Below are 72,089 nucleotides of genomic sequence, written 5' to 3'. Positions count from 1 at the left end.
TACAACCAAGTCCCAAATCACGATACGGATCCATCAAGACTGTCAAAATATGGATTTGAGTCTACTTGCTCAAAACGTATGGGTATTAAGGCAAAGATTTCATATTTTTATCATTTTTTAACATAAAAGCTTTCCGAAAAAATACTCGGACTGTGCACGCATATCGAGGAGGGCTAAAATGAGGTATTTGAGGCTTCAAAACACAGAATTAAGTTCTAAAACATAAGATGACCTATCGTTTCATCTCATAATACATCATGCGGGGATACCCGTGCCCTCAAACTACCGAAAAAAGTACAAGTGCTCAAAATGACCAGTCGGGTCGTTACACCTCCGCTACCGTCCGATGCTACCCTTCACTGCTGATTTTTGAGTTTTCGTCTTTCGGCGTGATGTTTCGCGATTATTTCTAGTGAGTCTTTCCTACTTCAATTGCGATGATTTGTGGATGTTTCCAGAGAGTTTTTGCTGTGATTATTGAAGATTTTTGCTTCTTCGACTTATTGAAGAAGATCGGTACTCTTCTCTATTTTATGGAGTCATAATTGTTTCTGTAGATTTGGTGCCCTGAGTTTTAGAGAATTTTAATTTGGAATTTTTTTCATCATGGTGAATACTGAGACTTCATCTTCTACTTCTAGTGGTTCTATTTCAACATCTGTTGAACCTTCTCACCCGTTGTATCTCTATCTGACTGATAACCCTTTTACAATCATTGTTATTGATAGATTTAATGGGATGGGTTATGGAAGTTGGAGACGAGGGATGTTAATTGGCTTATCTTGTAAGAATAAACTGGGAATAATAAATGGGACAATTACTAAACCTAGTGCAACTTCACCATTGATTGAGGCATGGTGTCGTTGTAATGATATGGTGATTGCGTAGATTCTAAATAGCCTAGAAGCTGAGATTAGAGAAAGCGTTATGTACACTGAATCGGTTGCTATGTTGTGGAACGACATAGAGAAGCGTTCTGGTCAACCCAATGGATCCAAGGTCTATCAGATTCGTAAGACTTTGTCTTCCATTTCTCAAGGAAATTCAAATATTTCTTCTTACTTCTCTAGGATAAAGAAACTATGGGATGAATTAGCTTACTCGATTACATATCCTGATTATGTGTGTGGTTGCAAAGAAGCTTTTTAAAAATTGGAGAAGGATCAGAAACTTCATCAGTTTTTAATGGGACTTAATGACACTTATACCATAATTAGGAGAAATATTTTGGAAATAAAGCCCCTACCAGACATTGACACTGCATATTCCATGTTGTTCAATGATGAAAGTCAATGTGAGGCTCAGTCTGCAACTGCCTCATTCTTTGTTGAATCTGCCTCATTCTCTGCTGGTGTGAAAAGGCCATATGCAGGACCATCTCCTGCTGGAATGCAAAAGACTTATTCTCAGAAGGTTAACTTTGATACTAAGAAGACTAATCTGGTGTGCAGATATTGCAAAAAGCCAGGTCATACCATTGAAAAGTGCTACAAGTTGATTGGATATCCTAATAATCCTCCACCTAATAGATTTAGAAAAATTACAGCTTATGCACATGTTTCAGAGTCTCAGAACATGGGCCAAGCAGAGAACTTTGTTGCTAACAATCGAGTTGAACAGTCTGAGTCCAAGAGTCATGGTTTCACAAAAGAACAATACGAACACTTGCTAAATCTGTTTCAACAGACCAAGGTGCCTACACAAGACAACACTATTGTTGGATCTGCTAATTTTGCAGGTTTGTTTCACTATCTTGATGTTAGAAATTATTGTGTCTTTGCTTGCAATTTGTCTAAATTAGATGGTGATCCTTGGATAATAGACTCTAGTGCAACTAATCATGTGACACCTCAGAAATCTCTGTTAATCAATCTTAAACCTTTAACCATTCCTTACTTGGTAATTCTTCCTAATGGTTACAGAGTCAAAGTGACCTGTTCAGGCTCTCTTTGTTTAATTGTCTAGTTTTACAAAATATTTTACTTGTGCCCTCCTTTAAATACAATTTGATTTCCTTACATCAACTTTTGTTGCAACTCTGTTGTAATGCTCTTTTTTCTCCCTATGATTGTGTTTTATAGGGTCCTTCTCTGAAGAGGCCAATGGTTCTTGGTAAAATCTCTAATGGACTGTACATATTCCAAAGTGACTCTCTTTCATCATCCTACATTCCTGCTCTTTCAACCGGTGATGCTAGTTCTACTGTTTCTGTTAATTCTGATTGTATTTCATCAGTTTCTTCTTCCATACACACTGTAAATACCATTGAAGCAAATAAAATTATTTTCAATTGTGTGAATCCAATTTCTCCTGCTTTTGATTTTGATATGTTTTGGCACCTTAGACTTGGTCACATGCATTTTCATAAAATGAAATCTCTTTCCTACATTAAAGACAAATTGTCTAAGAAACAATCCTTTATTTGTGATGTTTGTCCCATGGCTAGGCAGTAAAGACTTTCTTTCCCTGACAACTCCATTAAATCTACCTCCCCTTTTCAACTTTTACATGTAGATTTGTGGGGACCTTACCATACTCAAACTTACAATGGATTTAGATATTTTTTAACTATAGTAGATATTTTTTTCAGGGCTACTTGGACTCACTTTCTTTCCACCAAATCCAATGCTTTTACTCTATTGAAGTCATTCATATTCCTTGTGCAGAACCAATTCAATTCTTCTGTCAAAACACTTAGATCTGATAATGCATTTGAACTCGGTTCAAGTGCTGAAGTTGTTTCTTTCTTTTCATATCAAGGTATTATACACCAAACTTCTTGTCCACATAGCCCCAACAAAATGGAGTAGTAGAGAGGAAGCATAAACACTTGCTAGAAACTGCTAGGTCTTTGTTATTTCAATCTAATCTACCACTTAAATACTGGGGGGGGAGGGGGAGGAATGCATTCTTATTGCCACTTACCTCATTAATCGATTTCCTTCTCCCTTGTTACAACATAAAACACCTTATGAACTCCTGTATGGATCACTCCTGCATATGCTCACCTCAAAGTTTTTGGATGTTTGTGTTTTGCTATTGTACCCAAGCCTTATAGGGACAAATTGTCACGACCCAACTTCTCCTTTGTTTGGGTATCTTGATGGCACCTAGTCTTAAGGACTAGGTAAGCCTAACATTAATTGAAACAACAATATTATTTAAATAACATCTAACAACTTGAAATATAAATCTCTTAAAATTTACAATTCCCAAAACCGGTAGTACAAGTCATAAGCTCTACAGAGTTTTTTCTAGAAAACTTCTAAATACAATTGTCCAGAAATAAGAATAAACAATGCAAAACGAAAATTTGAAGGTGACTCTGAAGCCTGCGAACGCAGCAGCAGGTTTACCTTGAGTCTCCACAGAAACGACCCACACAACTACTAACGAACAAATACCTGGATCTACATAAAAATATGCAGAAGTATAAAATGAGCACACCACATAGGTACCCAGTAAGTATCAAGACTAACCTCGGTGGAGTAGTGACGAGGAAACAGTCAAAACACCCACTGGTCTAATAAACTGAACAAGTATAAGTATATGAACAGTAGAAATTTGATATCTACATAAAGACTATGCAATATGGCTCACAATACAGTAATGGCAATAAGAAAGGAAACAACAAGTATCAGTGGAATACCATAAAAATGACAGAGAAAAGTGAATGGAACACAACCTAAATCTGGATTCACAAATATAGCAAGGACAAGTAATAACTCAGCAACTACAACCGCTTTTACATCAGGTTTTAGTTATCAAACTCTATGAGGTACCGAACCTCGGACAAATCACAACTCACAGATCTCAATATCTGAACCCTAACACTTGGCATCCTGTGCCCTCATAACACCTCATAACCGCACTGACGACTCACGTGCCAATAGAGCCATTCTCACATAGAAGGCAAGTAAGCAAGGGCGAGTATCTATGCTCAACAATATCAAGAAAACCTCTTATCCGATAAGAGTGTTTAACTACGTGTATGCTTGTGCAAGTGTCTTAACATAGTCCATACCAGGAAATAAGCATAATGAAAAAGAACAGACCGTACGTAGAATATTTTCACACAACTTTCACAAGATAAGCTCACACAGGTAAGTGTACCACTACACAAATATCAACAATAAGAATTCCCCCATGCCATCATAAATCATCATAAATCAATCCCTGACACAACCCACCTTGTCTCGCTACGTGTGCAATAATAAAGTAAGTGCCCGCCTTGTCTCGCCACACGTGCATAACAATGTTCCCACCTTGTCTCGCCACATGCGCAACCCCCCCCCCCACACACACACACACATATATATATATATATATATATATATATATATATATATATATATATATATATATATATATATATATATATCCCGCCTTGTCACGCCGCATGTGCAAATATCAATAGTAATAATAGCACGGCAAAAACCTCGTGCAACTCCATAACAATAACCGCACGGCAGAAACCTCGTGCATCACAATAACCACAACTGCACGATAGAAACATCGTGCATCACAACAATAACAACAACAAATGACAATAATACAAAGTACGACAAGTAAATCAACTCAAGAACTTTAAATCATAAAGAAACGGTAGAACCAATTCACAAGGAATAACCACAGTAAAGAATATTAGGCGTAAAGAGAACAACTCAACAAGGATAAACTGATATGTAGCAACGATCCCACAATATACATTTCAATAACAGGGAAGCTAACACGAGTCAAATAATTCCAAATAAAACAAGTCGACTAAGATATAGGATATCTAAACTTCTTTTATGGTTGAGAAATTACTAAGGATATTCAACAATTCAATTAAGGATAAGTATCGGAAAGATAATCATAACCTCAATTAAGGCTGAACAATTATAGGATGAGATAACAATAATTCCAAATAAATATAAGCAGTTACGAAAGGATAGCATGACAATAGAAAAGGTAAAATCTTCAGTTACGTCAAATAAAAGTCAAATAGGCAATAAGAGTGAATCCTGAAGCAATTAATTCTAATTAAAGCATGTAGAGGTGAAACTAGTAAATAGGAGCTTAATCATATCAAGAACAACTTCATACTCAGTGAATATAAGGACCTAAGAACCTTAAAAGACCAATTTTCCACAAATAGGTCCGAGCACGCACTCGTCACCTCGCGTACATGGACTACAATCAACATAGAAGACTCAAATCCTAAGGGAAAATCCTCAACACAAAGTTTGACAAAATACTTACCTCAAAGAAGACAAACTGATACTCAAAAATGAACTCCTCGGGTGAAATGACCTCCGGACGGCTCAAATCTAATCAAAATAATTTCAAAGCACAAATAAAACTCATAAGAAACTATTCCGGATCATAAAGCTTCAATCTTTATCAAAATCTAAAAATCGGTCCAAAAGTCGACCCCGGAGCCCGCACCTCGGAACCCGATAAATTTTTACAAAACCAGAACACCCATTCCGATATAAGTTCAACCATACTAAAATTATCAAATTCCGATACCTTTTCGTCCCTCACATAATGATTTTTCATTTTGAAAACTTTCTTCAAAAACCAACATTTTCCTCAACTCAAAACACAAATTAAATGATAGAAATGAAGATAAAATCATGGAATATAATAAATTCTAGGTGAAGAACATTTACCCAATCGATTTGCTTGAAAAACCCCTCAAAGAAGCTCACAAAACCAAGGTCCAAAACTCAAAATATGGTGAAAATGGCCAAACCCTCCATTATAACCTTCTGCCAGGGCGTGACCACACCTGCGAGATAATTAGCCGCATCTGCGCAACGTAAGCCTAATATTAATTGAAACAATAACATTATTTAAATAATATCTAACAATTTGAAATAGAAATCTCTTAAAATTTACAATTCCCAAAATCGGTAGTACAAGTCATAAGCTCTACATAGTGTTTGCTAGAAAACTTCTAAATACAACTATCCAGAAATAAGATTAAACAATGAAAAATAAAAACTTGAAGGTGACTCTGAAGCCTGCGAACATATCAGCAGGTTTACCATGAGTCTCCACAGAAACGACCCGCACAGCTACTAACGAACAAATACCTAGATCTACACAAAAATGTGCAGAAGTATAGAATGAGCACACCACAGCGGTACCCAATAAGTATCAAGACTAACCTCGGTGGAGTAGTGACGAGAAAACATTCGAGACACCCACTGGTCTAATAAAAAGAACAAGTATAAGTATATGAACAGTAGAAATTTGATATCTACATAAAGACTATGCAATATGGCTCACAATACAGTAATGGCAATAAGAAAGGAAACAACAAGTATTAGCAGAATACCATAAAAATGACAAAGAAAAGTGAATGGAACACAACCTAAATCTGGAATCACAAATACAGCAAGGACAAGTAATAACTCAGCAACTACAACCTCTTTTACATCAGGTTTTAGTCATCAAACTCTACGAGGTACCGAACCTCGAACAAATCATAACTTATGGGTCTCAATACCTGAACCCTAACACTTGGCATCTTGTGCCCTCATAACACCTCATAACCGCACTGACGACTCACGTGCCAATAGAGCCATTCTCACATAGAAGGCAAGTAAGCAAGGGTGAGCATCTATGCTCAACAATATCAAGAAAAGCTCTTATCCAATAAGAGTGCTTAACTACGTGTATGCTTGTGCAAGTGTCTTAATGTTACGCCCCGCAGTATTACGTCGATGTTACGCTCCGCAGTATTTTATTACGATAATGTTATACATTGTAGTATTGTACGTTGAATTTGTCGTAAGACAATTAAAATCAGTTCAAGGACAAGATTATTTAGAGATTATAAGTATTATGCTATTTCAAGCAAGTGATGAGTAAATTCATGAAGGTGAAAGGGTAAACGAATCAAAGAAAATGAGTTTCGACGAAGTTTGTCATTTTGAGATAAAATACGGTCTGAGCTGTAATACCTGATATTTATGGACTAGTACCATACAAGGTACCACATGACCATGATAGTAAGGTGTATAATGTGTGTTAAAAGTGAGTAGTATTTTAAGTAAGTTGGGATAATTCTTAATTATATGAATAATTCGGTAATTATGGATTTTTAGTGGGAGATTAATTAAGGTAATTGAGTAATTAAGCATAATATGGATAGGACTAAGTGCTCCTAACGTGGCAGCCAACAAAGTCACAAATATTTGACTCTTAAAATCACATAAAAGGTGGCAAAATATGGAGAAGTCTTTGGCCAACAAAGCCACAAAGTGGGGGCCTACAAACCTCCAAAATAAGAGATTATTATACATAATTCAAGAGGGAAAAGCTTATGGATGAAGCTTCCAAGAAACCTTGCAACAAATAAAAAGGTGATTATTGTCTTCCTAGTGGTCACGGCAAAGAGGGCATTTGTGACTTAATTGTATGGAGCTTTGCACTTTCAAATATTCTTTTATGGTTATTTGGAGCTTTACTTGTGGAGCCAAAAGTTTTGTAGTACAAAAATGCGAATAAAGATTATGACAAACTGTGGATGAAGCTACAACAAAAAAATCCATATGAGATTACGTTATGTAATAGCAACGTGACTTGCAATTCTAAGATAATACGGTACAATCTTTCCCAAGAGTATCATACAGATTTTTTCCTACTCCGATCTTGCCGTCACATGTTTTGTCGCAATTAACGTGTGTTAGAGGGATTGTCAAGAGAATCGACTCAGGTATGTTAAGGCTATCCCTTCTTTCTTTTGGCATGATCAATACGATACAAACGAAACGAGTAAACGCACAACTTTCATAAATGACTCTATTCATAGAAATATTAGGGGTGTCTATATTCTTGATTCCCCATGTGTCTTATTATTCTATCATCTGTTTATGGGTCTCAGAAAATACGTAAGTTGATAATTTTATTTTATGACATTAATCAAAGGCATAATGGTCCTATGACGTTCTGAGAGATTTTATTGACGTATTTCATATGTATTTCATTCATTTATACATGTACATTGACCCATATCCAGATGGCGTTATATACGCGTATATTATATGTATATGAGATATGGGATATGGGATATGGGAAAAGGTTACGGCGTTATATACGCACCACCACCTTATCAGCTGGTATACGTTGATGATTTGCCCACAGTGGCCGAGATGATATGATGGGATGCCCTCGCAGGCTTGATGATGTTATGTACGCATATACCTATGCATGGTATGACATTCACACGCATATGCATGGCATTGTAAATATTAATGATTCATAGAGCTATTCGGTCTTACATGTCGAGTCTTTTACTCTATGTTTCTCTTATGTCTATTATTTACTGTTTTTTATTCCTTACATACTCGGTACATTATTTGTATTGACGTCCCTTTTGCCTGGGGACGTTGCGTTTCATACCAGTAGGTCCCGATAGACAGGTTGAGAGTCCTCCAAGTACGCTATCAGCTCAGCGGAAGATGTTGGTGCGCTTCATTTGCTCGGGAGTTGCTATTGGTCAGTATGATTAGGACATGTGTTGATTGGTATGGTGGGGCTCTGTCCCGACCTTTTTGACATTTATGTATCCTTAGAGGCTTGTAGACAAATATCGTGTATGTGAAAGATTGTATGCCTTATCGGCCTACGTTCAGTGTAATTTTGGTCTTATAGGCCCTATGTCACATGTATAAGTTTTTTTTATCAGATTTGATCGTCTTATATTGAGTATTCCCTTATGTTTATTCTGGTTAGCAATGACGGCCCGTTTGGCCCATTTGCCAATGACAGTACGATAAGAATGATATGTAATGTTGGTACTCGGTTGAGTAAGGCACCGAGTGCCCGTCGTGGCCCATCGGTTTGGGTCGTGACACTTAACATAGTCCATACCAGCAAATAAGTAAAATTAAAAAGCACGGACCGCACGTAGAATATTTTCTCACAACTTTCACAAGATAAGCTCACACAGGTAAGTGTATCACTACACAAATATCAATAACAAGAATGCCCTCAGGCCATCACAAATCAATCACTAACACAGCCCGCTTTGTCTCGCCACGTGTACAATAATAAAGTAAGTGCCCGCCTTGTCTCGCCACACGTGCATAACAATGTTCCCACCTTGTCTCGCCACATGCGCAACCCACACACACATATATATATATATATATATATCCCGCCTTGTCACGCCGCATGTGCAAATATCAATAGTAACAATAGCACAGCAGAAATCTCGTACAACCCCATAACAACAACCGCACGGCAAAAAACTCGTGCATCACAATAACCACAACCGCACAGCAGAAACCTCGTGCATCACCACAATAAGTACAACATCAACAAATGACAATAATACAAAGTACGACAAGTAAATTAACTCAAGAATTTTAAACCACAAAGAAACGGTAGAACCAATTCACAAGGAATAACCATAGTAAAGAATGCTAGGTGTAAAGAGAACAACTCAACAAGGGAAAACTAATATGTAGCAACGATCCCACAATATACATTTCAACAGCAGGGAAGCTAACACGAGTCAAATAATTCCAAATAAAACAAGTCGACTAAGATATAGGATATCTAAACTTCTTTTAAGGTTGAGAAATTACGAAGAATATTCAACAATTCAATTAAGGATAAGCAGTGAAAAGATAATCATAACCTCAATTAAGGCTGAACAATTATAGGATGAGATAATAATTCCAAATAAATATAAGCAGTTATGAAAGGATAGCATGACAATAGAAAAGGTAAAATCTTCAGCTATGTCAAATAAGAGTCAAATAGGCAATAAGAATGAATCCTGAAGCAATTAATTCTAATTAAAACATGTAGAGGTGAAAATAGTAAATAGGAGCTTAATCATATCAAGAACAACTTCATACTCAGTGAATATAAGGACCTAAGAACCCTAAAAGGCTAACTTTCCACAAATAAGTCCGAGCACGCAATCGTCAGCTCGCATACATGGACTACAATCAACATTGAAGACTCAAATCCTAAAGGGAAATTTTCCACACAAGGTTAAGAAAAATACTTACCTCTAAGAAGACAAACTGATACTCAAAAATTAACTTCTCGGGTGAAATGACCTTCGAACGGTTCAAATCTAATCAAAATAACTTCAAACCACAAATAAAACTCATAAAAAACTATTCCGGATCATGAAGCTTCAATCTTTATCAAAATCTAAAAATCGGTCCAAAAATCGACCCCCGGGCCCGCACCTCGGAACCCGATAAATTTTTACAAAACCCAAACACCCATTCCGATATGAGTTCTACCATACTATAATTATCAAATTCCGATACCATTTCGTCCCTCAAATCATGATTTTTCATTTTGAAAACTTTCTTCAAAAACCAACATTTTTCTCAACTCCAAACACAAATTAAATGATAAAAATGAAGATAAAATCGTGAAATATAATAAATTCTAGGTGAAGAACACTTACCCAATTGATTTACTTGAAAAAACCCTCAAAGAAGCTCCCAAAACCGAGGTCCAAAACTCAAAATATGGTAAAAATGGCCAAACCCTCGATTATAACCTTCTGCCCAGGCGTGACCGCACTTGCGAGATAATTAGCCGCATCTGCGCAACCGCAAGTGCACACATCCAAATCGCACTTGCGCTTCCTCTCGCTTTTGCGGAGCCGCTAATGCGCACAAATTCTCCGCATCTGCGGAGCCTGCCAAGTCCAACTATTCTCGCACTTGCGCCTCCACCTTCGCACCTGCGACCATCTCACCTGCGCCCAAGCTCCGCGGGTGCGATTACACCGGAACTCAGACCTCTTCACAACGACGAAAACCATCTGAAACTCGTCCGAAACACACCTCGGGTCCCCGATACCCCCTCTAAACATACAATCAAGTTCCATAACCTAACACGGACTCGCTCGAGGTCTCAAATCACATCAAACAACGACGAAACTATAAATCGCACTAAGAATCGAACTTATGAACTTTCAAATCTTCCAACTTCTAAAACCCGCGCCGAAATCTATCAAACTAACCTGGAATGATGCCAAATTTTGCAGGAAAGTCCTAAATAACATAACGGAGCTTTTCCAACTCTCGAAAACATATTTCAACCCCGATATCAAAAAGTCCACTTCCGGTCCAAATCTTCAAAAATTTGACTTTCGCCATTTTAAGCCTAAGTCAGCTACAGACCTCAAATTCACAGTCCGGACACGCTCCTAAGTCCAAAATCACCCAACTGAGCTAACGGAACCTACGGAACTCCATTCCGGAGTCTTCTTCATACAGTTCCGACTACGGTCAAAATCCTAGAACTTAAGCTTTCGTTTTAGGGACCAAGTGTCCCAAATCACTCTGAATCATCCGGTAACTGAATTCAACCACGCACGCAAGTCAATACACATAATACAAAGCTGCTCATGGCCTTATTCCGAAGAACGGGACTTAAATTTTTAAAATGACCGGTCGGGTCGTTACACAAATTTAAATCAAGGACTATCTCTTGTGTGTTTCTTAGCTATAGCATGACAAAGAAGTCATATAAGTTGTTAAACCTAACAAGGCATAACGTTTTTTTTCAGAGATGTTATATTTCATGAGTCTATTTTTCCATATTCTTTTTATGTTCCTTCTTTTTTCCCTCCTGATGTTTCCCCTCCTACTCCTACTACTCATGTATCTTCTTCCACTCCTCCTCCTTCTGCTCCCACCTCTGATTCGTCTTCCCCAACAGCCTCTGTACGTGCTCCTTTATCTTCACACTCTCCAAAGTTTACTACTTCTCCTATCCCTTTAAGAAGATCTTCCAGGCCCTCAAATCTTTCCACTTATCTTAAAGATTATGTTTGCACTAATGTTTCTGTCTCTAAGGACCCTAAATCTACTTATGGCAATTGTTTGCTTGAGCCACATTTTTATCATCAAGTTGTGGTTCACCCTGCTTGGCAGGATGCCATGTTGAAAGAATTTCAAGGTTTAGAAAAAAATAACACCTGGACCATTATGTCTTTGCCCCCGGTAAAAAGGCTATCTCCTCTAAATGGGTCTATAAAATTAAACAAAGGGCAGATGGTAGTATAGAAAGGCATAAAGCTAGACTTGTTATAAAGGGAGACACCCAACAAGAAGGCGTAGACTTTACTGAAATATTTTCTCTAGTTGTCAAACTTACAACCATTAAATGTTTGTTGAGTGTTGTTGTTAAGAAGAATTAGGCTATTTTTCAGTTAGATGTTAATAATGCATTTTTGCATTGTGACTTGGATGATGAGGAATACATGAAAGTCTCTCTTGGACTGCAAGTGATTGCTTCTGATCCTTCTGTAAATATAGTTTTCAAGCTTAATAAATCCCTCTATGGCCTTCGACAAGCTTCGAGACCGTGGTATGCAAAGTTGTCCGCTACTCTTCACTCCAAAGGATATATTTCCAGTAAGAATGATTATTCTCTTTTTACTAAATTGTCTGGCTCTTCTCTTACCATTGTGGATGTATATGTAGATGATATTTTGTTAACTGGAGACGATTTGTGTCAAATTATTGCTCTAAAGTAATTTTTGGATGCTCAATTTCGGATTAAGGATTTGGGAGAAGCACATTTTTTCTTGGGGTTGAAGATTATTAAACACCCTCAGGGACTGCTTGTTACTCAACAGAAATTTCTCTTGGGACTTCTTTCTGAATTTAATTGTCTTCATGTGAGTCCTGTGGTCTCTCCTTTGGATGTTCATGTTAAATTGTCTGCTGATTCTGGGGATCCCCTTCCTGAACTGTCCTTGTATCGAAAGTTGATTGGGAAGTTGAATTTTCTTCAACACACTAGACTTGATATCTCCTATAGTGTGCAACACCTCAGTCAATTTATGTCACAATCTCGGATTCCCCATTTTGAAGCTGGTTTACATGTGTTGTGATACTTGGTAGGTACTCCTGATTTAGGTTTGCTGTTCAATAAATCTTCCTCATTTGATTTGCTTGGTTTTTGTGATTCTGATTGGGGAAGTTGTTCTACATCTCGAAAGTCTGTGAGTGATTTCTTATTACAGTTGGGAGTTTGCCCTGTCTCATGGAAATCTAAAAAGTAGGCTACCATTGCTCTTTCTTCAGCTGAAGCCGAATATAGAGCTTTAAGACAACTGGTGGCAGAAATTGTTTGGGTTGTTCGTCTACTTAGTGAGTTTGGGGTTTCATCTTTGTGTTCTGTGAAAATCACTCTGCTATTCACATTGCTCGCAATCCTGTTTTCCATGAACGTACAAAATATATCGAGATAGATTGTCATTTTGTGCATGAAAAGTTCAAATCTGGGCTCATTATCTTACATGTTATTCCTACTAGTTCGCAGTTGGCCGATATCTTTACCAAGGCTTTACCGGGTGTTCACCATTGTACATTCCTTTCCAAGCTTGGACTGGTGGCCCATTTCAGCTTGGGGGGAGGGGGAGGGGGTTGAAGCCCAATCTTTACCTGAGGCCCAGTATGCTCCAGCCCAAAACAGCAAGGTAGACCCACCTTGAAGACCTGGAATACACTTTAAGTTGTAGTAGTATTTATCTTTGTATGTTTAACCATTTTTGTAACATATAGCCTTTATTTCAGTTAGTGTATAAATAGATAGTTTAGGCTAATAGATGAACTGAGAACTCATTTTCATATGGAACCGACTATGTTCAATAAAAAGGTTCTCCCTTTTCTCTCTTTTCGAAGTTAGGGTTCTTTGTCAATTTGATCTTAGATTGCTTCGATTCCTTGAATGTAACAAAGTGTAAGATTTAAGTCAACTAATTTGTGAAACAAAAAGAAGACTCATACAACTCAAGTAAATTGCATGCGGCACAAAATAAAGTTTTCTGTTGGATAAAAGAAAAAATATCAATAATTTGATACAATGATTAATGAGTAATTGATAGATCGATAATTCTGTGCAAAACTTCATTAAAGAGGTAATTAAAAGGTTTGCACTTCTCTTAGAAATGCCAGTTATAGAGGTACAACGACGACAATGCGTAACTTTTATACTTAAAATTATATATTGATTTTTCGTAGAATGATATTTCAATCAACAACAACAACAACAACCCAGTAAAATCTCACTAGTGGGGTATGGGAAGAGTTGTGTGTACACAGACCTTACACCTACCCCGAGGGAGTAGAGATGTTGTTAAGACGAAAAGAGACAATATCATTATCACCAATAGAAATCATAGAAAAATAATATCATGAAAATGAGAAAGTAGATGCAAAGTAAACGCGATAGACAGTACATAGACCCGGCACTATAGTAAACAAAGGAGTAGTAAGACACAACATCGCCACTAGCTAACATCGACAAAAACCCTACAAGATTAGCCTCACAAAGGTACGAAGTAAGGGAGACTCAACTACCTCCTAACCTACAACCTTAATACTCGACCTCCACAACTTCCTATCAAGAGACATGTCCTCAGAAATCTGAAGTCTCGCCATGTCCTGTCTTATCACCTCTCCTCAATACTTCTTAGGTCATTCTCTACCTCTTCTTGTGCCCTCCAAAGTCAGCCGCTCACACCTCCTTACCGGAGTATCTGGGCTTCTTCTTTGTACGTGTCCGAACCATCTGAGCCTCGCTTCCCGCATCTTATCATCAATGGGAGCCACGCCCACATGCTCCCGAATATATTCATTCCTAATCTTATCCATTCTAGTGTGACCGCACATCCACCTCAACATCCTTATTTCTGCTGCTTTTATCTTCTGGATATGTGAGTTCTTAACAGGCCAATACTCAACCCCATACATTATGGCCGGTCTAACCACCGCTTTGTAAAATTTACCTTTGAGTATCGGTGGCAGTCTCTTATCACACAATACTCCAGATGCTAACTTTCACTTCATCCACCCCACCCCAATACGGTGTGTAACATCCTCGTCAATCTCCCCTCCCTCTGGATAACCGACCCAAGGTACTTGAAATTGCCACTACTTGGTATGACCTATGATTCAAGCCTCACTTCCACGACCACTTCCCTCAGCTCAGTGCTGAACCTACACTCTAGGTATTTCGTCTTCGTCCTGCTCAGCTTGAAACCCTTAGACTCAAGGGCCTGTCTTCAGACCTCCAACCTCTCGTTAACACTGGTTCGCGACTCATCAATCAGAACTATGTCATCGGCGAATCGAATGATACTTCAATCACTAAAAGTAAGCATAAGATGATAGGATGAGAAGAAGAAAGCGGACAGAGAAAACATAGGACATATAGGTATAGATAAAATATGAAATTGTAAACCATCGTTGCGTTGTTACAACAATAACAACAACCAAGTAAAACCTCATAAGTGAGGAGTCTGAGGAAGGTAGTGTGTACGCAGACTTTACTCCTGCCCTGATGGAGTAGAGACTAGAGAGGTTATTTTTTATATACCATCGGCTCAAGAAAACGAAAAAGACGAAAAGAGACAATATATCAGTACAATCAACAGAAATCATAGAAATAATAACAACATTATAAGAAACAGAAAATAGTTGAAACGCAATAACAATAACCAGTAAATAAAGCCCGGTATAATAAAAAAAAACTTACATGTGTTATATTTACCAAATCAATAGATACATGATATGTATTTGCAGATAGACTTATTTTACTTAATTATGGTTAACAAATATACATGTTTACCCCATAAAATCAACTAACATATGGTTTGATGTAAATATTCAGCCGCAATTATAAGTATTTACCATTCCTAGTAAGCGTATGGTTAGTGTTTTCCAGTGAGATTCAAGCACGAAAGAGTTTCTTGGAGGTCTCTATGACAGTTGAGATGAAAGTGGGATAACACTGCAATTGATTTCGATATACAAACTTTATTGCTAAATATCTTAACGTATGGTGCCCTATAGTGAAACTAATCTTTCAAGTTTACTTAAATCTTTGTCGACTCACCAATCTAGTAAAATTAATCAGAAGCACCATTTCATATACATAAATTTTAAACAAACTCTACCTTAAAACTGCAATAAAACATAAGCTAGAGGGGAAGAATATTGATCCAACTTTTTGCGGATAAAGTAATTTTTAAGGAAATATTAGTAGTTAATTTTCATAAATAATTGAAAAAATAGATTTTTATGGTTTTATAAGGAAACAACAGATTATGCATATCATTGAAAAAAAAAAAGGATAGCAATTAGATCGGTTAATGGTGAAAATTATAAAAAAAACTCCAAGTTTTTATTACATGCTTGAGAAAGAGAAGGGAGCACGATCCTTAATCGGAGGTTTCAGGTACGAGCTATGAGTATGAATTTTTTTTAATAGGAAGCGTTTGTTTACACGGCATGAATCCGGATTAATCAGATCTCAATACTATTACTGAATACTGGAAAAAAAAAAAAAAAAGGTACAACAGTCTCAGAACAATAATGTTTCATGCCTTCACACGCTCGCCTACAGATAATAAAGGGTATCTTTAAAGGGACATCAACAGGGAATTTCAAAAAGAGAGATGAAAAGAAAGGAAAAGAAAAAGTTGTCTACTTTAGTTTTACACTTCTCCGGGCAGTAGCAAACACCTTTTTGCTTCTCTCTCTCTCTTTTCCATTTGGTGTCGTCTTTTTTAATCCAAAGAGGTATTTCCGTGTTAAATGACATTATTACCCCCATTTGATCACTCAATTTATATGGTCGAAATGACACTAGGTAGCCACTTTAATGGGTTCTTTAAAATACAGTCATAATTTACAATTTATTTATAATTTAGTTAGATGATCAAGCTTCAGACCTGCTTCTTCTTGTGCTTCGTCTCCATACTGCTAAAAGTTGATACTTACATTTAAATAAATTAGATAACTTTTCAGAAAAAAAATTTGAAGTTTAGATTTATGTAGTTGGTCAAATAATATTTTGTCAAAGTACTGAAGCTAGAAACAATGTCTAAATGATAATAACCAAGAATATATAGAGTCTAGAGAGAGTATATTTATTATATATCAAATTTTGTATTTTGCACTTAAAGATTTGCGAAAGCCCAAGCAAATTGGAAAAATGATGATAAAAGGGTAGTATGGTACTTTTGACTGTGTAGAAAATATAGAGGAGTGTGCCTCGATAAAATATGAGGGCGCCCTTAAAAAAAAAAGGAAACAAGAAACAAGAAAGAATGTTGGTTCTCTAGTGGCGACTCTCAACGAAGTACCTACTTTCAGCTTAGTCTCTATCTTCACTACTGATTCCTTTCACACTCACCCTGTAACCCTCTCTTAGGGACCCCCATTTCCCCTTTCCCTTTCCCTAGCACCCCCAACAAACACACACACGCGCACAAACAAAAACACATTTCACAAATCTTCTCATTTTCTTCTATGGCAGAAACATGGGGTTCAGTTTTTGAGCCTTGTAGAACCTCTCATTTGCTCAAAGTTTCATTCTTTTTACTCTTTTTCTTGTTTTTTCCTTTCTTGAACCCATTTTCCTCTGCATTCGCTGCTTCTTTTGATGGTAAATCAAAAGGGGTTGTGAATCTTGAAGCTGTAAATGGTAGTACTGGACTTGACCCAAATGACATGGCTATGCTTTTGCTGTTCAAGTTACAGCTCCAAGATTCTTCTCAGAGCTTATCAAGCTGGGATGTTAATGTTCCTGTTTCAAACTGGACCGGTGTGACCCGGTCCAACCAGACCGGCCGGGTCACTGGACTCAACCTCTCCCGGTTCAACTTGTCTGGCCAGGTTCATACTTGTTTGTGTAATCTCACTTTTCTTGAAACCCTTGTGTTGTCTCACAACAGCCTCAACAGTTCAATACCATCTTGTTTGTGGAAGTTGTGGAGCCTTAGGACTTTTGATCTTAGCTATAATTTGTTCGCTGGTGAAATTCCTAATACATTTGCATCCATTAGCCAGTTAATCGAACTTGACCTTAGTCATAACATGTTGAGTGGTGAAATTCCAATGTGGATAGGGAATTTCTCAATGACACTTGAGAATCTTAACTTGGGTTTTAACAGTTTTCATGGAGATATACCTAAGAGCTTGTTAAACTTGATGTCATTGAAATATCTGGACTTGTCCCACAATAATTTGATAGGAAATGTAGGTGATTTTTGCCAAGCGTTGGTCTCACTTAACCTCGAGTCAAATTTGTTATCGGGTACTTTGCCTTGTCTATATGCTTCGAGGGAATCACTCACGGTTCTCAATTTAGCGAATAATTCGATTCTTGGTGGCATACCAACATGTATCTCTAGTCTTGGTAGTTTGACACAGCTCAATTTGTCACATAATGAGTTGCGATATGGTATTTCGCCAAGATTGGTTTTTTCGGAGAAGCTGTGTGTGTTGGACTTGAGTTATAATGAGTTATCTGGGAAGATTCCAAGTAGGATCGTCGAGGCATCAGAGAAGTCTGGACTTCTACTTCTTGACCTGTCAAACAATCAATTCTCTGGTGATATTCCTGTAACAATAACAGAATTAAAGAGTTTGCAAGCATTGTTTCTCTCTTACAATCTTCTTGTGGGCGAAATACCAGAAAGGATTGGTAATTTGACCTATTTACAGGTGATTGATCTCTCACATAACCTCCTCACTGGGTCGATTCCTGTGAACATCGTCGGTTGTTTCCAACTACTGGCACTGATACTAAACAATAATAATCTTTCTGGGGAAATTCAGCCTGTGCTTGACGCGTTGGATAGTCTAAAGATATTTGATATAGGAAACAACATGATTTCGGGTGAGATCCCACTGACATTGGCAGGGTGCAAGTCTTTGGAAGTTGTTGACTTGAGCTCTAATAATCTCTCGGGATCTTTAAATGATGCGATAACCAAATGGTCGAACCTCAAGTTCCTCTCCCTTGCTCGGAACAAGTTCAGTGGATCTCTGCCAAGTTGGCTGTTTACATTTCAGGCTATTCATACTTTAGATTTTTCTGGAAATAAATTTTCAGGCTATATACCAGATGGTAACTTTAACACTAGTCCAAATTTCTACAATGGCGACGCTAGAAAAACCATTCCTGCAGTACCGTCAATTTCAGCTCGAAGACTAGACGTCAAACTCTCCCTTGTTGCTGATGAAACTAGTTTGAGCTTCAACTATAATCTCACAACCACAATTGGAATTGATCTGTCTGACAACTTGCTTCATGGCGAAATTCCAGAGGGTCTGCTCGGGTTAAATGGTTTGGAATACCTTAATTTGTCATATAATTTTCTTGATGGTCCAGTTCCGGGGAGTTTAGAGAAGCTGCAGAAGTTAAAGGCTCTTGATTTGTCACATAATTCTTTATCTGGTCACATCCCTGAAAACATTACTGTCCTCGGAAATTTGACAGTTTTAAATCTGTCATATAATTGCTTCTCTGGTGTTATTCCCACAAAGCAAGGTTATTCGAAATTTCCAGGAGCATTTGCTGGTAATCCGAACCTATGCATGGAATCATCTGGTAATGGCTGTCAGAAAACTTTTCCAGTAGAGCCAGGGAAGAAATTTAAAGAAGAAATGGAAGAGGGACCATTATCAGTTTGGGTTTACTGTATAAGTGCTTTAGTTAGCTTCTATGTTGGTGTCGTTGCTCTATTTTGTTCATCTCGAGCAAGAAACTACATTCTGCAGACAAAAAGTTTAGCAGATTGAAAGTGATGAGAGATCATTGTACAGTAACTTATGAATTGTATCATATAGCAGCTGCTTTCAAGCTTTATCTTGTTTACTAACCAGCCATTTTTTTATTAGTTTTAACTCTGGACTATGAAGGGGAGCCTTGGCGTAACTGGTAAAGTCGATGTCATGTGATCAGGATGTCACGGGTTCGAGTCGTGGAAACAACCTCTTGCAAAAATGCAGGGTAAGGTTGTGTACAATATATCCTTATGGTCTGGTCCTTCCCTGGATCCCGCGCATGGCGGGAGCTTAGTGCACCGGGCTGGCTTACTATGGTTCATGTTGGTTTAGTTGAATGTGATCTTTCAAGCATGTCTGAGAACAGTTTGCTCTTACAGGTTTTATCAAGAAATCGGCGAGATACAGGTGTCACTGACCCATAGTTTCTCTTTGAACTTTATATTTAGAATTTTGTGTGTTAAATGCACATGGAATCTTAGAGCTCTCAGAGTTGTAGTGTCATTTGAAGCAAAAATCGAAGTATGCAAAGTTCTATGAAAACCCAGGGGGTTGATTAAAGGTATGCAAAAGTATTCTATTTGATGAGTAGAAATATTTTATTTACTCCTGATTCCAGTCACTTTAACTTGTGATAGAAGATTTTCAGAATTCATTCTGCAATTTTATCATTTGTTGCAAGCACCATAAGAAAGACATCTTATTTGCTTCCGAATTTATTGGCCCGACTAATCTGAATTCACACTGGTTAAATCCAGTAAAAGGATAACACAACGACCTATTCTAAGGGTGGGTACCAGCGCCCAACACTAAACGATATGCTCGTTGAGTTGCAAAGAGTATTCCAAAACAATGGCTTTCCATAGCAACTTTCCAATACAATCACATAGCATCTGTTCGATATATATTCCTATATTACCTCAATAACTTAAACAAACAACCTTTCTCAAGCTAGCTTTCGGATCATGTCAATTTCCGAATCATCGGTGTTCATGCATGGAAAATTTATCTTCCATAGGTAGCGTCATGGAATTTATTCCTTACAAGTGTTGCAGCAAGAATTTGTCCTTATCCATGGGAATAATTTGGTAGTGGTTATAAAATAGTCAAAATTTCTATAATATAATAATAAAGCCAAAAGAATCACTTTATTTCTGCATAATTCCTTACTATCAAGATGCTATTGTACAATGAGGCCATAATTGGATTTCTCGACAGTCTACCTCAAGACCCAACTGCAAAAACGAATGTGAAAAAAGAAGGAAGAATAAGATTAAAATAGAACTAGAAACTTTTTCTAAGACGTGCAGATTCATGGGATTTGGCTCAGCAAAATAAGAGCTGCAACCTTAGTCCAGAAGATGTGACTGTCAGATCTCCCATTAATCTAACTGTTGTGGCTTGATAAGGTCAGCTTTAAAACCACCAGCAAGTCTACGATGTTCATAAGGTAATGCTAACTCCGAGTTTCCAAAATGGAAGACCAAGTATTTTGCGTATTTGCAGTAGTTATAGAAGCTAATACTTAATAGGACCATCCAAGCTCCCTGATGCGAACTGACAGATATGAAACAAACAACGGTTTAAATCTTACCATGTGCCAAATAACCAGAAGAAAACATGTAAATTTTCCATCAAACGAATATATATGTGTCTACCCATTCAGATATGCAGTTAGTACTCCTTCAAAAATGCTTTTGACATATTCTGTTTAAGTGAACTTTGACCTATTTTCATGAGGATAATTTTAACTTATAGAAGTACTTTTTGTATAGTCTCTAAATATCTAGAATTTTGATTAATTTAGTTCGATTTAGTGACAAATTGGAACGAACGGACCAGTTCGTAAATAGAAGGTTGATTTGATAGCACAGTTAGTTTAATCTTACTCCTTGCTGATGAAATAAGAGAAATCAGCATGCAGTTTTTTCGGAAACAAAAACCGAAGCAAGACCATCTTTACCTGCCGAACAATAGGATTAGTTGATGTTGAGAATTCATGAGTCATTCCTTGCCAGACAACTTTTCCTTCATAAAGAAATATTAGCCTGCACAAAAGGAACCTCCAAGTTAATAAAAGTTTGCAGCATATGCAACTTCAACATGCCTTCCAACAACAAGAAACCGAACCTGTCAACAGCTCTTTTAATAGTACTGTGTTGATGAGTGACGACAACATAAGATGCAATCTTCTCAGGCTTCCCAAGTGCATCCTCGCCTGTCACGTGAACCGAGCGAATAAGATCTTCCACAACGGTTGATGCAATCGGATCAAGCCCCGCTGTTGGTTCATCATATAATAGCACCTACTCAGCAGTGCATGTAATATAGATTACTAAATATGTTCCAAATGTAATAACTATTTCCTACCAGCCAAAAAACATGAGGGAACCACTTTGACGTCAGAATTTTCAGAATCATCTAAAACTGAAACGGCATGGTTTTTCATCCAAAACAACAAAAAAGGAACATACAACGCATGGTTACATAGGGTATCATGTGATATCACTCAGAAAGTAGAAGACGAACTCCAACAAACAGCATCACGGATGTCCAAATGCTGGTTTTTAAAGGACACTATCACCCATTCGTTTCCCTTAGCTCTGTTACCTATATTGCTTTAACAGCATGGTGCGGGCTAATCTTAAATGAAGGAACAAATAATTTTGCAGATATTAATAAGAAAATATTTAAATAAAGGGAAAAAATCAGGCCAATTCTCTCTCTCTCCCTCCCTCCCTCCCACTGAGAATTATTTCAGAAATACTAAAGCTTGGGAATACCAGAGAGAGATTTATCGGCACAAGTTACTGAAAGTTCTTTTTAAAAAAAGGGAATTAACAAAATCACTTGGTTCTCGTTGTTTTTACTTTGTGAAGTAAAAGATATTGTGCTATCTTTCTGAAAAGCATATAGTTTTCTTTTTTTTTATTGGTAAACCAAGTAATCCTCGAGCCAAATGTCTCACAGTTCGAAACTCGGCAAATAAAGGGCCCACCCATATATCTTTCTCCGCTTAAATACCAAGCGTTTTGTCCGTAGCAGGGTTCGAACTTTGAACCCGTAACATGCGCCTAACCCACACATTATTGCAGCGCTCTTACCACTAGACCAACCCTGAACAATCTGAAAATCATATAGCTTTCACATAACATGCTCACGAATCCTCCACATTTTTTCTGCAATATCCTTATAAATGTCAGTAAACCACACCTCCCCTTGTTACCAATACTCACACTATCCTTGGCTTCTCCCTCTCGTTCCCTTCCATATTACCAACACATGTTCCTCGGTCTCCCCTCGCACTTACCTGCCACAACTGTGCATGCATTAAGTGTCCTCCCACTTCATAATTTTAGCTCTTAAAAGTCAGTCCTATATAAACAGTTTTTTCCAGCCAATATATCATACAACATACCAGTGTAGTCCCAAAAGGAGTAGAGTGTACGCAGACCTTACCCCTGCCTTTAAAAAGCCAGAGACACAGTTTCCGGAAGACCCTCGGCTCAGGAAGGAGAGAGGGGAGGGGCAATAACAAGCAAACAGATCTGACAACCAAAGCAAAAATACGAAACTAACAAAAGGTAATGCAATCAGAAAACCAAAACACAAGACAACAGCAAGTAGTAACAGAAGACTAGGGTACAAAAAAAAACACGGAAGGCACCAAGTGGTGTATCAAAGTTACTGCTACAAACAAGGACAACACTCGACCACCTAACCCTTTATCTTAATTCTCAACCTCCACGCCTTCCTATCCATGGTCATGTCCTCAGTGAGCTGGAGCAACGCCATATCTTGCCTAATCATCTCTCCTCAATACTTCTTCGACCTGCCTCTACCTCTTCGTTGGCCCTCCCATGCCAGCCTCTCACACCTACTCACCGGAGCATCAGTGCCTCTCCTCTCCACATGCCCGAACCATCTAAGTCTCGCCTCCCGCATCTTATCCTCCACAGAAGCCACACCCACCTTGTCCCGAATAACTTAACTTCTAATTTTATCTAACATGGTTTGCCCGCACATCCACCTCAACATCCTCATGCCCGCCATCTTCATCTTTTGGACATGGAATGTCTTGACCAGTCAACACTCCGCCCCATACAGCATAGTCAGTCTGACCACCGCTCCATAGGAACTTACCTTTAAGTTTTGGCGGCACATTCTTATCAAACAAAACACCGGAAGCGAGCCTCCATTTCATCCATCCCGTCCCAATACGGTATGTGACATCCTCGTCAATCTCCCTATTCCCTTGTATAATAGACCTAAGGTACTTGAAACTCTCTCTTAGGAATGACTAGTGAATCAAGCCTCACGTCTTCCTGAGTCGCGCCACTGAACTTGCACTCCAAGTATTCTGTTTTGGTCCTGCTCAACTTGAAACCTTTAGACTCCAAAGTCTGTCTCTAAACCTCTAACCTCTCGTTGGCAGCACAACGCGTCTCGTCAATCAGTACAATGTAGTGTTGTTAAAAGCGACCGCTTCCTTGCTTAAAGCGAGAAGCGATGCGAAGCGAGGCATCTGGCGCTTCTCTGATCTGAAGCGTATCAGGTACAGAAAAGCGATCGCTTCCCCTGAAAAAGCGAGAAGCGAGGAAGCGAACACAATGACAGAGCGCTTCTCTTTATAACTGGGCTGCCAACGTTAATATTAAAAAGACTCTCTTTTTTTAAAAGACCATCGAGCAGCAGCAACAGAGGCGACCTAAGGTTCAAGTTTTCTATACTTTTCAACTTCAAGATCATCAAGTTTGGTCCCAGGTATGTGATTTCTTCCTCCTCCTCCTCCTCTTCCTCCTCCTCCTCCTTCTCCTTCTCCTTCTCCTTCTTCTTCGTTTTCTTTCACTGTTTTAGTGTCCAAATAGCAGTGAAATGCTGGTGAATTTTTTTTTCCCTTTCAGTTCTTCTTTTTTTCATTCTCTTCTTCTTCTTCTTCATTTTCTTTCTCTATTTCAGTGATAAATTGCAGCGAAATGCTGCCCATTTTTCGTTTCAGTTATACTGCCATTTTTTCCATATCATTTATTCTTAGTTCTTATATCTTTTTATGTGTTATTTAGTTGTTCTTTTAATGGCACCAAAAGACGATAGGAAAAACCCGGCTTGTGCTTGGAACGCTTCGCTTCTTGCTTTAAGAGAAAAGGGACTTGTCGCTTTTCCTCGCCTCACGCTCTTCACAACACCGGTACAGTGTTATCTACAAACAACATGCACCACGGCACCTCCCCTTGAATGTGACTCGTCAGCGCATCGATCGCCAGGGCAAACAGAAATGGGCTGAGGGCTGACCCTTGATGCAGCCCCATCACAACCGGGAAGTGGTCTGAGTCCACTCCCATTGTCTTCACTCGAGTCTTAGCACCCTAGTACATGTCCTAAATAGCTCTAATGTATGCAACAGGAACGCCTCTAGCCTCCAAATATTTCCACAGCATCTCTCTCGGCACTTTATCGTAAGCCTTCTCTAAGTCGAAGAACACCATATGTAAATCAATCTTCATCTCTCTATACTGCTCCATCAACCTCCTAACAAGGTGAATAACTTCTGTAGTCGAACGCCCCGGCATAAATCCGAATTGGTTCTCTGAAATAGACACAATCCTCCTCACCCTCAGTTCCACCACCCTCTCCCATACTTTCATAGTATGGTTCAGTAGTTTGATCCCCCGATAGTTGTTGCAATTTTGGATATCTCCCTTGTTCTTATACAACGAGATCATCGTACTCCATCTCCATTCCCCGGGCATCTTCTTCGTACTAAAAATGATATTGAATAGCCCAATTAGTCATTCCAAGTCCGCCTTACCTACGCTTTTCCAGAATTCCACCGGGATTTCGTCTGGTCCGGTCGCTCTCCCCCTGCTCATCTTACGCATAGCCCACTCTACCTTCGCAACTTTAATCCGCCTGCAATACCCAAAGTCCTGACAACTCTCGGAGTTTTCTAGGTCCCCCAGCACAATATTCCTATCCCCCTCATCATTCAGGAGTTTATGGAAGTACGCCTGCCATCTCTGTCTAATCAGAACCTCGTCCAACAACACTCTTCCTTCCTCATCCTTGATGCACTTCACTTGGTCTAGGTCACGGACCTTCCTCTCTCGCACCTTGGCTAACTTGTACAACTTCTGGTCCCCTTCTTTGCCTCCAAGTTCCTCATACAAGCGCTCAAATGCGGCAGCCTTGGCCGAAGTAACTGCTACCTTTGCTTTCTTCTTAGCCACCTTATACCGCTCCTTGTTCGTCTTCTTCTCCTCCTCGTCCATGCTTTCCACAAGCTTCAAATAAGCCACTTTCTTGGCTTCCACTTTACCTTGGACCTCAATGCTCCAACACCAGTCCCTTTAGCGGCCACCAGAAGGGCGCTTCGAGACCCCCAATATCTCCCTAGCAGCCTCCCTAATGCAATTCGCAGTCGCGGTCCACATACCACTCGCGTCCCCACTGCTCCTCAATGCCCCCATAGTTATCAGCCAATATATCATAAATCTAAATAAAGAAGTCCCAACTAATGAAAATATTTGATGGCTATGCACATACTTCGTATGCATCAATGTGAACTAATAATGCTAAACCATTTACCCCTCGCTCTTACCTTCCACAACTATGCACATATTACGTGCCCTCTCACTTCATATTCTTGTTTTGAATTTTACTTCTTAAAAGTTCATGTTAGTTAATTGTTATGTAAATAAGCATAGTCCTACATGGAATAGAAGTAGTTTAGGTAATGTATATTGTTAAAAATAGGGGTACTTGTATTATAATTAATGTACATCAATAATATAATTTTACGAGTTATTAATTCCCACGTGGTATCAGAGCATCGGTGAGAAACTCCAGAAAGGTATACGGACCACACTTAATCCCAATCCGTATTTATGTCGGTTTAAGTTATCATTGTCTGTCATCACCCCATTATTCTTTTATATCTTCTTTGTCCTCTATTTACATCCCTAAGTCTACAGGTGAAAGCATTGTCTCATCCAAGATGGCGACAGGCTATGATTGACGAGATGTTTGCTTTACATACGAGTGGTACTTGGGAGCTTGTTCCTCTCCCTTTAGGTAAATCTACTGTTAATTGTCAATGGGTTTATGTAGTCAAAGTTGGTCCAGATGGCCAGGTTGATCGACTTAAGGCCCGTCTTGTTGCCAAAGGATATACTCGGATATTTGGGCTCGATTACAGTGATACTTTCTCTCTCTTGGCTAAAATAACATCAGTCCACCTTTTTCTATCCATGGTTGTTGTTCGCCATTGGCCTCTCTATCATCTGGACATTAAGAATGTTTTTCTTCACGGTGACCTTGAGGATGAAGTTTATATGGAACAACCACCTGGTTTTGTTGCTCAGGGGGAGTCTCGTAGCCTTGTGTATGTAAAGAATAGCACACTTCACGAGCGTGTCCAAGTTTATTACAATAAGAACACTTGGGTATATTCCAAAACGACCCCTGCCTCGTCTATTCTCCATAGTTTTAGATGCCCGATTTTCCATTGTTTGGGATACGAGAACAAATGAGTCAAGTGTTTGTGATGAGATCGCGATGACTTGGTGCTGCAGCAAGGCAAAGTAATCGAGAGAATAATTCATCAATTGTAGGGACAGTCGGACTAGCCAAAATCTGGTCACGAACTGAATCAAGGTCATTAGGAAGTCCAACGAGGGGGAATCAGGCTAGGCTGTGACTGATCTAGAAGAGGAAGCGTAGCTGGCACATTGAACCATGTCTGTCAATGGTGAAAGATAGCCCTAAAGTGAGGGCAAGAACTAGAAACATCTTCTGTCGTTACTCTTGTTGCTTTTCAATACTAGCAGAAACTGGCATCAATTTTTCAAATTCTTCCATGACTGCATGTACTTGTCTTATATTATGCAAGCAACCACCTGGTTTTTTGCTCAGGGGGAGTCTCGTAGCCTTGTATGTCGCTTGCATCGGTCACTTGATGGTCTAAAGCAGTCTCCTCGAGCCTGGTTTGGTAAGTCCAGCACAGTTATCCAGGAGTTTGGCATGACTCGTAGTGAAGCTGATCACTCAGTGTTTTATCTGCATTCTGCTTCAAGTCTCGATATTTATCTGGTGGTCAATGTTGACGATATTGTTATTACCGACAATGAACATGATGGTATTACTAAATTGAAGCAACATCTCTTTCAACACTTTCAGAAGGATCTGGGCAGATTAAAGTATTTTCTGGGTATTGAGGTCGTTCAGCCTAGCTCAGATATTGTGATCTCACAACGGAAGTATGCCTTAGACATTCTTAAGGAGACAGGAATGACAGGCTGTAGACCTGTTGACACTCCGATGGATCCAAATTCTAAACTTCTGGCAGGACAGGGGGAGTCGTTTAGCGATCCTGCAAGATATAGGCGGCTGGTTGACAAATTAAATTATCTCACATTGACTTTACCTGCCATTTCCTTTCCTGTGAGTGTTGTAAGTCAGTTTATGGATTCTCCTTGTGATAGTCATTGGTATGCAGTTGTCCGCATTTTTCGGTATATAAAATCGGCTTCAGGCAAAGGGTTATTGTTTGAGGATCGAGGCCATGAGCAGATCGTTGGATACTCAGATGTTGATTGAGCAGGATCACCTTCTAATAGACGTTCTACGTTCGGATATTGTGTTTTAGTACGAGGCAATCTGGTGTCTTGAAGAGCAAGAAATAGAATGTAGTTGCTCGATCTAGTGCAGAAATAGAATATCGAGCAATGGTCATGGGAACATGTGAGCTAGTTTGCATCAAACAGTTGCTCAAGGAGTTGAAATTTGATGAAATAAGCCAGATGAAACTTGTGTGAGATAATCAAGTTGCCCTTCATATTGCGTCAAATCCTGTGTTCCATGAGAGAACAAAACACATTGAGATTGACTCTCAGGAGATATTGCTACAAAGTTTGTGAAGTCGAATGATCAACTTGCAGATATTTTCACCAAGTCCCTCAGAGGTCCTCGTATTAGTTATATATGTAACAAGCTCGGTACATATGATTTGTATGCATCAACTTGAGGGGGAGTGTTAGTTAGTTGTTATGTAAATAAGCATAGTCCTACACTAAGTTGCTCTGACACGGCAATTTCGTTGCCGCACCCGTGTCGACACGACACTAGTATGGGTGTGGGTATGGGGATTCGTTCCGAATCTGATCAAACAATTTTGGGTACTTTGACCACGACAGACAGAAAAATTTGAGATGAGATACAATTTGATTCCCAAAATCAGAACCAAAACTAGGGAAGAAAATAGCATACCTTATCTGAGAAATCAATCATTTACTTATCTACAACTTGAGAACAAAAAAGAAATCCAAACTTACAAGCTATACGCAAGTATTCCTCAAAATTTCTCATAATTTAGACTTTAGAGGTATTTTTATATTTTTATTTTTTGAATTATTTTTAGCTGGATCCCTGCAACCGTATCCGTACTAGGATCCATATCCCCGAATCTTAGAATTTACATCTCGAAGGATCTGACCTGTAGATCTGCACTCGTGTCCGATCAACTTAGGTCCTACATGGAATATGAGTAGTGTAGGTATTGTGTATTGTTATAAATAGCGGTACTTGTATTATAGTTAATGTACATCAATAATATAATTTTCCAAGTTATTAATTCTCACAGTTCCGTCCTATATAAATAGTTTTTTTTCCAGTCAATATATCATAAACCTGAAGGCAAAATACATAGTTTACCCCTGACTTTGAGGTCAAATCTCTGTGACACACCTTTCCACGGAAAACCCTTTACACACCCAAACTTTTCAAAGTGCATCTAATACACACCTCTTTTTCTACGCGGCATGAGTGTGCTTAACAAGAAGAAGCGCGTTAAAGTCTAAAATTTTTGTCCCAATCCATATTTAAGTGCCACGTGTTAAAACTTAAAGACTTTTTCCCTTTCTTTTAAAATTGTTTGCTCCTCATCGTCTACCCCTTAACGCGTCGTCCCCCTGCAACCCCACGTCCTCTAGTTTTCTTTCCCAAACCCCTTTCCCCGTTCGTCTTCTTCCTCATGCCAAAATAGTATTGACATAATTGTCTTTTTTTATTCACAAATCTGTGAAGAACTCAAAATTTATCATTTTACCAACATCCAATTTTGCAATTTCTTGAAAGTTAAACTAATTTTTTTGTTTTCTTTTTTCTTTTGAATTTCAAGTGCCATCATCATCTTTAGAAGTTGTAGTGGTACCAGATGTGAGCTCAATTTCAGAAATATCATATCCTTTCGGAGGAATAGGAGTGACAAATTGGGGGATTTTTCAGAATAATGCAGAAGTTTTCTCCGACCCGACACCGATGACATTGACCCTGATGTTACCAGATTTCCTTCTGCGCCAATTTCATTGCTAAGTTTACTGGTGATTTTATTCTTCTTTCAGATTAAGAATTTTTTGTTGAACAAGTGAAAAGGGACTGTGGTGTTCACGTGTTTTGTTTGAAAGTTGTGGTGGTAATCATGGAAAGTAGATGGTGGCAGCTATGGCAGTGGTGGTGATAAGGTGGTGGCAGCCATGGATTTTTAATTTTTTCAGGGGTATACTTGTAATTTTTCAGGGGTATACTTGTAATTTTAAATATTTCTTTTTAGAGTTTAATGGCACTTGTCACAGATTTATTGGTGCCTGGCATAGAATTGTTGAGAAAAAGTGGCAAAACACAGAAGAGGTGTGTCACAGGGATTGACCTCAAGGTCGGGAGTAAACTACATATTCTGCCTAAACCTAAATAAAGAAGTCCAACTACTGAAAATTATTTGACGGCTATGCACAAATTTCGTATGCATCGATGTGAACTAATAAAGCGAATCATTTATAGAAATTGCAATGCTCAATGATATGGATAAAGCTGAATTTCACTACACATTTCATTTAAAATAGTTGATTCTGTTATAAAAAAGGGAGCCAATGGCCAGCCTAGAAGGCTCAATTCTTAAAGATGTCAAGTTGATTCTTGTTACCCTAGTCTCTCACCAAGGATTTCAGTTTGAACCTATTTTCCATCTGTAATCATCTGGACATCATTAACCAAAAAAATTTTAACTTCGTAATTTAAGGAGGCTTATTTCCATACTTGGCAGAGATAGAGGTCTGTCAAGACTAAAATTACATTGTCCAGTGCACCATGAAGTAAAAAGACAGGAATGATTATACCTATTATCAAAAAAGACAGGAATGATTTTACTTGATAAAAAAAAGAAAATAATAGAATTAAATAAACATACCATCCCTGTGGTCTCTTGAGGTTTAAAATATTAAACAAAGCTTCCTTCTTCCAAGTCCGGGTAACAAATTGGATTTATTTGCTCCTTATGCATTAACCCATACTTTTGTATAGTAAAATTATTTTTGATTATCTCGTAGCTTCTTTTATTTTTAGAGATTTCAGTAAAAACATCCATCGGTAGTATTCTTTTAACAAATATAACTATCAATAAATACAACTAAGCTTCAATCCCAAGCTAGTAGGTTCAGTTATATGAACCCTCACTAACCATGTCGTTCAATTTAGACCCGTAAAGCTACAAAATTTATAATGCTAAGGGTTATGACAAAAAATATTTAATGATAGTTTGACACTGCACAATTCAACAATAAGCTGCATCCATCAATTTTGCAGGCATCCTTTTCTTTTGATACACACATATCATCTTCATGCCATAAAATTTATCAGTCATTAAACTTGCCCAGAAGATTAGATGCGAACTTATTTTTGCATTTCCATCTTTGGACATCAAGTCCTTTTCTCAAACAATACAAAAAAAAGTCCTCAGAGTAAGAGTGAAGTCACCTAAAACCAACAGTTCCATAATAAATGCTCTCTTGATTACAGAGCTATAAAGAGGTTCAAGGTGTTTCAGAAGAATGGAGTACCTCAAGTTCAAAACAAGGACATCCCTAGAAAATTAATTAAGCAGCGCTCTCCATCACAAATTGTCCATTTTCACTTTTCTTAAGTCATTTTGACCAACTTTAGGAGTGAAATTGGAAGTGGATAACTCCTACTTTTAAAAATAATTTACCAATTCAGGGACAACATGAATGATTCTACAAATTGACTCCCAAAAAGCAAAGTGGATGATAATCTGGGACAAAGGGACTAACATGTAGCATTCAGACCACAGAGTAACCAGCATGAAGAAAAGCAGTGAACCAGATTACAACAATCCATTTAGCAGAAATACAAACGCAAGCCCAAAAAAAACTGATGATCATGCCATGAAGCACCTGGAACATACCTCTGGCTCTACTACGTCTTTCGTGGTATCAAAAATAATAGAGCGAGCTAAAGCAACTCTTTTCTTCATACCACCAGATAATTCAGAAGGTAACCGGTCTTCAACTTCCTGCATAGACATAAAACTGAAAATTGGCATCTGTGAAACCAATCATAACTATTTATATGAAATACTATAGCGATGAATCCTCTATTCTCTATTCGATTCAATTTGCCCAGAAAACAGCAGAGGACATTTCCGTACAGTGCGTGTGAGAGAGAAGGAGATCTTGAAATGATAATGCAAATAGCAATATTTAAGTTGGTAAAAGTCTAAAACTATTTTCATTGTTATAGTAAGTTGGGAACCTGGATGCATTTGTTTAATGCATTCATTATCTTTTGTAATAAGGAATTTAATGCATCATTTATAAATGTTTATCGTTGCCCATACCTTCAACCCAACAGCAGCTAAAGTTTCAGTTACAAGCTGTGCAATTTGATCCTCTGGCATAGTTGAATTCTCATATCTAGAATTCCAAAGAGAAGAATAGCCAACAATCTCTAATCAGTATAGCCAAAAGAAAAACTTCTGATTCAGCAGAGCTGAGAAAATCTTTTCTTTTTAATGGATAATTAGTGAACTGAGAGTATCTTACAGCAAGAAACCAACATTTTCACGAACAGTTAAGGAATCAAAAAGTGCAGCACTCTGAAACACCTGTTAAGGGGATGGAAATGTTTATAAGATAATAAGAACATTCAAGAAGTACCTCTACAGTCCATTTCACCGGACAACCAAAAAAGCGATAGAACATATAACTTACTAAGCCAATCCTAAGCCCAGAAATTTCCTCATCACTCACTAATCCATTGCGCAATTTACCTCGGATTAAGACTTCTCCCTGCATTCAATGAAGTCTATTAGCAGAGATAAGGGGATCTAGAATCACATTTTTATAAGTGGCACAGCTGTATTCTGAAACGAGAAAAACAATACACACATACTTTATCAGGAGCAAGAAGGCCGGCCATTATCTTTAAGATTGTTGATTTCCCTGTACCAGAAGGCCCAATTATTCCAACGGCCTCACCATGTCTGATCTGTAACAGAGGGTAAAGATGGTGATTAAAGGTTATCAGCACTTTCACAAACACAAAGAATGAGAAGTCATGAATGCAGAAACCAATAACCCAGAAAGGAAATAAAACAATCATTTTTACTGTAGCCAGCCAACTTTCTTTCGTTAAGTATAGTTTCCTAACCTTTACCTTTTATTGATCTTTCAATCATAATCCATAAACAAAAATGGAAAAAACTCCTAAATTGGAAGACCCAATCATACTGCATACAAGCAGTTTCTGAAGTAATGAAAGTTCACCTTGAAGCTAACACCTCTTAAGATATGCTTGTCGCCAAATGACTTGCACACATTTCTGCACTCAATGAGCACATCTGACTCATCCTCAGGCTCTCTCAACAAGCTCACATTCTCCAATTTAGCAGATTCCTGCAATTCAAACGAGACAAAGAGAGCTCAGGGAAGATACAGTAAACTAGGCAGGATTCAAATGTTGTCAACGCCTGCCAAATGTAAAGCAACTCATATATGTTCTGATCAAAAGATTATATCCAGCAGACATTTATCTGGAAAAATCACCCCACCCCCACCCACCCCCGCGGGAATGTTGTAATAGAAAGTGAATGGGGATTCCAACCGAAGCAACAAGTATGTATAAGTACCTAATTTTAAAGGGTACCGGAAGAATTTCCAAAATCTGAAAACCAAAACTAAATGCTTCTTGAGTATTTTTAATGTCATTATGTTGTTGAAGACATAATTAAGTAAAATAAAAGTGTATTCTCTCTACCAGCTTAAGCTTTTAGATGAGATGGTCACACACTTCAATATGGTATCAGAGCAAGCAAAGGTCCTTGGTTTGAGTCTCACCACCACACAATATCAAAAAGAATTCATGTTCTTGGCTCATCAAAAAGAATTAAGGCAGCATGTGAGGGGGTGTGTTGAAGACATAATTAAGTAAATAAAAGTGTGTTCTCTCTAACAGTTAAAGCTTTTAGATGAGATGGTCACACTTCAGCATATGTCTTAGGCTTGACCACTTGGGTCGTTCTTAGATTGGCACCTCTCCAAAGTGCAATGGAGATCATATGTTAGACACCCCATCAGAGGAGGTTTTGACTTGCGTATAACAAAACGGATTCTATTAGCAACTTTTCTAACGACAAAAATCAAGTCTTATCAATGTTTGAGCACCCTTGGCATACCCCGACTCAACCAGTTATTGCAGAAATCTCTCCCCTTTATTTGGAACTCTTTTTCTCCAAACCAACTACTCACCTTTATTTGGAACACTTTTTCTCCAAACCAACATAGATGTCCACCAGCATTCCTCTTAACCCCACACTATTTAGGATAAGTGTTATGCTTACTCATGGTTCACGTCTCAGCCTTCTACTGTTCGTCTTCTGCCTATGTTCTTCTCTCTCTTCCCCCTCCCCCTCCCTACAAAAACCCACTCTACCTCGCTCTTTCAGACTGATCTTGTTTTGGTGTTTAACTTTTTAAAGCACTTAAGGAAAGTTCATCTCTACACAAATATCTATGTTTGTTTGTCCGTGAAGATGAACAGAATGTGATATTTCAGATTGGTGTTTAAAGTAATACAGGTGATATTTCCAATAGTATTAGTAATATTCTTATATTTTCTTGTTCCTAGAGCTTTGTTATTACACGTTGTGTCATTCTTCCCGGTAGTATTAGTACTATTCTTGCATTTCTTATCTCTAGGTCTTTATTATTATACGATGTGTCTTGTTTCTCTTGTTGTTGTTATTGTTCCTTGAGCCGAGGGTCTATCGGAAACAACCTCTCTATCTTGATAGGGGGTAAGGTCCACTTGTGGTCTACGTACATATTATTCTCCCCAGACTCCACTTGTGGGATTACACTGGATTTTTTTTTTTGTTGTTGTTATATTACATCCAATATGAAAGTCGTCTTTCTAGATTTGATTGAAAGAAATTTTCCCATGTTAAAGACAATAAAATATTGGGAATATCTCACCAAGCAAGATCTTTCTTTTCTTTCTTTCACGAAGGTGGTGTGCGACGAGTATGTGCTACTTCCCACCAACACAGGTATCGGGTAACTCTGCCTACCAAGGCTAATGCAAATGTGAAGAAATCACCTAGTGTGTTTGCCTCTGCTAGGATTTAAACCTAAGACCTCATGTTTTTCCTCCAACTTTATTAACCACTAGGTCACACCCTTCTGTGCAAGCAGGATCTTTTTTCTCATACCAAATGGAGCCCAAAGAGAAATGTGGACAAAGGTATAAGCAACATTGCAATAATAAGTGACCAAGTTCCTAAACGCCATTATGGAACCATTAGGATGCAAATATCAAAGATAGACATTTCTATTTCGGCACTTCAACTTATTCTACATTATCTCAACCCTCGACCACCTTCCTAATAAAACCAGAAAATCAACTGATTAAACAGAGTAATTTCAGTAACTACCTCAATTTGACATGATTCATGAAGCTCAAAGACATGCCACTAGTGCTCTCGCTATTCCGATTCATATGGCATTCTTTCCAGTTTAGGGTGTCCTAAAATGTGGTACACCATTCCATTTCTATACAACTTCCACAAGTCTCAAGAATCCAAAATCATTAAGCTATCAAATTTCAACTTTGATGTGATGTTTCCTACCAAACTAAATTATGAGCGATTATTTTCTTCTGCTATTGCCAATACAGCTCACAAATCCAATTTAACATCCTAAACTTTGTTTCCCGTCAAATATTATCATATAAAATGGAACAGATGAGCTACTATAAAACAGAACCCAAAGCAGAAACTGGATAATTTGGAAGTCCCAAAATCAAAAAAGGGCAGTCCGCTGCATAAAGCATCCGCGTTAATGCAGGGTCACCCATGTAAGCAGCCTACCTTGATAGAAGTATGATTTCACGGCCTGAACCCGTGACCTATAGGTTAACACACGGAGACAACTTTACCGTTGCTCCAAGGCTCCCTTTCAAAATCAAATAATTAAAATCTTACATTGAATCTCGAGTTGCAAAACCGATCAGAGTCAGCAGCTTTGTAGTCCCGAGGAGGTGCAACACAAGCACAAACAGTCTTCCTATTCCACAGGGGACGCACCAAGAATGGCTTTTCTAAATTACTACACGAAGAAGAAGAAGAAGAAGAAGAGAGGCCACTGCTGCTATTGCAAATGTTGACAAAAGAAGTCGACACAACCGAACCCGCAAAAGAAACCATTGGGTTTCGCGGACCAAAAACCCACTTTGGAGAATTCAAGATGGGAAATTGTGGCGATGACCCAGATCGAATTTGGACTCAAAAACCATGTAATTTGATCAAATTTAAAGGATGAATTTGCAAAACTGTGGAGAAATGATAATTGGTTAAGTCAAAAAAAAAAGAAAAGAAGGATGTTTTGAGGCTTGAGCAGTATTAAAGAAGAGTGATCGGAAGAAGAGGGCGGAGAGGGAGAGGAGTCTAACGTCTGTTTATATTTGTTGGTTCCTTTCCTTGTATTGTTTATTTGCATTTCTTTTTGTCTGAAAATTTGAAAGTGATCTTCTCCCACTTACTATCCAGCGAATATTCTATGTCAAAGGGGGTTGGTTTCTAGAGTTGTAATATTATGTGATATGAACCATTACAACGTTAGTAGCCGGTCCATTTGCTCAATAGTACTTTGCCACTATCCTAGTCGACAAAAATAGTTTAGTGGTAGTGTAAAACTAGTCTAATGGCAGTGTATAACTCAGCCAAGACTTCAAATTAAGTTCCTCTTTCTGTTGGTTGCTTCATCATTTAATGGTAGCAAGTGCACTAAACAAGTCACTTAGATACTCCTTCCATACCTATTCACTAATAATACGTGAAAGGAGCAAATCAAGCACAAACTAGTTATTCCCTCCGTGACTGAATACAAAATAGTAAAAGAAAGAAAGTAAAACTTTTGAAATATGTGATCTAAAATAAATCATACATATTTTGTGTAGTTATATATCGTCTCATTAAAAATAAAATAAATATTTCAAAATTAAATTACTTCTATGTAAGGAAAATATGATATTCCTTTTGAAGCAGACTAAAAAAGAAAATATTGGGCCGCAAGACGTGCTAGATTTACCTCAACAATTGCATTGCTAGCGCGCTAGCATTTTTCTTTACTATTAAAGGACTACTAGTCGTAACATGCATATGTACTAGTATTTAGGGGTGTTCATAGTTTCATTTAAACCCGTAAAAATAAAACCAAATTATTTAAGTCGATTTTTCAAATATCAGAATCAAACCAAATTAAATAAAAAAAATTTATTAGTATGGTTTTTGTCTGTTTTCCTTATATTTGAGACATACACGGCTAAGTACATATTCCGACGACTATATTCCAACATAGCACTATCAAATCGATTACTCATCATTTACCAAAATATATTGATGATAGTTAAATTAGATAGTGATGAATAATTTAAGAACTCAATTAAAGACGAGTTATTTTTAACATGAGACTGATTCTTGGACTTAGCAAAATAAAGACTATTAATCAAAAAAGTATGTGAATGCAAAAACTAAATTTGCTATAGAAGCAATAACTAGACTATAAACTAAGAGTGCAAACAGTTAATATGTACCATAAAATTTTTAAAAAATTATATAAAATTATACATATATGTATGTAAAAATAAGTTCTAAATTAGATATTTTTCTAAATGATTTTTCTGTTATTTTTTGCTTAAAACTAAAACCAAACCAAATTTGATCAATTTTTAAAATTCAAAATCAAAAACCAAATCAAACCAAAACATTATCAGTATTTTATTCGATTTAATTCAGTTTTCGATTTGGTTCGATTTTTCGATTTTTCATGACAACCCTACTAGTACTAGTAAAGAGACTATTATAGTTCTTGTATGCTGACCTTTTCTCATACTATTAAAGGAATTGCTATTTTTGTAACGCGTATTGCAATATTGAATAGGAAAAACGATATTGAATTTAAAAGTGATGGATCGAAGTAGAACGTAATAAGTTCCCGATAATGGACTGCAATGATCAAACGATCACACTTCAAGTGTAAATATCATATGTTTGAGATACTAGCACTTAACTGGATCCTACTACTTTTAACTACTCCTCCCATTAATTGTGGGAAAAGAAAAACATTGACAAATAAAATGCATTAGAATTACTTTTAACTACTCTCCCATTAAGTGTGAGAGTGGGCGAAAGGTAGTGTATACGGTCGAAATAGATTTCGGCCTTCCTATATTCGATCGAGTTCGAGTGTTAAGAAGTCGGAATGAGATTTTGGGAATGAGCTTTGAGGTCGGTATTAACGAACCTCGAGCCCGAAGATCGCTCGAGGAGGCGGCTCGATAATCCTATCGAGCCCATGACTGAATTGATCTGCTAGGCACTGCTTCGAGGTCGGAAATGCGCGACGCCCATCTCGAAAGTCGAACTCAATCCAAGACCGAAGGGCCCGACCAGGTAACGAGTTCGAGCTAGTATCGAGCTCACAGACAAGAACCGTTGCAACCACTCCAAGAGAGAGAATCTTGGTAGGAATCAAGGAAGAGACAAGTCATCATGGGTCTTCCACTACATATTTTACTTTATTGTATTTTGGTAATGACCCTCTTCTATAAAAGGGGAATCCTTGTAAGCTAGAAGAGAGAGAAAAAAAAGATCACTTCTTATATCGATAGTTATCCCCTTGTGCTTGTTTTACTGATTCATTCTTTTTGCTTATTATTTTCGTTCTTACAGTCAACAATACACATATTTCCATTTCTCTACGCGATTTATATCAAGTTGTATCGCATATCCTTAGAACCATCCACAAATCTAATGTTATCCGATTTTTTTCGGTAAACAGTTTGGCGCCCACCGTGGGGCTAAGGATAACAGTGATCATTTGATATAAACCTAAAGTACACGCCAGTTTGTAACTTCAAATCAGCAATGGCTTCACCTATCGACCACGAAGCCGGCTTTCAAGATGAACCAACAACTTGGCACCCGGTGCCAGAAGACCACTCGATGAAGGCGCTGAAGCTCGAATCGAAGCACCCGAAATTCGAGCCGAAGTATCATTGGATGTCAATTCACAAATAGCTTTAGAGGCGAATCAGCGTTCCGAACCGGAAAGGAGCATTCAGGGTGGTACTCGATCCGTAGCTCGAGACACCCATAACATGGAGGAGATCGGAGTCAGCTTATGGATGATCTTCGAGATGTTACAAGCCCAGCAAATAGCGATAGCTCAGTTGTAGAGCCAAACTCAGGTACAAAGCAGGCTGGAGCCCAATCCGCTTCGAGAAGTCACCCACAGAACGGAACCAGCCATGGAGAAGCCAAATGAGCACGAATCAGGGACTACTCCCGAAATTACTAAATTGCACGAGGAACTCACAAAATGAGTCGAAGCCAACGATAAAAAAGTGGAAACATATAATTCCAGGGTCGACCAGATCCCGGGGGCTCCACCAATGATAAAAGGGCTAGATTCGAAAAAATTCATTCAAAAGCCTTTTCCCTCGAGTGCAGCCCCAAAACTAATCCCCAAAAAATTCCGTATGCCCGAAATACTCAAATATAACAGAACGACCGACCCCAACGAGCACATCACTTCTTACACGTGTGCTATCAAGGGCAATGATTTGGAAGATGATGAGATCGAATCTGTATTATTAAAAAAATTCGGTGAAACCCTGTCAAAAGGGGCATTGATATGGTATCATAATTTACCATCTAACTCCATTGATTCTTTTGTTATGCTTGCAGATTGCTTCGTAAAAGCTTATGCCGGAGCCATAAAAGTCGAAACCAGAAAGTCGGACCTGTTCAAGGTAACGCAACAGGATAACGAGATGCTAAGGGAGTTCGTAGCTCGTTTTCAAATGGAACGAATGGATCTGCCACCAGTCACAGACGATTGGGTTGTTCAAGCTTTCACTCAAGGTCTAAATGAGCGGAGTTCGAGGGCTTTGCGGTGGCTGAAGCAAAATCTGATCGAGTACCCAGCTATTACTTGGACCGATGTACACAATCGATATCAATCCAAAATAAGAGTCGAAGATGACCAGTTGACTTCTAGGACCATTACGAAAAAATAAAAGTCGACCAGACACCGATACCAGCCATATAGCAGAAATGATACTACTGCTGAGTATCCGAGGCCTCTTTAAAATCAACCTCGTACACATGGGGGCTTTATCATTGAATGCATCTGTGATGATTATCAAGTTCGGTGCAAAGGAAGTTACTTCGTTATTTCATGACAAACAGTGTCTCAACGGGAAACGTTGTAAGGGCCGAACGGTCAAAACGAACCATGCTTATATAGTTGGCCCGAGCCCTGATGCAAAACATGAACCCATGTATAATGACCTGCAAAGAAAGCTCTCCTCCTTACCGATATTCTATGTTCAAGATTTATTATGCAAACAGGATCGAGTTCGAATCATTCATTCGATTGCCAAGCCTACGGGCTACCTTTATTTCGAGTTCGAGCAATCACTCACTCGACCATTAAGCCTACGGGCTACTTTGACTATTACGCCTACGGGCTACATTGCATTGAGTTCGAATCATTCACTCGATTGCCAAGCCTACGGGCTACCTTTATTTCGAGTTCGAGCAATCACTCACTCGACCATTAAGCCTACGGGCTACTTTGACTATAACGCCTACGGGCTACATTGCATCGAGTTCGAATCATTCACTTGATTGCCAAGCCTACGGGCTACCTTTATTTCGAGTTCGAGCAATCACTCACTCAACCATTAAGCCTACGGGCTACTTTAACTATTACGCCTACGGGCTACATTGCATCGAGTTCGAATCATTCACTCGACTGCCAAACCTACGGGCTACCTTTATTTCGAGTTCGAGCAATCACTCACTCGACCATTAAGCCTACGGGCTACTTTGACTATTGTGCCTACGGGCTACATTGCATCGAGTTCGAATCATTCACTTGACTGCCAAGCCTACGGGCTACCTTTATTTCGAGTTCGAACAATCACTCACTCGACTATTAAGCCTACGGGCTACTTTGACTATTGCGCCTACGGGCTACATTGCATCGAGTTCGAATCATTCGCTTGATTTCCAAGCCTACGGGCCACCTTTATTTCGAGTTCGAGCAATCACTCACTCGACCATTAAGCCTACGGGCTACTTTGACTATTACGCTTGCGGGCTACATTGCATCAAGTTTGAATCATTCACTCGACTGCTAAGCCTACGGGCTATCTTTATTTTGAGTTCGAGCCATCACTCGCTCGACTATTACGCCTACGGGCTACATTATTTCGAGCAAAACTACTCATTTCTTCGAATTAAAACAAATACTTGACTATTTAAGCTGAAGGACGCTCGAGCCCGATAAAGCAAAGGGGACTACCCACGAGGCCCGAAGGCAACAGAGATTTAAATTCAAACTGTCTATTTAGTTTGAAAGGCCATTTCTCTTCAAAAAAGAAGAAGAAAGATTTGTATTTACAAAATTTTTGTACAGAAGCGGCGAAAACACCATCAGAAGTTATCCGATTCAAAGCATGTTGGGCCTCGTTGAAAAGACAGGAAGCCCCGCCGCATTCATCACTGATTGATCTTCTCTGGTCACCAAAGACCGAAGGTAACTGGCAATTCCCATCGGGGAAGAAAAATTTGGGTATCCTCGATAAAGTCGGGGACTATAAAGACGCATAAGATGATCGAGCATTACATACGTCATGGTCGGGATCGATAAAAATATCAGTGTATATCTGATCGAGCTGCTGGGAAATCATCAGATAAAAACATCAGTGTATATCTGATCGAGCTGCTAGGAAATCATATCGTTTCTCGCCACATCCTTTTTCGAGAAACGAGGGGACTATCTGTATACGGTCGAAATAGATTTCGGCCTTCCTACGTTCGATCGAGTTCGAGTGTTAAGAAGTCGGAATGAGATTTTGGGAGCGAGCTTTGAGGTCGGTATTAACGAACCTCGAGCGGGAAGGTCGTTCGAGGAGGCGGCTCGATAATCCTATCAAGCCCATGACCGAATCGATCCGCTAGGCACTGCTTCGAGGTCGGAAATGCGCGATGCCCATCTCGAAAGTCGAACTCGATCCAAGACCGAAGGGCCCGACCCGGTAACGAGTTCGAGCTAGTATCGAGCTCACAGACAAGAACCGTTGCAACCACACCAAGAGAGAGAATCTTGGCGGGAATCAAGGAAGAGACAAGTCATCATGGGTCTTCCACTACATGTTTTACTTTATTGTATTTTGGTAATGACCCTCTTTTATAAAAGGGGAATCCTTGTAAGCTATAAGAGAGAAAAAAAAAAGATCACTTCTTATATCGATCGTTATCCCCTTGTGCTTGTTTTACTGATTCATTCTTTTTGCTTATTATTTTCATTCTTACAGTTAACAATATACATATTTCCATTTCTCTACACGATTTATATCAAGTTGTATCGCATATCCTTAGAACCATCCACAAATCTAACGTTATCCGATTTTTCCGGTAAACGGGTAGACTACTGGCCTGTTCTGAATCCAAGTTCCACACTACTGAAATGCACCTGAAAACGCCTCAAAATCACTGGGCTATCCATAACGAGCACTTCAATCGCCCACCTGTCGTCGTTGCTGCTGATGTGCCTGGCTTCAACGAGCACTTCAATCGCATGAAGAATCAATTTGGGGAGAAAGTACAATTTGGGCCTGTTTTTACCCAATTTAGCAGGTTTCACGTGAGAGCACCCTTACTCTTTTGCTTTCTGTTTGTCTCAGTCATTATTTGTGTTACATCTTCGAATTCGAGAGAGGGTACTTCTTATGAGCCGGGATCGATCAGCGTAGGGGAGATCGGAGCAACAGGGAACGCCTAGACGACGTTTTTTCCGTTAGTGAGACTACATCCGCTCATTTGTTGCAAAGTTAAAAGACAGTAAGTGCTCTAGGTGATATTTTTAAGGACAATGTTAGACATATAGCCAAAGATAAGGGATAACTTTGCAAAATTAAAGGACAATAAGTGCTCTTAAGAAATTTTGTTCTATTCTGTAGGATCTCGTGTTGATAAAAAAAGGAACAGTCATGCAACAAATTAGGATTACAGATATTGACTATTTTTGCATTTGACCCTTTCTGCATTGGGTCATAACTAGTGGCTTTAGTTGTATTGGGTCGTAAAATTTGGGGTCCCCTTCGTAGAAATGTCACCTGATAGCCATTTTATGGACTGCTGTTTAAGTTTGTCCAGCACTTGTAAATTATTTAGTGTTTAGCCACCGCTTAAAAGAAGTAGGCAGATGTTGCTTCTCTTCCTATCCTGCAATTCAATTTTTTACTTTAAAATTTTAGGACACGAAATCCTCAAGTTCAGGTTTGAGTATTCTGAAGTTTAGTTTTTAATTCAAAATTTCAGGACATTGTGTCCTAAAATTCAAATTTTTAGTTCAAAATTCAGGATATTGTGTCTTTAAGTTTAATTTCTCTAGTTTAAACTTCAAGGATAATGGGTGTGTTTGGTATGAAGGAAAATATTTTTTCAATTTTTTCATGTTTGGTTGGTTTAAATATTTCCCTCATGAACTCATTTTTATCCAATTGGAGAAAAATATTTTCCCTATCAAGAGAAGGTAAAATATTTTTCAAAACTCTTTTTCAACCTACCCCATGCCCCACCAACCCATCCCTACCACACCCCACCCATATCCCCACCCCCACCCTAAATAGAAATATTATTAAGATTACTTTCTTTTCATGTTGTAGATAGAGTACTTTCTTTTTCATTTCAATAAAATGAGCATTTTCTTTTTATGATGTAAAAAAAGGGATTTTCTTTCATTTCAATAAAAAAAAGTACTTTCTTTTCATGATGTAGAAAAATTATTTTCTTTCATTTCAACAAAATGATGTAGTCAAAAGTATTTTCTTTCATTTCAGCAAAATACGTATTTTTTTTTTATAATGTAGAAAAAGTATTTTCTTTCATTTCAACAAAATAAGTACTTTCTTTTCATGTTTTATAAATAATATTTTTTTTCAACCAAAAAAAGAGCATTTTATTTTTTAGTTACGGGGCATAAATTTCAACATTATTTTTGCGTGAAAAATAAAACAGCACATTAGTTTATTTGGGTTTGTATGAATTTTTAAAAGAATAATAAAATTCTTAAAAAAATAATAGAGTATTAAAAATATTGGTAATTTGGGGGAGGGGGAGAGGGGGGCACAGGAAACATGAGTATTTGATGGAAGGGGAGTGAGGAGAGTAGCATAAAAAATTATTTTTCTAAATAATATTTTCTACTCTCTAACCAAACACTAGAAATTATTTTCCAAAAAATATTTTTCACTCACCAACCAAATAAGAAAAAATAAGTGATAAAAGCACTCATTTTCCAGGAAAATATTTTCCATTCATACCAAACACATCTAAAATGTCCTGAAGTACAACTTTTCAGTTGAACTTCAAGAAACTGTGTCCTGAAGTTCGAACTGCATAGTTTATTTTTAAATGTGTATAAATTTTGTAAGGCCCCAAATTTCACTCCGTAGGATATCGTGATTGCACATAATTTCTAAGACTAGGTAAGCCTAACATACATGCAGAATTTTACTGAGAAATGAAAACTCAACAACTATCATATAAAGAACTCTGCAACTCAATAAAACACAACTCCCAAAATCCGGTGATATCAAGTCACAAGCTCTACAAGAGTATACTGAACATCCCTATACAACAATATCTATAAAAAAAGAAAAAATAAAATAGAACCTGATAGAGAATGACTCTAAGGCCTGCGGATGCCGGCAGGTATACCTTGAAGTCTCCAAATCCGAGCTCGACTCACTGGTGTCTAAGACTGGTAAGAGGTATCTCGATCTGTATAAAAAGATGTGCATGTCACACCTCCTTTTTCCCGAGGGGATAGGGGATAGGGAGTTTTTCCAATTTAAGTGACATTATTTGAAATGGAATTATTTATTTATTCAGAGTCACCACTTGGAATAATTGATGGTGTCCCAAGTCACCGATTTATTTTAGAATCCCAAATCGGGAAAATTTGACTCTTATTTTTGTTCTGCGAACACAAAAGACCGGGTAAGGAATTCTGTTAACCTGGGAGAAGGTGTAAGGCACTACCGAGTTCTATGATTTTAGCACGGTCGCTTAACAATTAATACTTGGCGTAATTATCTGATTTATTACATGTTTTAAAACCCATTGTGCATTTTTATCTTTTACCGCTTTTTAATATTTATGGAATTTATTTGAACAAGTCGCGATGTCGCACACTTGTCGTTTTGGTACACATTGCAAACCGTGCCACGTGAAATGCACCCGCGATTTACAACATGTTTATTTTTATCATTATTTGAAGTTATGGTCAAGTCGTGTGAAACGCGCACTTAAATTGGGGTTTACGTATCATGACTATGCCACAGGAACCGTACCCATAGTCACGATAATTTATTATTAATCGCGCCTAAATCAAGCTACGGTGTTCGAATATTATTCAATTACTAATTTTGACATTATTATAAGGTCATGAGGTATGTATATTGTTATGGAGGAAATGAAGTAAATTAATTATGAAAAAAGTTGGCTAGCTTGTGAATGTTTATTTGTTTTTGGTCATGTGCAACAATTAGCCCATAAATACGCTAGGGAAGTTCAATTAAAGTGTTACACCAATCATGGCCCAACCTAATCTCTTATAATTTTACTGCTAACCAATATTTAAAATTAGACTAAATTTATGGCAGGAAAAGATAGATACAAGCAGGATCAATTTAGTCACTAAGATAGGAGATCAAAATGAAACTAAAGCATGCTAAAATGGAAAGTCATTACTTCATTGAATAAACAAGAAAAGTAACGAATTAATACATATTAATCACTAAAATTAACCATATGAACTACTAAAAAGGACAATAAATTAATCTTAACAAATACTCAACATGAGAACAAATTAATCTTAGCACACTCAGATGCGAACTCGATCATGTCATACTCAAAATTAAATTAAAATAAAGTGACCCAAAATATTAATGAGAAAAAAAATAGAAAGAGAAGTGAACCTTTGTATTGATGATTGTGGATTTAAATTACAACCACTCAATGATCGGATAACTCTCAACTGGACCCTTCGGACCACGGAAAACTCGAGCGGCAAATCTCAACTTGCAACCTCAATCGGCCTTGCAAAACTAACGATTTAGTGGCTATTTTTGGAGCTTTTTTTTGGGGGGAGGGGGGGATTAATGATGGCTCAAAAGTGGTCAAGGGATGGTGGTTTTGGGGTAATGAAGCTGCTGGATGTTTCGAAAGAAAGCCGAAGAAAGAATGACACGAGTAGAAATTTCCTTATCCTAGAAGAAGAAAAATATTTTTTTTCTCAATTCCTTCCTCCCTATTTTTTCCTTTTTCTCTCTCTCTTTTTTTCATCACATTTCTCTTCTATTTATAGAAAATATTTTCGAAATTTTCAGATTTTTATTTTTTATTTTTTATTTATTTATTTATTTTTAATTAAAAAGAATTTCCACTTCCCATTTTTCTTATTTTTTTAAAAAAATAATTCCCCACTTTCCTTTACTTTTATTTTTTAATTTCTCACTTTTTTTACTTTAATATATTTAAAATATCACTTTTTTATTTTTATTTTTTTATTTTCCACTTATTTTACTTTTCGTTTTTTTATTTCCCACTTACTTTTACTTTTTTTTTAAAAAAAATCAGATACCCTTACCTTTATTTTTTAATTCTAACTTTATTTTACTTTTCATTTTTTAAATTTTCACATTCTTTTACTTTTATTTTTTTAATTTTCCACTTTTTTTTTACTTTTTTATTAAACAATTTCTACCTACTTTTACTTTTACTTTTTAATTTTATATTTCTACTTTTCCTATTTTTTTAATTCCCATCCGAAATTTGTTTTAAAAAAATAATAATAATTAATTTTTATTTATTTTTGGTTTTTAATTTATTTTATTTAAAATAAAGATAAAAATTATAATAATAATAATACTAATAGTAATAATTGACCTTTTAAATTATTAATAATTTCTCTCTCTCTCTCTCTCTCTCTCTCTCTCTCTCTCTCTCTCTCTCTCTCTCTCTCTCTATATATATATATATATATATATATATATATATATATATATATATATATATATATATATATATATATATAAGTGTAACAAAGCTAAAAAATATATATTAAATTCTAAAAATATTTACATAGTAGAAGGTGATAAAAATTCAAATATAGTCAAAAATTAGGTGCTCACAGCTGCCCCTTTTTTCTTGAAAACATAAAGAGTTTTCAGGCAAAAATTAGGTGAGCCACGTGACTAATTTTTTACCAAACCATTATTCAAAAGGAAAAGAAATAAAAGATAGGGTGTAACCGAGTCCTGATTTTGGACAACCTACATATCCCGGGTTATAGGGAAATCAGGTCGCGTGTAGTTCAAGGAGAATGGTGGAATGATGAGTTGAGGAGTCGAGTGAGGTTCCGTCGAGGCTCCGGTCCGCGGTCCTGCTATTATATCAAAATAAAAAAGAAACTAAACAAGCCTATCAATTATGAGTTACAAGATTCCTATCTATGAGTCTTCAGAAACTTGATCTTGAGTCTTGATTGGTTCTTCATGCGGACTCTGATCTAAACCTTGATGCTCGCTAGCTGTAGGTACTAGTTCATTGTTCTATAGCTTCTTCTAATCAAAACGGGACTCTAATGCTTGTGGCTTCAGTCATGTCTTAGCATTCCACATCTTTTTAATTGCTTTTGCATTTTGGATTCACTTATTTTTTTTTTCTTTTATTCTGAATTGAGACTTCTTTTTTTGGTCATCTCGAACCCTGTGCCTCGAGGTAAAACCTACTCAGACACCAAAACAAACAATCGAACAAAATTTTTCTACCCCAGTTTGCACTAGGAAATTTTCGTGAGTTATTATAACAAAATTCTAAACTACTTATTTATTGAAAGTAATAAAAGTTCGGGAGTGGTGTACCCTAAAAATGTCATTTTTTTTCTTGGATTGTGTTCTTTTATTGTCAAAAGGATGTCTCAACTAAGGATTGTTGTACCTTATATTGAAAAAATGTGGCCAGGGAATGGGATACCCTATATTGGCAAAGATATCGGGGAATGGTGTACCCTTCATTTAAGATCAAAAAATCAACTAGGGAGTGGAGACCCTATGTTGAAAAAAGCGACTAGGTAGTGGAGACACTACGTCGAAAATAAAATCAACTAGGGAGTGGAGACCCTATGTTGGAAAAGACGACTAGGGAGTGGAGACCCTATGTCTACAATAACATCAACTAGGGAGTGGAGACCCTATGTTGCAAAAGCGACTAGGGAGTGGAGACCCTATGTCTAAAAATATCAACTAGGGAGTGGAGACCCTATGTCTAAAAATCATCAACTAGGAAGTGGGGACCCTATGTTAGAAAATCATCAACTAGGGAGTGGAGACCCTATGTCTAAAAATCATCAACTAGGGAGTGGAGACCCTATGTCTAAAAATCATCAATTAGAGAGTGGAGACCCTATGTCTAAAAATCATCAACTTGGGAGTGGAGACCCTATGTCTAAAAATCATCAACTAGGGAGTGGAGACCCTATGTTGGAAAATGCAGCTAGGGATTGGAGACCCTATACTACCATGATTTTTTTTCTTTCTTTTTAATTTCATATATTTTTTTAAGATAATGAGTAAAATGCGGGAAAGAGTTTTGAGAAGACTTCCCTTTTGCAGTAGTTGCTGCAAAACTATTTCTAGCCTTTGCGTAATTTCGTTTTGGTTGCACCTGCTTCTTGCAAGGTTGCTTTTGGATTGCACCTGTTTCCTTATTTTTTTTCAAACAAAGAACAATTTTTCAGTTTGAAACGGTGGTTGGTTTTGTGGCCTTGATTGTTTCAGTCACTTGGTCTCGGTCCTTTCAGTTGCAACTGGTTATTTCCTGAATATCGATTGCATTTCTAACCTCGGAGAACCTCTGGCTTTTTCGGACTTTGCCATGATGGTTAGTCATGTGGGACTTAACCTTTTCAACTTTTATTTTGCCCTTGTGGGCATTTGACCTTGAATTTCCTCTTTCAACAGTTTTTGATTTCGAAACATCGGCCAACATGGCCAGTTGGAGTCAACTTGATGCCCTTGCCGAGATTGGGTGCCTTTTCTTTTGCATATTGGCTTGTTTCAAAGAACCCTGTAAATCAGTCATGCCTTCCCTTCTTTGTCTTAGTTTCAGAATAGAGTTAAACCGCAAAGGATTCAAAGAAAAGCAAATAATGGAATGGACAATTGAATTTAGACAAGAGGTATCCCTTTCGTGGAAAAGAAAGAAGGACTTATCTGGAGTGTATACAGACTTCAATGAACATGACATGCCTCTTGGACTAGATGCCTTATCTGTGTAAACAGTCCAATTCTCAGAAATTCATCACAACTCTTGCTTTGAGACTGAGAAACTTTGCCCAGGACTGTGTCGATGCCAGTGACTGTGAGGATCCTCTTTTCGATCAGTGGTGCCTTTTGCGGGTTTTCACCAACTGGCCTCTCTCATTTCTCTTCTCACCATCGCCTTATAGTGCTCTTTGTGAGTTTTCACTAATAAGACTCTCTTATTTTCGAATTTCTCTGCTTACTATCGCCTTATGGTGCCCGTGAGGTTTTCACCAATAAGACTCTCTCATTTTATTTCTCTCATTTTGTTGTATCAGATCCGAGTAACTGTATCCTCCCATTTTGAATCTCTTTGCTGATTGATCGGAAGGACTTGAAAAGGATTTGGGTAAAAAGGATTTGGATTGAATTACAACTTTGGAACCTTTCAAACAAAACCATCACCAAACCATTATAACATCTGCCCCAGTTTCACTTTTGAGGGAATTTGGGTTTTTGTTTTGGTGTGACTGAACCTCAGAGAGAGGCTACCTACGTATCCTTTCGGAATCAAGTCAAACGTAGTTCAAGGAACTTTTTTTTTTTATCTTTTTTTTTCTCCTTTTCCGTAGTAACTTCCAGGTTCCAAAGAGGGTGATCAAAGAAACAAAAAAGGGTCAAACATAACACCTCTTGACCGCATCTGCATTGACAGCTGTTTCAGGGTCATTTCCTTCAATGTCTCCCAAGTACAATGCTCCTTTCGACAATATTTTTCTTATAATGTACGGACCTTTCCAATTTGGAGCAAATTTTCCTTTTGCTTCCTCATGATGCGGGAGAATACGTCTCAAAACGAGTTGCCCCACTTCGAATTTCCTGGGTCGCACTTTCTTGTTGTAGGCACGGGCCATTCTTTGTTAGTACAACTGCCCATGGCAAACTGCGGCCATTCGCTTTTCATCAATCATAGTTCATTTTTCCAATCGGGCCTTGATCCATTCATCATCCTCGATCTCGGCTTCAACAATGATTCGAAGAGAGAGAATTTCAACTTCTGCAGGTATTACGGCTTCAATACCATAAACCAATAAGTAAGGCGTAGCCCCAACTGATGTGCGCATGGTTGTGCGATATCCCAATAATGCGAAAGGCAGCTTTTCATGCCACTGTCTAGAACTTTGAATCATTTTCTTAAGGATCTTCTTTATATTCTTGTTTGCAGCTTCAACAGCTCCATTAGCTTTGGGCCGATAAGGGGTAGAATTACGATGCGTAATCTTAAATTATTCGCATACCTCCCTCATCAAGTGGCTGTTCAGATTTGCAGCATTGTCTGTAATGATAGTTTTAGGAATACCAAAACGACAAATAATGTTGGAATGCATGAAGTCCACCGCCGCCTTCTTGGTGACGGCTTTGAAAGTGACTGCTTCAACCCACTTTGTGAAATAATCAATGGCAACCAAGATGAATCTGTGCCCATTTGAAGCTTTCGGCTCGATTGGCCCAATGACATCCATACCCCAGGAAACGAACGGCCAAGGTGCTGACATAGGATGTAACTCTGAAGGCGGTGCATGAATCTGGTCACCGTGTATCTGACATTGATGACACTTCCGGACAAAACTGAAGCAATCCTTTTCCATGGTCATCCAGTAATAACCTGCCCGAAGGATTTTCTTTTTAAGGACATATCCGTTCATGTGAGGTCCACTTACTCCCGAATGCACTTCGTTCATGATCTTTTCAGTTTCTTGGGCATCTACACACCTCAAGAGATTCAGATCTGGAATTCTTTTGTACAAGATTTCTCCGCTCAAGAAGAAACCGCTGGCAAGCCTTCTAATGGTTCTCTTTTGGTCTCCACTAGCCTGTTCGGGATATTTCTTTATTTTCATAAACCTTTTGATATCATGATACCATGGCTGAACATCTTGTTCTATTTCAATTGTATTACAATAACCATGCCTCTCTCGAATTTGGATTTCCAGCGGGTCAATATGGACATTGCTCGGATACGGCAGCATTGAGGCCAAAGTAGCTAATGCATCAGCTAACTCGTGGAATCGAGGAATATACCTGAACTCGACGGACTTGAATCGTTTGCTAAGATCTTCCACATGTTGCCTATATGGGATAAGCTTGATATCTCGAGTTTCCCATTCACCTTGGGCTTGCCGAATGATCAAATCTGAATCTCCCGTGATTAACAATTCTTCCACATCCAGATCAACTGCCATATTCATGCCCATAATGCAGGCTTCATACTCAGCGGTGTTGTTGGTACAGAAGAACCGAAGCCGGGCTGTGGCCGGATAGTGCTGACCGGTGGGTGAAACCAAAATTGCCCCAATCCCGACACCTTTTGCATTTACAGCTCCATCAAAGAACATTTTCCAAGCATTGGTGTCTTCTGGAATTACTTCAACTGAATTTACTTCCTCGTCCAGAAAGTAAGTACTTAGGGGTTGGTATTCATCATCAATCGGGTTCTCTGCTAGATGATCCGCCAAGGCTTGAGCTTTCATCGCTGTACGGGTGACATAGACAATGTCGAACTCAGTGAGCAGGATTTGCCATTTTGCTAACCTTCCCGTGGGCATTGGTTTCTGGAATATGTACTTTAGAGGATCCATTCTAGTTATGAGATATGTGGTGTAGGCCAAAAGATAATGTCTGAGCTTCTGGGCAACCCAAGTTAGGGCGCAACAAGTTCTTTCCTACAAAGTATACTTGGCTTCATAAATGGTAAACTTCTTGCTCAAGTAGTATATGGTCTTATCTCTCTTCCCGGTCACATCATGTTGCCCCAGGACACAACCAAAGGAATTTTCCAACACTGTCAGATACAAGAACAAAGGTCTTCCTGGCTCGGGTGGAACCAACACTGGCGGATTTGACAAATATTCTCTGATCTTATCAAAAGCCTCTTGACATTCATCTGTCCATTTGATCACTGCATCTTTCTTCAGCAACTTAAATATGGGCTCACACGTGGTAGTAAGCTGAGCAATGAACCTGCTGATGTAATTCAATCTCCCTATCAGACTTGGTTCTCGGAGGTGGCAAATCCCGAATAGACTTTATCTTTGTCGGATCTAACTCAATAACCCTCCGGCTGACTATAAACCCTAGAAGTTTCCCAAATGGAACTCCGAATGCACATTTGGCTGGATTCAATTTCAAATCATACCTGCACAGAGGATCAAAGAACTTTCTTAGATCTTGCACATGGCCTTCTTGTGTTCTGGATTTAATGATCACATCATCCACATACACCTCAATTTCCCGGTGCATCATGTCATGGAAGATGGCAGTCATGGCTCTTATGTAAGTTGCCCCGGCATTTTTCAAAATGAATGGCATGACTCTGTAACAATAAGTGCCCCACGGCGTGGTGAAAGCCGTCTTTTCTGCGTCGTCCTCATCTATCAGAACCTGGTGATACCCAGCATAACAATCCACGAAAGACTGTATCTCATGTTTGGCATAGTTGTCAACAAAAATATGAATGTTTGGCAGTGGAAAGTTGTCCTTAGGACTTGCTTTGTTTATATCCCGATAATCAACACACACTCGGGTTTTTCCATCTTTCTTCGGCACTGGGACCACATTAGCCAACCACGTGGTGTATCGGACCACCCGAATCACACCAACTTTTAATTGTTTGGTGACTTCTTCTTTGATCTTATCACTGATTTCCGTTTTAAACTTTCTTTGCTTTTGTTGTACGGGTGGGTAACCGGGATAAGTTGGCAATTTATGTACTACCAAATCAACGCTCAAACCTGGCATATCATCATAGGACCATGCAAACACATCCTTGAATTCAAACAAAAGTTAGATCAATGCATCCCTAGTTCTTTCATCGGCGTGAATGCTTATCATGGTTTCTCGGACCTCTTCTGGACTGCCCAAATTAACTGGCTTGGTTTCATTTAAGTTTGGCTTAGACTTATTCTCAAATTCTTCCAATTCTCGATTTATTTCCCTAAAAGCCTCATCTTCATCATATTCTGGATCTTGATTCATTATTTCACAGTTAGACATCGTTTTAGGATCTGGGCATGAAGTCCGCAAGCATGTCATGTTATTTAAGTCCGCATTATTAGAACTGAAAAGGAAAAGATAAGAAAAATAGCAAAATTAGAATAAAGAAAAAGGAAACATTCATTGATGATGAAATATTGATTTCATTTCATTGAATTGAAGATAAGAGGGTTTACATCGAAATCAAAAGACAATAAAATAAAAACATTCGAGTTACACCCTGAAATAACTCGTAATGTAGAAAAGATGGCAAGACTGGACTACCGGGATTCCCGCCTGACAGGGATGGGGTAGCTTTCCAATTCTGAAGCTTGGCATTTGGCCCCATGTATAACACCTCAGCAGTGCTCGTTCCTTCCCCCGGCTGGCCCATGTGGGACTCATACAACATTCGTTTCATGGCTTCACAAATATCCTCAATCTCTTCAGCCGTGAAGGCCTCTTCTTCTTATTCTTCTACATATTTGGGATCAATAAATGACTTGGTGAGATGCGGAATGGGCTGAGCCAGGACCCACCCATTTTTCTTGCGCTCATCAGCCCATTTTCTATCAGCCTCTGTAGCTCGAAAACCTACGCCGAAGAGCTTCTCATTGGCGGTTGACGTAACGGGCTCTATGATGCCTTGTAGATATACCCCGAGCCCCTTTCCGGGCTTGTACCCATGTTTAATCATTTCAGTGGTGACCATGACCGAGGCATTAGATAAGCAAGGTTGAGGGAACGGGGCCCCTTCTTTGCATTGATCAGCAATCACAATTTTGAAGGCTTGGTAGACAATGTGCTCACTTCCATCTCTAGCTTCGAGACATGGGACTGAAGGGTCCCTGTAAATGGACTGTTCATCCTCCCCGTGGACAACAATTTCTTGGTTGTCATGTTCAAATTTGACCATTTGATGAAGAGTGGAGGGCACAGCTCCTGCAGTGTGAATCCATGGTCTTCCTAGGAGAAAATTATATGAAGTATCCATGTCCAGAACCTGGAAAGTTATTTCGAAATCCATAGGGCCAATGGTCAAAATCAAATCAATTTCCCCTATTGTGTCTCGTTTGACACCATCAAAAGCGCGCACACATACATTGTTTGGTCGGATTCTTTCTGTTCCAATTTTCATCCTCTGGAGCATTAAGAGAGGGCAAATGTCGACCCCAGACCCACCATATAGCATGACTCTCTTCATATAATAACCTTTGCATTTGACAATCAAGTGAAGGGCTTTGTTATGGGCGGCTCCCTCTTGGGGCAAATCATCACGGCTGAAGGAAATCCTATTAACTTCAAAGAATTGTTCAGCCATTCTTTTCAGTTGTTCAACTGAAGTTTCAACCGGGACATATGCCTCGTTCAATGTTTTTAGGAGTACCTTCTGATGTTCATTTGAGCTAATAAAAGGAGAAAAAAGTGAAACCTGGGAAGGAGTCTTCCTGAGCTGGTCAATTATTGCATATTCCGAAGTTTTCATTTTTCGGAAAAACTCTTCTGCTTCCTCAGAACTCATAGGCTTCTTAGGCGGAAACCGTTTATCCTTGCTCAGTTTTAACATCTTTTGCTCTTCTGGGTTGTGGTACTTCCTAGGTTGGTTTATTTCGTTCACCTCTCCCATAATCTCTTTCCCCTTATAAGTAACCACTATTTTGCTATAATTCCAGGGGACCGCAGTGGGGTCTCTCATAGGGTTCTGTGGTGCACGGCTAATAACCACAGGTTCATTCAACCTTGGTGAAATTACCGGCCCCCGCGCCACATAAGTCCCTTTTGGCATATACAACTTTGGCACATTTAGCGTGACTTTCCTCTGCTCAAATCTTTTGGGAGTGTTCAACATGAGTTGTTCTTTCCTTGGGGCCCTAGGAACATAGAGAATTGCGTCCTTAGCAGGTGCTGCCCCAGTATTTGTTTCTGCAATTTGAGGAGTTAGAGTGATTTTCTTCTCATTTCTGGCTTGTTTCACCGCCGCTTTAGGTCTTGACTCTGAATCAACAATGGCGATGATAGCTTTCAAAGCTGGATAAAACTCTTTATCATCACAAATCATTCCAATGACCGTCCCGTTGTTATGAGTCGGTAATGGATTGTTAGTCACATTGGGGACTTCCTCGTCCCTCAGCACCACTCGTTTTTGTTCTATCAAATTCTCAACGGCTCTCTTGAGAGTCCAACAATCCTCCGTATCATGACCCTCTGCCCCTGAATGATAGGCACACCTAGTACCGTGCCGGTATGATGGAGATTCTGGATTTTGCCGGTTTGGAGGCACAAGTTGCAATAGACCCATCTGGACTAATTTTGGAAACAAGCTAAAGTAGGACTCACCAATAGGGGTGAAGTCGTTTCTCCTAGGATGCTCACGAAGGCGTGTATTATGTTGGTAATTGTTTTGTAGGGGGCGGGGGTTATATGGAGCTTAGTAAGGATGCTTATTTCTGGGAGGTGGAGCTCGGTTTTGGTTGTAGTGTTGTTGTGGCCGTGTATAAGGTTGGGCATTCATCACCGTATAGGGAGGCGGTGCCACGGCATATGCTGCATCTTGATGGGGGTAGTAGTGTTGTGGGGTTCTGGAAGGCAGGTAAGAATGATCGCGGGATCGATGGGGGCCTCTCAAACCTGAAGTCATCATGGCTCCTTCTTCCCTCTTCTATCGATTTGTTAAACCTCCGGAGCCGTTCTGGATGGCTTGGGAGGTGGCTCTCAAAGAAGATTGACTTATGATTCGGCCAGTTTTCAAGCCATTTTATACCATTTCTCCGATTTTTATGGCCTCTGCAAAAGGTTTGCCCAATGCAGACATCATGTTCTGAAAGTAATCGGCCTCTTGGGCCTGGAAGAAAACATTGACCATTTCTGCCTCATCCATAGGCGGTTTCACTCTGGATGCTTGCTCACGCCACTTGATAGCATATTCACGGAAGCTTTCCGCGGTTTTCTTCTTGAAATTGGTCAGAGAATTCCTATCTGGAGCTATATCAATATTGTATTGAAATTGCTTGACGAAATCTCGGGCCAAGTCATCCCATATATGCCAATGGGAGATGTCCTGATCTATGTACCATTCTGACGCAATTCCGTCAAGCTCTCCCCGAAATAGGCCATCAAAAGTTCTTCTTTTCCACCTTCCCCTCTTAGCTGATTGCAATATCTTTTCAAACTAGCGATCGGGTCTCTGTGCCCGTCGTACTTTTCGAATTTTGGTGTTTTAAAACCAACGGGCAAATGAACATGAGGAAACATACACAGATCGGAGTAGGAGACACTCTTTTGGCCACTCAGGCCTTGCATGTTCTTCAGACCTTTTTTGAGGCTTTTCATCTTCCGAACCATCCCTTCTTGCTCGGGGTTTCTCATAGCTCTTTCCTATTCCATAGGAGACTCAAACTGTGGGTGCTAACGGTAAGAGTTTAGGGTAACATGAGCGTTGTCTAGCTGAAATTGCAGGACTTGAAAAGTGAAAGCTGAAGGCTCGAAGCATGGCCTGGGAACTGTTGGTTGTGCCGTAGTAGAGACTGGTGGTGCGGTGAATAATGTAGAAGGTACCCCTGAAAACGGTGCCTGGGGGCGAATCTCAGAAGGCATACCGGTGAAATTGGCCGATATAGTGGGGTACCCAAACGGGATGAATGGGTTTGTTATTGGGATGGGGACATTAGAGATTCCACTCGTCCTGGGAAGCAGTTCAGGAAATCCGGGGATTATACTGGGCGGTTCTTTGCCATTAGACCAAGCGTCCCACATTTCTAACCTGCGGACGCGCAGCCTCCTATTTTCCTCAGTGGTTGCGGACTCTGACTGTGGAATAGCCGATACAGGACTATCCTCAGGCTCAATAATTGGTTGATGACTTTCAGAGGCCATAGGAACACTGCCTTTAGATCTCGTGAAGTACGGATGGGAAGCCAGATTACCACAAAACCAACCACCTAAACAGGACCTTTGATATTTGCACACACAACAATCTGGTTAGTTTGAGATATTTAAGAGATAAGGAATTGCATATTGGGGATGCAATGCACTTAAACAATTAAATATTTCTAAATGTCTTTGCAACGGCTGTATATTTTATCCCGGCTTTACTATCTCTTTTTCAAATTTCGAATACTTATTTCTTTTTCCTTCCCTTATTGTTGTTTTTGCTCTTTTATTTTTCACTCTTTTTTCTTTCTTGTTCACTCAATTTCCCTTCTTTTTCTCTCTTTTTCTTTATTTTTCACTCAGATTGTCTATAGCTACGATCGAATCCGATGGGGATTGCCTACGTATCATGACGCCGCATGAATCAGATCATTACGTAGTTCAGGAAATAAATGCAGAATAAAAGAAAAGAAAATTTTGGTTTTTGGTTTTTTTTTAATATTTCATTAAATAAAATCTTTTTGGGTTTTTCTATTACAAAGATTTTGGAAATACTGATGATTAAACATACATACTCAAAACAAAAAAAACAGACTCAAAAAGGTAAAATACAGACTCAAAGCAAAAAATAATAAATAAAAAAAATCAGGAATACATAAGAACCTCTAATAATACTCCGGGGCCCCGTGGTACATCAGTCGGTCTCGACGTGGGCCTGCGTGCAATCTTTTCTTGAAGGTACTCTAAATCATCCATCACATGACGGACAAAAGTCATCACAGAAGTAAAGAACATGGGCCTGGTCATATCTTCGCATTCATGGCATTTCATTGCAACACAATCAATGATTTCTTTAATCCTCATTCTAATGACGCCCTTTTCTTGGAGCAAGCGTCCAATTTGCTGAGATCGGGCCTCCAACACTTGTGTGGCCGTATGGTTTTGGTCTTGCAATTGTTGTATGACTTCTTCCAATCGGGAAATCAATGTATAGAAATGCTCTCTTTCAACTTTGAAATCCTTTGTCTGTTGGACCATTTTATTTTCGAGATTAGTCAGCTTTTCCCTTAAGATCGCGACCCCTCTATCATACTTTTGCTTTAAATGCTGAACACACCTTGCCCGTTCTTCTGTATTATTTGCCAATTTTGCCCGAGCTTTTGCCAATTCATCCTCGGCCTTTGTCAAATCAAACCCATAATCATGAACTTTCCGCCTCAGATTGCTTATGAGTCTTTCATTTTTTTTTGCTTTTTACCGGGTTTTCAGCAACTATTTTTATTTTTTGAATCTGAGCTCGGAGGGCTTCATTTTCTCGGGCCAACCTTTTCTTTTCTCCTTCATCCTCGGCAGCCTGCAAACTACTGTTAAATTTGAGGTTATTAATTTGATCCTCTAGCTTGCTTATGGTGGTCCGGTATTCCTTTTCTTTAGCTAACCAAACCCACTGTTCTCGCGCTCCATCGGTGAATTGTTGGACATGGGGTCTTTTGGCAGGCTGTTCTGTCTCTTGATCGACTCGAACTCTCTTACCATACCAGGTTGTGTAGTTAGATTCTACTTCACCCCAGGAACAATCTCGTACTTGAGTCTGTGGCTCCAGAAACCTACATTGGTGCCAAATCTGGCGAACCTTTTCTTCTAGGAATGCGGCTTTTGGGCATAGTTCAATAACCTATGGACTCAAATCTTCATCATAAGGGACTGTTTGGTATCTTCCCAATTGGCGTAGGACTCGATGCGGAGCATATGGCTGAATACTCCGAAGTCCCATCAATAAAAGAAAGCACACTCCGGCAGACATGTAAATAACCTCGTTGACCATGAGCCAACTGAAAGTCTACTCAATTCGGTTTGCGGTCAAAAAACCCAAATACACGATAGAGCTCGATAGATTTCTGCGAGAATCATCGGTATAAGAGTGTCGTTGGCCTTTTTGACCATAAAGTCGTCCATTCCTGCAAGTCATAGCTCTATATGTCTGTCACTCCTTGGGCATATTAGAGTGCCTAAAAAGGCAACTACAAAGGCTAAACCTCTGCGTGCTTCCCATTTGTTTTTATTTCCCTGATGACTCAAACCATTGTCCGGAGCCTCAAATCCTCGGGGATCCCCATACCGGCTGTATAAGAAGTGGAATGTGCAAAATCCTTTGGCCAAATTTCCATCTTTAACCTGCCGGCTAATGCTCATAAGGTCCAAAAACTTATGAGGAGTTACAGGTCTTGGTACTACTGGATATCGGTGCCTGAGATTCCCGTCAAGACCAACATAACCTGCCATCTCTTCTAGCAAATGGGTCAACTCAAAATCAGAGAAGTGGAAAACATTGTGCGTCGGGTCCCAAAACGGTATCAAAGCTTCAATTATATCAACCCTTGGTTTAATTTTTAGAAGCCCGGTGAGCCCACCTAAAGCCTTTGTCATATAAAGCTTGCTGACCTCCCCCAGGTCATTCCACTACATGTGGAGTCCCAGTGGAATCTCATCTATGACCAGAAAAGGTACATTCTTAACGGTGCTCATTCTGCACACAAATTGGGGACAAAAATCAAAACCGACACATTTTCCAAAAACACAAAGTGGTTAATTTTAAATCGACACTCTAAGGCCTACGGATGTCGGCAAGTATACCTTGAAGTCTCCAAATCCGAGCTCGACTCACTGGTGTCTAAGACTGGTAAGAGGTACCTGGATCTGCACAAAAAGATGTGCATGTCACACCTCCTTTTTTTCGAGGGGATAGGGAATTTTTCCAATTTAAGTGACATTATTCGAAATGGGATTATTTATTTATTCAGAGTCGCCACTTGGAATAATTTATGGTGTCCCAAGTCACCAATTTATTTTAGAATCCCAAATCGAGGAAATTTGACTCTTATTTTTGGTCTGCGAACACAGAAGACAGGGTAAGGAATTCTGTTAACGTGGGAGAAGGTGTGAGGCACTACCGAGTTCTGTGGTTTTAGCACGGTCGCTTAACAATTAATACTTGGCGTAATTATCTGATTTATACATATTTTAAACCCATTGTGCATTTTTGTCTTTTACCGCTTTTTAATATTTATGGAATTTATTTGAACAAGTCGCGATGTCGCACACTTGTCGTTTTGGTACACATTGCAAACCGCGGCACGTGAAACGCACCCGCAATTTACAACATGTTTATTTTTATCATTATTTGAAGTTATGGTCAAGTCCCGTGAAATGCGCACTTGAATTGGGATTTACGTATCATGACTATGCCACAGGAACCGTACCCATAGTCACGATGATTTATTATTAATCGCGCCTAAATCAAGCTACGGTGTTCGAATATTATTCAATTACTAATTTTGATATTATTATAAGGTCATGAGGTATGTATATTGTTATGGAGGAAATGAAGTAAATTAATTATGGAAAAATTTGGCTAGCTTATGAATGTTTATTTGTTTTTGGTCATGTGCAACAATTAGCCCATAAATACGCTAGGGAAGTTCAATTAAAGTGTTACACCAATCATGGCCCAACCTAATCTCTTATAATTTTACTGCTAACCAATATTTGAAATTAGACTAAATTTATGGCAGGAAACAATAGATACAGGCAGGATCAATTTACTCACTAAGATAGGAGATCAAAATGATACTAAAGCATGCTAAAATGGAAAGCCATTACTTCATTGAATAAACAAGAAAAGTAACGAATTAATCAATAAAATTAACCGTATGAACTACTAAAAAGGACAATAAATTAATCTTAACAAATACTCAACATGAGAACAAATTAATCTTAGCACACTCAGATGCGAACTCGATCATATCATACTCAAAGTTAAATTAAAATAAAGTAACCCAAAACATTAATGAGAAAAAAAAAATAGAAAGAGAAGTGAACCTTTATATTGATGATTGTGGATTTAAATTACAATCACTCAATGATCGGATAGCTCTCAACTGGACCCTTCGGACCACGGAAAACTCAAACAGCAAATCACAACTTGCAACCTCAATCGACCTTGCAAAACTAACGATTTAGTGGCTATTTTTGGAGTTTTTTTTTGGGGGGGGAGGGGGGAGGGGTTAATGATGGCTCAAAAGTGGTCAAGGGCTGGTGGTTTTGGGGTGGTGAAGCTACTGGATTTTTCGAAAGAAAGCCGAAAAAAGAATGACACGAGTAGAAATTTCCTTATCCTAGAAGAAGAAAAATAAAATTTTCTCAATTCCTTCCTCCCTATTTTTTCCTTTTTCTCTCTCTCTTTTTTTCATCACATTTCTCTTCTATTTATAGAAAAAAATTTCGGAATTTTCAGATTTTTTTTTATTTTTATTTTTTATTTTTAATTAAAAAGAATTTCCACTTCCCATTTTTCTTATTTTTTTAAAAAAATAATTCCCCACTTTCCTTTACTTTTATTTTTTAATTTCTTACTTTTTTTACTTTTAATATATTTAAAATTCCACTTTTTTACTTTTCTTTTTTTATTTTTCACTTATTTTAGTTTTCTTTTTTTATTTCCCACGTACTTTTACTTTTTAAAAAAAAAAATCAGATACCCTTATTTTTATTTTTTAATTCCAAATTTATTTTACTTTTCATTTTTTAAATTTTCACATTCTTTTACTTTTATTTTTTTAATTTTCAACTTTCTTTTACTTTTTTTATTAAACAATTTCTACCTACTTTTACTTTTACTTTTTAATTTTCTATTTCTACTTTTCCTATTTTTTAATTCCCATCCGAAATTTGTTTTAAAAAAAAAATTAATTTTTATTTATTTTCGGTTTTTAATTCATTTTATTTAAAAATAAAGATAAAAATAATAATAAAAATAATACTAATAGTAATAATTGACCTTTTAAATTATTAATAATTTTTCTCTCTCTCTATATATATATATATATAAGTGTAACAAAGCTAAAAAATATATATTAAATTCTGAAAATATTTACATAGTAGAAGGTGATAAAAATTCAAATATAATCAAAAATTAGGTGCTCACAGTGCAAAAGCGTAGCATGAGTACACCACAATAGTACTCAGTAAGTGCCAAGTCTAACCTCGGCAGAGTAGTGACGAGGTCAGGTCAAGGTCCTCAAGTGCCCAATACCACAACTTGCCAAAGAAGTCAACAATAATAGTGTTTCCACAATAAATAGCCCATGGCTCAACCACAATATGCACAAGAGTCTCAACAATAGCAACCGAAAGTGAATAACTCAACAAGAATAGTATTTCAATAATTTACAACATTGCCTCAATGTGAATCACAACTATTATAACTCAATACCAAATTCAACATCAAGAATATTCCAAGAAATAACAACTTCAAGTAAAGGAACTCAATCGTTAAACAATGAATAAGAAATGGAGTGAAAAAGACAATAAGCAAGTAAGAGATAAGACAAGTAACAACGATGTCAAGTAAAGCATGTGAAGATAGACTAATGATGACGATTATAACATATTATGGCAACTCAATTAAATGCATAAAAGAAATCTACATAACTAAAACCGGTGAATTACCACATTTAGCCCGTGTACACACTCGTCACCTTTTGTACACGATTTTCACATATCATAATTGTCACAAAACAATACCAATCCTAAGGGGTAATTCTCCCACAAAAAGTTAGGCAAGACACTTACCTCAAAAAACGTTAACCCAATCCACTAGTAAGCCTTTCCCGCGATTATACAACTCCAAACGGCTCGAATCTAGCCAAAACAACTTCATTCCATAAATACAAACTATAAGAAGCTATTCCGAATAATAAAGTTGTAATCTTTAAAGAGAATTAAAAATTCAACCCAGGCCCGAGTCCAACCATACAAAATTACTCAAATACGACTTCAAATCGCCTTTCAAATCCCCAAAATTTAGTCTAAGAAGTTTCACAATTTTTTCCAAATTTTCCAACTCAAATCACTAATTAGATGACAAAAATAACGATGGATTCATGTAATATATCCTAATCCGAGTTAGAATCACTTACCCCGATGATTTCCTTGAAAATCCCTCGAAATATCACCACAAACCGAGCTATCTAGGTGCAAAAGATAAAAATGAGATAAAACCCTCGACCTAAGCCTTTTCTGCCCAATGATTTGAGCTTCTGCGGGCTCACTGTCACACCTGCGACGCTGCACATGCAAAAAATCCATTGCAGGTGAGGTTCCAACTAATGCCATGAAATTGCACTTCTACGGACCAATTGCTCGCACCTGCGAGCCCGCTTCTGCAGAGTCACGACCGCACATGCGGTCCTTCACAAGCTCCCCACAGTTCTGCTTCTGCGCAAGAACCATGGCGCCTGCGGATGCGCATCTGCGCCCAGATGTCCGCACCTACGAACCCAGGCCCGGGCTACCCCTTTCTGCTTCTGCAACAACTAAAGCTTTAGCAACACTAAGTCTAAACGATTTCAATCCGATTCACAACCGGAGCCCCCGGGACCCGTACGAATATACCAACAAGTTTCAATACACATAACGGACCTACTCAAGGCCTAAAATCACATCAAACAATATCGATTCTATGAATCGCAACTCAATTCAAGCCTATTGAAACTATGAACATCCGACTTCCAAAACTAACGCCGAATCATACCAAAACAACTCTGATTGACTCTAAATTTTGCACACAAGTAATAAATGACATAACAGACATGTTCCAAATTCTGGAATTGGAATCCAACCCCGGTATAAATAAAGTCAACTCTCGGACTAACTTCTCAACCTTCCAAACCTTCAACTTTCTAACTTTCGCCAATTCAAGCCGAAACGAACTACGGACCTCCAAATCAATATCCGGACACACTCCTAAGTAAAAAAAATTACCATACAGAACTAATGAAACAATCAAAACTCCATTGAGGAGCGGTCTACACAAAAGTCAAACTCTGGTCAATTCTTTCAACTTAAGCCTCCAACTTAGGGACTATGTGTCCCATTTCACTCCGAAACTCACCCGAAACCAAAAACAACTACCCCCGGAAAGTCACATAACCATACTACAATATAGAGGAGGAAATAAATAGGGGATCGAGGCTAAAATACTCAAAAAGACCGACCGGATCGTTACATCCTCCCTCTCTTGAATAAACGTTCATCCTCGAACGAGTATAGAAATATACCTGAAGTGGTGAAGATATGAGGATAACGGCTCATATCATGCTCGGTCTCCCAAGTCACCTCCTCGACTAGTTGACCCCTTCACTGAATCTTCACTGAAGCAATGCTCTTTGACTTCAACTTTCGGACCTGCCTGTCCAAAATGGCCACCGGCTCCTCAGCATAAGACAAATCCTTGTCCAATTGGATTGATCTGAAGTCTAGAACATGAGACGGATCACCGTGATACTTTCGGAGCATAGAAACATGGAATACAGGATGAATTGTAGCTAGACTAGGTGGCAATGCAAGCTTGTAGGTCACCTCACCAATCCTCTCAAGAATCTCAAAAGGTTCGATATACCTAGGGCTCAACTTGCCCTTCTTCCCAAACCTTATGTCACGCCCCAAACCCGGGGAGGCATTGCCAGCACCTGATACCATACTCAGCCAAACACTCTATAACTGTGAACTCTGGAGGGGTAACCCTCAACTTAGGCCTACGAGGCCTACCTGCAAACTGACAATACCAATCAAGGTCGATGAGGCCATAGACTGAATCATCTGAAAATAACGTCTTTCTTATTTTAGGGGTAAACTTAACCAAAAGCTCATACGTATAACTATGCAGGCCGACAAGGCCACCATGAACATCTACCGATATACAAAACATAGTCTGCAAGCCTTTAGAGATAACTGAACTGTATTATGGTCGGGACAGGGCCTCGACCTACCCATCAAACCTGTATATATAAAATGGACTCCATGGTCTAGACCTAGTAAATTCGAGTAAGTAGAGCTTACCAACTAAGATGATGTTTGACTTTGTCTGCTGGGAAGTTCTTTCTAGCTATCTATCAGGACCTACAGGCATGAAATGCAGCATCCCCGGCAAAAGGGACGTCAGTACGAAATAATGTACTGAGTATGTAAGACAATAGAATAACTAAAAGCTTAACTGAATTGATAACATAATAACTGAAAGCAGTTGGAATTCAAAGATGATCTGAAGATATGCTTACCTGTTGATACTAACTCAACTCTCTCAATATAGTAAGTGAAATAGTTGTCCGACCCTATAAGGCTCGGTTTGTGTAACTGCTTTGCCGTAGTAGGCCCGCTCATAGGCACTCGGCCATACTAGGCTCTATATATCGGCCATTCTGGGCTTGCTCATAGGCGCTCGGCCATAGTAGGCTCAGTATATAACTTACCATCTGATCAGAGGTTGCCCAATAGGGGCTTGCCCACCGATTATAGCTCGATGGTGGTGAAAATACTGTAATACTCTGTGTGTGTGTGTGTATGTGTGTGTGTGTGTATATATATATATATATATATATATATATATATATAGACCCTCTGTTGACTGGAAGAAGACAATACTTAACTGAATATAAAGTCCCGATAAGGGAGAATATGATAACTTATGAGACTAGGATAATGTACATAAATTCAGGAATATGACCTTCTCTTTATGTCTCGTTATCAAACACATGTAGTTACGGGATCATGCCAAAATGAAGGAAAGGTTTAGCCTTAACATACCTTAACTCTATTGAGTCCTTAATACCTTCCAAGCAATTCTTCAAATAACTCAACTCAATCTACCATAGCATAAGGAGATTCGAAACCAATGCCGAGTAAAGGCTAAGTCTGCAACTTAAACTAGTAGCTCGTTTATGTAAATTTGGCTACATCTCCCTTGTAACAAGGGCCTCCTCCAATACCATATACCAAAAACAACAACCATAGCAATTCAATAAGAACAACATCAATAATAGGGTACAAAATATTTCATTAACAAGTCATCAACATATCACGACGAGCGACAAGCTCTGATTGAATCCCTTTAGCACCCTTCAACCCCATTATTATTCATTCTTGAACTTAGTAATATATCCAGTATAATAACTAATACCTTTTAAAGGATTTCCAACCTTACTCAATTTTAAAGTTACCCTAAATAGCCCAACACAAGATAATATCACTGTCGACAACTTCCAATTGCTTTATAGCCATTTCCTTTTCTAGTTACCAATTTCCTCAAGAAGATTGACAAGTAAACCAACATAATCATATTAAAAATATCATAGCCAACTTATTTTCCATAATTTCCAGCCACTTAAAGTTCATAAGAGCAACTATTAAATCAATCAATCAAGAACAACAACATCTCAAGTTAATCCAAGTGTTATCTTATAGTTTATCATCCTAACAACTTAACTAACCTACAAGAAAGCTTAATCACAATTAATAGGCTGTTATAATCAACTTAGAAAGTAGCAACAACTTGAAATTTCAGCCAAACACAACCCACAATTATCGTCAATGACAACACACCCTCAAAGAGGTGTTGCTCTTCACTAGAACTAACTTTTGATGTTGAAATATGGTGTAATCACTTCAAAACCTTATGGTATCTGTTTAAGAGGGTTAGGAGGAGTATAGGGACGATGTTGGGTTGAAAAATGAGAAATAAAGGTCGTCCAAATCGTTTTAAAGTGAAGTAGGTCGACCACCGCCTAAGTGGATCCCATTGGGAGCTGCTTGCGCAGTCTCGCGAAAACGCAAATATCTCTCTACTCCGATATCGTATCGATAAATGGTTTAATGCGTTAGAAACTAGACTCGTAGATATTCAATTTGCCTGAAATGCTCAGTTACATTAGATCTAATTTTCAGCATATTTATGAATGTAACTTATGATGACCTTCGCCAAGTTTTGTTCCACAAGTCGCTTGACTTCAAAACATAACATACGACTATCATATGACTAAAAAAAACTCATCACATAACCTCCTTGTAATGCTAAGCACCCTAGTCTCACCCCAAAAGTACATGTTATAACATTCCCAACTTGTCGACTTTCGACGAAACTTATTTTCTTCAATTCGTTTAGCTTCTAAGCCTTCCAACCCTCTTGTTACTTGGCATTCACGATCTTAAATATTTGTAACCTCCACGGTAACATGATTAACTTACTTTATAAACTTTTCAAAGATGATCTCATTTCTGAGCTTACATAAATCGACTTACGACGTACTCTTACGTACGAAAACATAGGGTGTAGCACATCGTAACACCCTTCATGGGCGAAACCCGGAGTAAGACCCACTCTCCAACCATAAATACAACATCACGAACCTTCCGATCCGCATAACTCTTATGTCTGGATTGGGTTGTACGAAGTCGATCCTGAATCAAATTAACCTTTTTCAAAGCACCTTGAACCAAATTAGTACCCAATAGCCTAGCCTCACCCGGCTCAAACCAACCCACCAAAGACCGACACCGCCTCTCATAAAGGCATCATACGGAGCCATCTAAATACTCAATTGGTAGTTGTTGTTGTAGGCAAACTCCGCAAGCAGCAAGAACTGACCCCAAGAACCCCCAAACTCCATAACACAGGCACGAAGCATATCCTCCAATATCTGAATAGTGCTCTCGAACTGCCCTTCCGTCTGAGGGTGGAATGTCGTACTCAACTCAACTTTTGTGCCCAACTTATGTTGTATGGCTTTCTAGAAGCACGATGTAAACTGTGTACCCCGATCAGAGATGATGAATATCGGCACGCCATGAAGTCGGACAACCTCGCGAATATAGACCTGAGCCAGCTGCTCTGAAGAATAAGTAGTCACCACTGGAATGAAATGAGCCGATTTGTTCAACCTATCCACAATCACCCATATTGCGTCAAACTTCTTCTGAGTCAGTGGGAGCCCAACAACGAAATCCATGGTAACTCGCTCCCATTTTCACTCAGGAATCTCAGGCCTCTGAAGCAACCCACCTGGCCGTTGATGCTTATATTTCACCTGCTGACAATTTAGGCACCGGACAACATACTCCACTATGTCTTTCTTCATCCCCCTCCACTAATAGTGCTGCCTCAAGTTCTGATACATCTTAGCGGCACCCAGATGAACTAAGTACTGCGAACTGTGGGCCTCCTAAATAATCAACTCACGCAACCCATCCACATTAGGAACACATCGTCGGCCCTGCATCCGCAACACACCGTCATCCCCAATAGTAACCTCCTTGGCATCGTCATGCTGAACCGTGTCTTTGAGGACAAGCAAATGAGGGTCGTGTTACTGATACTCTCTGATACGATCATATAGAGAAGACCGAGAAACCACGAAGCCAAAACTCGACTCGGATCCGAAATATCCAATCTAACAAAATGGTTAGCCAAGGCCTGAACATCCAATGCCAATGGACTCTCTGTTGTTGGTAGCTATGCTATACTGCCCAAGCTCTCTGCCTTTCGACTCAAGGCATCGACTACCATATTGGCCTTCCCGGGATGATATAGAATGATGATATTATAGTCCTTAAGCAACCCTAACCACATCCACTGCTGCAAGTTAAGATCCTTCTATTTTAACAAATGTTGTAGACTCCGGTGGTCAGTATAAACCTCACAAGGGACACCGTACAAATAGTGCCACCAATTCTTCAAAGCATGAACAATAGCTACTAATTCCAGGTTGTGGACATGATAATTCTTCTCATGTACCATCAGCTGTCTAGACACGTAGGCAATCACCCTACCGTCTTGAATCAACACCGCATCGAGGCCAACACGTGATGCATCAGAGTACACAGTGTAAAACCCCGAACCTGTAGATAAAAGAGTGTTATTACTATTATCTATTGGAAGGTATGAGGATGCGATCTGGTGTGATGTGATTCCCATGAATAATTATCATATCTTGTTGGAAAAGCCATGGTATGCCTATAGAAGAGCTTCATATAATATGAAAAAATATAGATACTCTTTTGAGGTTAACAGGAAGAAACTTATTCTTGGACCTTTGACTCCCTCACAAATTTATGAAGATGAAAAGATTGTTAAAGAGAATATAAAAAAATATGAGAGAGAAAAGAATGAGAGGAGTAAGGGAATGCAGGTTGACATCCCAACAGAGGAAAAATGAGAGATTGTATTGAGTGAAGAGAATGGGATGTCAATGGAGAAAAAGAGTGAGCTTGAGGGAAAAGAAAAGAGAGAAGGCAATGAGATAAGAAAAGTCTTTAAGGTAGAGAGAGAAAAACAAGAGGGTTTGAGTAAAGAAGAAAAAAAAACTTTAGTGAGAGAAAATAGGCTAAGGGTGAGGGAAAAGTTAGTCTTGTGATAAAAGCCAAAGAGAGTGTAAGCAAGAAAATATTTTCTTTGCTTCCTAACCTATTAAATCTTTCTTGTTTTAGTTCTTGTGATTTTGTGCAGCCATATGTAGAAAGACCTTTTGAAAGGGGAGGTGAGGCACAAGAGATGGTAGCAAAGGATACAATCGGATTCCAAAATGAATTTAGCGAAATCAATTCTTGTTGGATGGTGGAAGATAAAAGCTTGGTTAATTTCTTTGTTGTTGAACCTTTTGACTATTTTGATCCTTATTTACAGGTTTATAACATGGAGTTCCCTAAAGGCATTGCTATGTTAGAGCCATTGCATAAGAGAATAAAAGGTGATGTTGTTCCATTAGTAAATAAGTCCAAGTATGGTATGTATAATTGGTTCATTCACATTCTTGGCCTTTCTAGAACACCTAAGGTATTTTTGGAGGTAATGAACTATACTCTTATTTCTTATGTTGGTGACTTTCTAATTTTTGTGGATGATGATATTTTGATGCATATCAAGTCATTAACTATAATATCTAAGTTAAAGTGCAAGAGTAATTTGCTTCCTTTTGAAATTGAGTATGACATAGATGATTATGCATTCCAACTTGGTATAAAGAGGCATGAAATTTATGAGAAGAGGCTTGCTAATGAGTTAAAAGTTCTTTCTTCTCTTATTTAAGTGTCTAATGAGTTTTCATGTGATAAATTGCTAGAATGTGAGTTTTGTTATTTGATGGGAAGTCATTCCTCTAGTCATGTTGATTGTGAGCCTATAAAAGTGTTTGCTACTAGTAAAGAGGATGTGCATGATTATTGTGACGTTAGTGATCAAATACTCTTTCATGAATCTATCTATGACTCTTTCTGTGACAGTTTGAGCAATCATGTAGAATCCATTGATGTTGCGAATATTATTGGGGAAAGTTATAATCATGAGCTTGAATGTATTGAAATTTATATTTTGGAATTTATGGGTTCTTCTGACCTTTTTGAGAATTTATGTGCTTCTTTGAATAACTTACATGTAGAAGAATCCATTTGATTTATAATTGATACTTGGCTATATCATAAAAGTGTATTATTTGATACATGTGGCAGAGATACTTGTGTTAAATGGATGCATGACCAATATTTTGTAATTTCTTTGGCATGCACATGTTTGGACTACCTTATTGACAAGATCGCATTGCAAATTTCATTACATAGTGTATCTAAGAGAGGTTTTTATTGGACAACTCTAAGTAGGCATAAATTTTATTGGGATGATGATGTCCATATGCTTTATAAAGGAGTATTTACACCTATTAGGCTTAATTGGGTTAAGTGGACACATGGTCACTATCTTGTTTTATTCCTACCATTTTTTCAGATTAGTGGATGCCATTTACTAGTGCGTGACTTATTTTTCTTGCAAGGTCGAAATTTGAGGACGAATCTTTTTCAAGAAGAGGGGAATGATAGCATCCTAGGAAGCTCAAATCTATTCAAGGACAAGAATGAGGCTTTGGAATCTCAAAGAGGGCCTTTAACAAGATGTCAAGCTAAAGAGTTGCAAAACAAGGTCATTAGACTTCAAGTGCAAATAAAAAAATTGTTAATTGGGATGGAGAGCTCAAGGATAAAAGGATATGAGTTGTCTAGGTATTATAATTATTTTATGGTCCGAATTCATGTCCAAGAAAAGGTGGATTAGATCCCAAGAGACATCCTCTGAAGAAGGTCCAAATCAGGCCACTATTGGACCTATTTGGCACCTAAAAATATGTCTAAACTTGCAGCCCAATAAGTCCTACATGAAGCCACATTTTTATAACATGAAAAAGACTTACTTGCTGCCCAAGAAAGGTTAAATAGGCGTGATAGAAGTTGGGTACAAGTTGGTGCCAAGTTGCTTGCAAGTTGCCTTCAAGATTTTCAAGATCCTATCCATGATTGATTTGGAACTTTCAAGATTCTATCCAAGATTGGTTTTAACTTATTTCCATATATTTTGCTTTCCTAGGTAGTAAAGGTTATGTTTTCCATTTCCTAAGATTGTTGGAGTTACTTTCCAAGATTGACTTGGTTTTTGTTTCCTAGTATTTTTCCTTTTCCTAAGGTATTTGGACTTGTTGTCCAAAGTAGTTTAGGACTTTATTTCTTTTTTTAGGTAGGAATTTCGTGACCCCCTCTCTATATAAAGGGGTGTCTTCTTTGTTTTTAGATTTTAGATGATTATAGACTATTATCAATAAAAATTGTGAGATTTTTCTTACACTCTTGTGTGTGGCTACTCTTGAATTTATTCTTCAACCTTCAAGACTCAAATTAAGGTGGTAAGATTAAACTCTTTCGAAATCTTAGATCACTTCTAGGTATTCAAGAAAGGTAATAAGTTTAGGCTTATTGTTGTTCTTGTTATTCTAAAGGGTCGGGTTTCACAATCTATCTCTTGTTTTTAATTCTCTACCAAATGCGATTAGTTCTTTGTTAGCTAATTGTTGTTGTTAGGATTCAACTTCAAGAACTCTTTCTTGAATTCAAGAAACTCTTTCTTGAATTCAATCTATCTTTAATTTTTCGTTGTTTTTTTGTTTCTTTATTTTCTTTTAGCTTCCGCACGTTTTTTGATTTTCTTTAGTAATTCCTGGACCCCTATCGTGTTGTTATCAATACGAA

General features: G+C 38.4%; 5 protein-coding genes and 2 long non-coding RNA genes across 8 annotated transcripts; 3 read left to right on the top strand and 4 right to left on the bottom strand.

Moving 5' to 3' along the window:
- The first annotated feature begins 17,091 nt into the window (after positions 1-17,091).
- On the top strand, positions 17,092-19,645 carry LOC104085409 (receptor-like protein CLAVATA2). The gene has a single exon (XM_009589428.4). The coding sequence runs from the start codon at positions 17,304-17,306 to the stop codon at positions 19,578-19,580; it is 2,277 nt and encodes a 758-aa protein (XP_009587723.1). The 5' UTR covers positions 17,092-17,303; the 3' UTR covers positions 19,581-19,645.
- A 12-nt stretch (positions 19,646-19,657) lies between these two features.
- LOC138891596 (uncharacterized) lies at positions 19,658-20,137 on the top strand. Its single transcript, XR_011407967.1, has 2 exons — positions 19,658-19,791; positions 19,946-20,137. It is a non-coding gene; the product is annotated as an uncharacterized lncRNA (long non-coding RNA).
- Positions 20,138-20,694: 557 nt separating this feature from the next.
- LOC104085408 (protein TRIGALACTOSYLDIACYLGLYCEROL 3, chloroplastic) lies at positions 20,695-36,432 on the bottom strand. 2 transcript variants are annotated; one of them, XR_011407966.1, is made up of 11 exons: positions 35,893-36,413; positions 33,179-33,307; positions 32,805-32,900; positions 32,624-32,701; positions 32,456-32,517; positions 32,251-32,326; positions 31,819-31,926; positions 21,696-21,871; positions 21,529-21,613; positions 20,914-21,122; positions 20,695-20,800 (listed from the first exon to the last, which is right to left on the bottom strand). XR_011407966.1 is itself a non-coding variant. In XM_009589427.4 (10 exons), the coding sequence occupies exons 1-10, from the start codon at positions 36,112-36,114 to the stop codon at positions 21,084-21,086; spliced, it is 1,071 nt and encodes a 356-aa protein (XP_009587722.1). In that variant the 5' UTR covers positions 36,115-36,432; the 3' UTR covers positions 20,695-21,083. The 2 variants fall into 2 exon arrangements, 1 of the variants encoding a protein (XP_009587722.1); XM_009589427.4 differs by having other exon boundaries at positions 20,695-21,122; positions 35,893-36,432.
- A 5,777-nt stretch (positions 36,433-42,209) lies between these two features.
- Positions 42,210-43,114, top strand: LOC138891819 (uncharacterized). The gene is made up of 2 exons (XR_011408150.1): positions 42,210-42,676; positions 42,787-43,114. It is a non-coding gene; the product is annotated as an uncharacterized lncRNA (long non-coding RNA).
- Positions 43,115-50,578: 7,464 nt separating this feature from the next.
- Positions 50,579-51,931, bottom strand: LOC138892886 (uncharacterized). The gene has a single exon (XM_070176639.1). The coding sequence runs from the start codon at positions 51,929-51,931 to the stop codon at positions 50,579-50,581; it is 1,353 nt and encodes a 450-aa protein (XP_070032740.1).
- Positions 51,932-53,793: 1,862 nt separating this feature from the next.
- On the bottom strand, positions 53,794-55,623 carry LOC138892885 (uncharacterized). The gene has a single exon (XM_070176638.1). It carries the CDS (start codon positions 55,621-55,623, stop codon positions 53,794-53,796), a length of 1,830 nt encoding a protein of 609 aa, XP_070032739.1.
- Positions 55,624-56,079: 456 nt separating this feature from the next.
- On the bottom strand, positions 56,080-56,690 carry LOC138892884 (uncharacterized). The gene is made up of 2 exons (XM_070176637.1): positions 56,396-56,690; positions 56,080-56,306 (listed from the first exon to the last, which is right to left on the bottom strand). Exons 1-2 carry the CDS (start codon positions 56,688-56,690, stop codon positions 56,080-56,082), a joined length of 522 nt encoding a protein of 173 aa, XP_070032738.1.
- Positions 56,691-72,089: the final 15,399 nt, after the last annotated feature.

The sequence above is a fragment of the Nicotiana tomentosiformis genome, chromosome 5 (genome assembly GCF_000390325.3).
Source record: "Nicotiana tomentosiformis chromosome 5, ASM39032v3, whole genome shotgun sequence".
In the NCBI taxonomy this organism is placed as follows: Eukaryota; Viridiplantae; Streptophyta; class Magnoliopsida; order Solanales; family Solanaceae; genus Nicotiana; species Nicotiana tomentosiformis.
The sequence above is the reverse complement of the archived record's forward strand: the minus strand, read 5'-3'. Positions and strand labels throughout refer to the sequence as shown.

Bases quoted from the DNA above. Each gene is read 5' to 3' on its own strand.
- LOC104085409 (XM_009589428.4), top strand. From the start codon at position 17,304: ATGGCAGAAACATGGGGTTCAGTTTTTGAGCCTTGTAGAACCTCTCAT.
- LOC104085408 (XM_009589427.4), bottom strand. From the start codon at position 36,114: ATGGTTTCTTTTGCGGGTTCGGTTGTGTCGACTTCTTTTGTCAACATT. The intron at 32,901-33,178 runs GTGAACTTTCAT...CCTCTGTTACAG, and splicing joins TAAGAGGTGTTAGCTTCAAG to ATCAGACATGGTGAGGCCGT. The intron at 21,614-21,695 runs GTTCGGTTTCTT...CCTTTTGTGCAG, and splicing joins ATTAAAAGAGCTGTTGACAG to GCTAATATTTCTTTATGAAG.
- LOC138892886 (XM_070176639.1), bottom strand. From the start codon at position 51,931: ATGGATCCTCTAAAGTACATATTCCAGAAACCAATGCCCACGGGAAGG.
- LOC138892885 (XM_070176638.1), bottom strand. From the start codon at position 55,623: ATGGGTCTATTGCAACTTGTGCCTCCAAACCGGCAAAATCCAGAATCT.
- LOC138892884 (XM_070176637.1), bottom strand. From the start codon at position 56,690: ATGAGAAACCCCGAGCAAGAAGGGATGGTTCGGAAGATGAAAAGCCTC. The intron at 56,307-56,395 runs GTACATAGATCA...ATATTGATATAG, and splicing joins GACGGAATTGCGTCAGAATG to CTCCAGATAGGAATTCTCTG.